This window comes from Chlorocebus sabaeus, chromosome 2, assembly GCF_047675955.1.
Source record: "Chlorocebus sabaeus isolate Y175 chromosome 2, mChlSab1.0.hap1, whole genome shotgun sequence".
In the NCBI taxonomy this organism is placed as follows: Eukaryota; Metazoa; Chordata; class Mammalia; order Primates; family Cercopithecidae; genus Chlorocebus; species Chlorocebus sabaeus.
Genome location: NC_132905.1, coordinates 13,844,993 through 13,915,787, shown reverse-complemented (window position 1 = coordinate 13,915,787; position 70,795 = coordinate 13,844,993). Strand labels below are relative to the sequence as shown.

The 70,795-nt window shown below is 52.3% G+C and overlaps 1 long non-coding RNA gene across 1 annotated transcript; it reads left to right on the top strand.

The window, feature by feature from the left end:
- Positions 1–57,441: 57,441 nt before the first annotated feature.
- LOC103244429 (uncharacterized) lies at positions 57,442–69,370 on the top strand. Its single transcript, XR_501580.3, has 5 exons — positions 57,442–58,318; positions 63,374–63,471; positions 66,318–66,407; positions 68,106–68,191; positions 68,853–69,370. It is a non-coding gene; the product is annotated as an uncharacterized lncRNA (long non-coding RNA).
- The last annotated feature ends 1,425 nt before the right edge of the window (positions 69,371–70,795 follow it).

Below are 70,795 nucleotides of genomic sequence, written 5' to 3'. Positions count from 1 at the left end.
CCTCCCAGGCTCAAGCGATTCTCCTGCCTCAGCCTCCTGAGTAGCTGGGATTACAGGTGTGCACCACTACTGCCCAGCTAATTTTTGTATTTTTAGTTGAGACGGGGTTTCACCATGTTGGCCAGGCTGGTCTTGAACTCCTAACTTCAGATGATCCACCTGCCTTGGCCTCCCAAAGTGCTGGGATTATAGGCGTGAACTACCACGCCTGACCTGAAACAGAACATTTTTAATCACCAAAAAATCTTTGTCTAGGACAACTGCTCTCCTGACTTCTAACAGACTACAACGTTTTGCCTGTTCTACAACTTCATATCAATGGAATCATTCAGAGTATTTGCTTTTGTGTCTGGCTTCTTTTGCTCAGTTAAACTTTTAAGTTTCCTCTATGCAGTACTGTACAGCTTCATTCTCACTGCTGTGTTGTGTTCCACTGTGTGACTGCACCACAGTCCAGTTTACTGTTGGTAAACAGTTGGGTTATTTCAAGGTTTTGGTGGTTGTGAATAAAGCTGCCATGGACATTCTTGTTTGTGTCTTTTTTCTCTTTTTTCTTTTCTTTTCTTTTTTTCTTTAACGAGATAGGGTCCTGTTCTGTTGCCCAGGCTGGAGTGCAGTGGTGCTACCACAGCTGACTGTAGCCTCGATCTCCTGGGCCCAAGTGATCCTCTCATCTCAGCCTCCCAAGTAGCTGAGATGCAGTGAGCCACTGCACCCAGCTCTTGTTTGTGTCTTTTGGTAGATGCCAGCTCTCATTTCTATCAAGTTCATACCTAGGGCATCATCACTGGACAGAGCATTCACGTGTGTTGAGCTTCCGCATATTTCCAAACAGTTTCCAAAGTATTTCACTCCTGTCCTCCATATTTCTGGCCCATCTCTCTCTCTTTTTTTTTTTTTTTTTTTTTAGATGGAGTCTCACTCTGTTGCTCAGGCTGGAGTGAGGTGGCGTCATCTCAACTCACTGCAACCTCTGCCTCCTGGGTTCAAGCCAAGTGCTGTGCTAAGGCCAGGTTCAAGCGATTCTCCTGCCTGAGTACCTGGGACCTACAGGTGTGTGTCACCACACCCGGCTAATTTATTTATTTATTTATTTATTTATTTTTGTATTTTTAGTAGAGATGGGGTTTTGCCATGGTATCCAGGCTGGTCTCTAACTCCTGACTTCAAGTGATCTGCCCGCCTCGGCCTCCCAAAGTGCTGGGATTACAGGCGCGAGCCACCATGCCTGGCCCTGCCTCTCTCCTTGATTCTGAGTACACCTAGAGAGGTCAGTCTTTTTAATATGAGCTATTTGGGCAGTAACATCTCATTGTGGTTTCATTTGCATTTCTGGATGAAGGTTCTTTTTAACACCTTGGTGACCTCACACCAGCCATCTCACTGGGACTTGTTCCTGTCCTTCTGTGACGTTCTTGAGAGCTGTCCACATGGTGCATTTGCCAGTTTCCTCCTTTGGAAGGTGGCGAGGTCTTCCCACTTGATGAGGATGTCTCCTGTGACTTTGCCTTTGCCCCGTATTTCTAGTCCATCTGTCCCCTTGAGTCTGAGTCCTTTCTGTAAGTGGGGACTCCTTGATATCCACACACTTTGTGCTTGGTCAATAAATGGCTAGTAAATGGACTAATGGAAGCAAAAAGGAAGAAAAACAAGAAAAACCTCCTCCCCCCAAACCACAATTTGGTTAATTGTGGGGTTCCATTGGGGTGATTTTTGATCAATTGGAGTTTGCTTGTGAAACCTATAAAAGCATGGACAATCAAACATAAGGTAGCAACACGCCCTGAGCCCAGCACTTTCCAGAGAATTATCACACTGGATGCCACAGAGATGTTGGGAGGGTCTAGCTGGCCAATGGGATCAGCTACCCCTCAGGCCTCTGATATTTTCCTGAGGTGCCACAACCGGGAAGCGGCTGAGTGAGGTCCTAGACCAAGGGCCTCTGATCCTACTTGCCATGATGTTTCCATCTTGTTCTGTGCTGTGTCTGCATCTCACAGTCTGGCACACAAAAGACTCTCAAAGATGTGCTCCAGGAAATGACTTCGATGAGCACACACCACGTGCCAGGTGCTGTACTAAGCCTGGGGATACAAAAGAAAATAAGGCGGCCCCAAGCCCCATCTTCATGGTGGGTCCATTATTGGGGTGGGGGATACAGGTGGTCTGATGATGAGTGCTAGGGAGGAAAATAAAGAAAGGGAGGGAGAGAAGGGGTGTGTGTGTGTGTGTGTGTGTGTGTGTGTGTTTGCATGCAAGAGGGAGAGAATCAGAGAGAGTGTGTGAGTGTGAGGAAGAGAAAGATGTTTAATTTAACCACAGAGGTCAGGGAACGCCTGGCTGAGGGAAGGTGCTATTGGGCTGGGTGGGGCGGAGGGGGGGAGCCATGAGGTCTCTGGGGAAAGAGGGAATGGCATGGCAAGCACAAAGGCTCTGAGATGGGACCATGCTGTCTATGTTCAAGGGACTGCAAGGAGACCAGTAGGCAAGGGGCTGTTGTGAGTGATGAGGAGAGAAGTAGGATGGGAGCTGGGAGGTGGTGTGTGTATGTGGCAGGGGTGGGTGGGGTTCTGAGCAGGGCAGGGATATGACCTGACTTCTTCATCTTGGGGTTACAGGGTGGGTGATGTCGGCCAAGGGGAGGAGAGAACGAAATGAAACAATTGGTGGAAAGTATGCAGCCTGTGGTCTGGTACACAGTAAGCACTCAATAAGTAGCAGAGTATTATTATTATTTTTTTTTGTCACAGGGCCTTGCTCTGTTGCTTAGGCTGGAGTGCAGAGGCACAGTCATGGCATATTGAAGCCTCTACCTCCTGGGCTCAAGTGATCCTCCTGCCTTGACCTCCCAAAATGCTGGGATTACAGATATGAGCCACCGCACCTGGCTGGAGTGACTTGCTAAGTTTTAATGGGATTCCTGGTGGGTTGGGTGATACCTAAGGGGATCTGTCTACTTGGTACTCACCCCATGGAGGGCTCAGTGACCCCAGATGAGCTGGAGGTGGGGAGGTGGAGACCCCCTGCAGTGGGGCAGGGTGGGCAGGTGAGTGGGAGGAGGAACTGGTTGGCGGCAGGCACACAGTGTCCCGACCAGGACGGCAGGCCTTTCCAGGCTCCTCACCAGCTCCCCTCAATCCCTGTGTGTGGTCCACAGGCAGGAACCCCATTCGAGCTCTGTTTATGTGTGATTACAATCTGTGGTCTGTCTCTCCCATAGGTGCTAAGTTCCCTGGATGGGAACCCATCTGTTGTAAGGATGTGTCCTCAGCTCTTAGAATGTCACTGGGCACATAGTAGGTGCCCAGTGACTACTGGATGGAGAGTGAAGGGTGGTTGACTTTGTCTATGAGCAGAGAGATGGGTAGACAGACGGATGGATGGTTGGATGGCTGGGTGGTGGTGTGAGCAGCACTCAGATGGAGGAGAAATGGATGGGTGGGTAGGTGGGTGGGTGGATAATTGGATGGGTGGATAGATGAATGGACCAGTAGCTGACAGGAGCCTGGACCAGGGTGGGGTAGAATTCAGTAGAAAACTTCTGGCCCAAGAGTTAGAAGATGGGGGTTCGAGTCCAGTCTTGCCACTGAGTAATAACAAGGTCTGTGGAAACCTGGGCTTGTCCTATTGTCTCTCTTTGCCTGTTTCCCCATTATTGGTTTTTCAACTTCATTATTCCTTTTACTGTATTGGATAGATCCCCTTTTATTCAACCCTTGGATGTTTCTGAAGCCTCACTGCATGAACAGAGTGAAAGGGAGCTGCAGAGCAGACGGGGTGCAGGGCCCAGCCCTGGACAGCCCCCAGGAGTCCTGTAAGCCGGGGGCGCAGCTTGAACACTTAGCCTGACTGTTCACCATTTTGCCACAGCTCCCTCCTCTGAGTCTTTCCTCTCCAGGGTTCCTCCAGTGAAGCCTCTGTTTCCAGTGGTTTGGAGCCAGCCCAGAAATCTGCAGTGTTAACAAGCCTGTCGCATCATTCTGAGTTTATTTCTGGTTAAGATTCACCGACACCTTCTAGGACTACTGGATTCTACAATTCAGCAGTACCATGTGTGTGCGTGTGTGCCTGTGTGTGAGCATGTTTGCACGTGTGTAGGGGACATGGGGTAGGTGGATGGATGAAAGGACATTTTCTGTGTTTAACGTGAGATTTGATGTATTAAAACAAGACTGGAAGCAACTGCAGTGTTCATGAGTGGGACTGGTTAAGTGCCATGAGGCCAGTCTGCTCCACTCCTTGGAGAATCCCGCAGGCATTACAAATAAGGGAAAATGTTCCGATAAGACAAGATCTCCAAGACATCATTACATGAAACAGCAGGTGCAAACAGTGCCTATTGTTTCGCCACTTCTGTTAAACATACATGCAAGAGAAGTGTGGATATTTGTGGACAATTCTGGAAGAACGCACAAGAAACTGAGACCAGGGTGGTCCCTGGGGAGGGAAACTGTGGGGCTGGGGGTAGGAGGGAGAATGATGGCATTTTCTGAATCCCTGCCGGAGTCCTATGTTCAAATTCTGCCTGTGATCAGCTGCGTGGCCCTAAGCCAGTGGTGAGCACTCCCTGAGCCTGGTTTCCCCGTGTGAAAATGGGGCTGGGCTGGCGTGCAGGGCCCAGGCACTCTGCTCCTGTTTTGGCTTCTGTTTCCCAGGAGGCTCCTGGTCAGGCCTCATCTTCTAGCAGCCCCACTTGGCCCAGGGAGGGTGGGTCCCCGGGAAGGGGGTGGCCCAGTCCAGGGTGGGGCTGAGCTGGAAAAACCGGCAGGTTGGGAGCAGTCTGTGCAGGCACCGTCTTCACTCCCCAGCCTGGAGGCTGCGGGGACACTCACTCCCACCCCACGCCCCTGGGAGGCTGGGACCAGAGAGAGAGAGAGTCAGAAAGAGACAGAGACAGGTAATGAGAGAGACACAGAGAAAGGGAGAGACAAGAAAGGAAAGAGAGGGAGACATTCAGAGGCAGAGATTCAGGCTGAGAGAGACAAAGATTCAGAGTCAGGAGGAAGGGGGCGGTAGAGCTAGGGTGGGGGTGGGGGCAAGGTTGCCTCTGGCCAGGTGCCTGGGGCTGGCCGAGACATGGGGGCACTGGGGGGCAGTGGGTGAGGATGTCCATGCACCCACTGGCCATGGGACAGGAGTGCAAGGAGCTGGAGCACCCCCATCAGGACATCTCCCACACCTCTGAGCTCCAGCTGCAGGCCTCAGTGCTGCTGGGAATCCTTCGGGGACTCTCACTTCTTGCCCTTCCAGGACTCCCTGGGGATGTGAACCTTGCGGCTGCCTCTCCAGGGGGCCCTCCCAGAGCAGAGCTGGGAGGGTCTAAAGTGCAATCGAGCTAATTAGTGTTAGGCACTGAGATAATCGCAGCTTGGAATGTTCCTTGGGAGGTCCTGGTGGGGGCAGGCAGCCCGGGGGCCATGAGGGTGCCTGGAATTGGCCCAGTAGGTCTGCTGGCTCCTAGAACCCTGAGTATTGGAATGGGAGATTCAGGATTCCTGGGTCTTAGGGGCTTGCAGTCTCTCAGTCCTCTCCAGGCCATCCTGTGTAGCAGCCAAAGTGACCCACTGGACTCCATTCTGACCATGTCCACCCCTGCCCCTGCCTGAGACCTTCAGTGGCTCCCCATGGCCCTTAAACTGAAATCCACGTGCCTCACCTCAGCCTAGGGGAGGCTGGTGATCTGCTCTTGCTCCTGCCTCATCACTCTGACTTATTTCTATTTCTGGAACATTCCATACTTGGCCCACCTCAGGACCTCTGCATATGCTGTGCCCCCTAGCATGCCCCCTCATCCAAGAGCTCTCAGGCCTCAGCTGTACATCACCTCACTGGGGAGGCCCCTGATTCCTGGCTTGCCTGGTCTCCCTGGATGCACCACGTAGCTCCCACCCTCTGCTTCCCAGGGCTCAGCGCTCTCTGTTCTCATAGTGGTATTACTCATTCAATGTGTGCTTCCTCCACGCATGGAGTGGCAGCTCCGTGAGGGCAGACTCCGGGTCTGCTTAGTCACCGTGGTGTCCCCTAGGACCTGACATACAGCAGGCACTCCACCAGTGAGCCACTGACCACCAAGGAAGTGGACTGGACATTTCTCACAGTGTGGACTCCTCCTACGATACAAAGGGACTCCACTGAGCCCTGGGCTTCCCCTGTGCTCCTCCCACAGCCCCAGCCCCAACCCCAACTCCAACCCCATAAGCTTCTGTGTCTTCAGACTCTGTTGGGAGGCCCTGGCCGTGATGTTGCAAGGAATCACTGGCCAGACTCTGGTTGAGATTATCTCCTGGCTGGGCATGGCCCATGTCTCCACGCAGGACTGGGAGCACAGGCCGCCGTCTCAGGGTCCCCAGGTGTCCCACTGTGCCTCTTGTCTTCAGCCGCAGATAACAGCATTGACCCAAGGTGGTCTTGCCTCAGCCGCAAGTGCCCATCCTGGGGACATGCTAGGTGGCCTCAGGGAAGTCCTCGTCATTCTCTGGGTCTCCCGGTCACACAGAGTAGGGTCCCACCCAACATGGGAAAGCAAAAAACTGGGCAGAAATGGGGTCTTTGGCTAGGAGGCCTTGGAGGAAAAATAACAGTGCTTCTCAAGGGAGGGGTGAAGTGAGAAAGTGGTTGGTGACACATGAGGGGATCCCCACGTGTCCCCAGCTGGGGGGCACAGAGGGTTCAGGGTGACTGACCTGCCCCAAGGTCCCTGAATGCCTGAGGTTTACCAGTGTCCTGGGGCCCACTGCGGTAGGTGTGGAAGTGTCCTTGTAGCATGGTGGAAAGTGTTGGCAAGTGAGGCCTTGAGCTGTTTCTAGGGCATTGATCCCACGGTGCCTCAGTTTCCTTCTTGTGAAGCAGGTACAATAAGAGTTTCTACTTCACGGGGATACTGTCCTGAGCTCACAGAAGGCAACTGATCACTGCCACTATTATCACCTCCTAAAGTCTCGCCTTACCCGTCTCCACCTCTCTGTGCCTCCTGCCCCACCTGGCCAGGGTGATTAACCCGAGTGAGTGCAGCAGCCTCCGACTGCTCTCCGGCTCCCAGTCTCAGCCCTATATATATTCTCCACATGCTGCCAGATAAAGCCTAAAAAACATGGGCTGGCCAAGCGCAGTGGCTCATGCCTGTAATCCCAACACTTTGGGAGGCTGAGGCAGGTGGATCACCTGAGGCCAGGAGTTTGAGACTACCCTGGCCAAGACGGTGAAACCCCATCTCTTCTAAAACTACAAAAATTAGCCAGGTGTGATGGCACACGCCTGTAGTCCCAGCTACTTGGGAGGCTGAAGCACGAGAATTGCTTGAACCCAGGAGGCGGAGGTTGCAGTGAGCCGAGATCACGCCATTGCACTCCAGCCTGGGGGACAGAGCGAGACCTTATCTAAACAACCAAACAAAAAAACATGAGCTGGATCATGCTCCTCCCCTGCTCCACAGCCTTCAGGGCTCCTACTGCCTTCAGAATAAAGATTGGCCTCCTTATCCTGACCCACAGGTGCTGCACAGTGGCAGCCCCCTCCTCTGATCTCTGGCCACTCTCACTGTCACTTGCTCTGCTAGAGCCAGCTTGGTTTTCTTTCCAGTGCACCCAGTTCCCACCTGCCACAGGGCCTTGGCACACTCTGCATTCTCTACTGGAACACTTTCCTTTCTCCTCTTCACCTAGTTAATGCCAGATCTCAGATCAGGTGGACCTCTGGTAGCAGGTGCTATGGGGACCCCCCAGAGCCTCTTCGGTGGTCTCTGCACCCATCTCCCTGCTGCCACGCAGTGCTGGCTGCTGTGGGCTCCCGGCTGGGACCCCTAAAAGCTGGAGTCCTGCCTCACTGAACAGGAGCTGCCTCCCATCCCCCAAACAGAGGTGGACACAGCTAGTGACCAATGAGACCAGGACTCAGGTCTCTTACTCTGAGTTAGGACCAACGTGGTGGTGCAATTCACGCTCCAGAGCTCCCCGGGGGATGAGGCCAAGTGAGACTCAGCAGAGGCCATATCCTGGCTTAGCTCCCGTCCTGCCCTGTCCTGCTTCTTTCTCCCTTCTCCCAAAAGCATGTCCTCAGTGAATCACGTGCATGCCAGTCCCCAAGTTAGGCTCCGCTTCTGGGCAACCTGAACTAAGACACCTTCCCTGCCCTCCCTGTCCCCCTTTCTGGTCTCTTCTCCTGGATCTCTCCTTGCAGTCCTGACTATGGCCTGCACTTGCTTGGATGATTATTTGATTGAAATTTGTCCCCGACTCCAGAATGTAAGGCAAGGATCAGGTTCCTTCTGTGTTCCCAGTGCCCATCGTGGGCTTGGCATGTAGTAGGTGCTCAATCTACTGAATGACTGAATGAATCATAGCTGGGTGAGTCAGAGCTGGGCACTATCGAGGCCCCAGGTTCTTCCCATCTCATGGTTCTACCTTCTCCACTCAGCCCAGCTCCTCATGGTGCCACAATGGCTGCCAAAGCTCCTGCCATCTCTTCCTCATACAGCCAAGCAGGAAAGGCCCTCACATGTCCTGTTAAGAATGAAGAAACCATTCTCAGAAGCCCCTTGGCAGACTTCCCCATCTCACTGGCCACAGATGCATTCCATGTCCAGCCTCAGTCAATTGCTGCAAGTGGGTCTAATCAGCATTTGTGCCCCCGAGTGCTGTGGGTGGAGTCCACCCACACCCGCTGAGGGGGTATCTGTAGACCCCTAAACTTGGGTCATTTTGACTATTCCTGGGGCTGTGGGTCCCCCACCTGTCCTTCTTCCCTGGGGAGCCCTTGGGTGGTGGAGGTGAGAAGGGGGCGGTGCTGGGTGAGGGTTTCAAGCAAATGAGGCGGCCAGACACCTTCACCTCAGTAAACATTTACAGAGCCAGGAATGCAGAGGAGGTGGCAGGCCCAGCAGATGAGTGTGTGGGGAAGACACCACCTGGGCCAGAGGCGCAGATAGTGAGACAGAGAGACACAGGGATGGATAGAAAGACACAGAAAGACACCCTGAAAATGCTGATGTGAGAGACACGGAGGGAAAGAGAGAGGCTGAGAGATAAAGAGGGGAGAGACCCAGAGATGGAGGCTTTGCCAGGCAAGCTTTTGCGTCAGGCCTGGAGCAGGCAGAGGCCCTCTTCCAGTGGGCGTGGCGACCGCACCTCGTTCTCTTTGGTTGAATGTTCCAGGCAAGCCCCTTTTCCAGCCTGGGCCTTGGTTCCTCCTGTGTCAAATGGGGCTGTGTCCACACACTGGGTCTAACATGGACCTGTGGCCTCCTGTGACCCAGAAACAGCCTTGTGTGGTGGGAGGGAATTGTCACTCCCAGTGGAAGTGGGAGGCAGTGCCCAGGGGCACAGCGAGAGGGTGGAGGAGGGATCTGGACCGTGAAGTGCGTGTTTCTAAAGCCTGTGTCCTGTCTGTGCCCCACGGGGCCAGTGTGGGGCCGGGAGGGGTGAGGGTGGGGCATGGGGGTACCCTCGGGGGTGGTACTGGCCTCCAGATCTGTGTGCCAGTAATGAGTGTTCTGGTCATAAGAATGGCTGCTGGGTTTTGAATGCTACCCAGGTACCAGGCACCAACCCCACGAGGGAGGTGCTGCTTAATTTCTATTTAGTTTGGACTTCCCATTTACAGACAAGGAAACCACTTCTCAGCGTGGCAGTGACTTCCTAACAACAGGGTGTAGACTTTGGGGTCGGAAAGGTCTGGGTCCGAGTCCCCGCTCCATCCCTGACAGGCTGGGGGACCTAGGCAGTCACTTCCTCCTCCTGAGCACCAGTTTCCCCATTTGTAAAGTGGGGAAATAAGTTTAAGGGTGACATGGGGATTGGATGAGATGCTGCCAGAGGGTTAGACAGGTCCTTTATGATCCCTCAAAGTAGCTGGAAGCACATTCGCCATAGCTTCTGGGCCCCCTCCAGGCCAGAGAATGGGCTCTGAAAGGTGCAAAGGGAGGGAAGCACTGGCTGAACGTTAACCAGGCCATTGGATACCAGCTTTTAAGTAATTTAAAATAATTCCTTGAATGGCTCTCCTTATTTATTTTTATTTATTTTTTTTAAGGGAAAGAGCTGAGGTCCAGGCAGGGGAAAGGACTTGCCCAAGGTCATTGGCCAGGCGGAGGGTCTGAGGTTTGAACCCTGTGGACCCTGAGGCCGTCTGTGCCACCCATGGTGGCTCAGGCCTGGATGGCCTGTTTGCCACTCAATCCTCATGGGTTGAGAAGATGCCCGTGGCCTGGCCTGATAGCCCTCTGGCCTGGCATCAGCTACAATCACCAGTTGGGGCAGTTGCAAAATCCCTCACCCTTTGCCTGTCGATAAAGGGTGCCCATTGCAAAACTCAGCGGAGAAATTATTAAGGGTTGTGTCATCCTGTGGTCAAGCCCTGGGTGCCCCTTTCCTGCCCGGAAGCCTGGGTAGGGCTGACTGCTCACTCTCTCCCTCCATGGCCCTGACCCGAGAGAGAATGGGGTGGGGATCAGCAAGGGGCTTGCAGGGAATGTGGACGACAGACCCCAGCACTGGGGCTGTCATAGCCCCTGGTTCTTAGGAAATGGGCAGCTCCATCCTTCTGGGCGCTCAGGCCCAAACCTCGGGTGGTCCCTTCATTTCCTCTCTTGCCCTGTATTTGATAACTGGCCGGGAAATCCTGTCAGCGCCACCTTTAAAACACATCCAGAACCTGCATAGGTTTTCCCCTCAGATTCCACAGCTGAATTCAAGGCCACCATTCTCTCCCCGCAGGGGCTACTGTAGTAGCCTCCTTGCTGGTCTCACCGCTCTCACCATCACGCCCCACTTCCCCCGTGCAGCCAAAGGGATGCTGTTAGAACCCACTCAGATCCCATCCCTCCTCTGTTTAGAGCCTTCCTTGGCTCCTGCTACAGAGCAAAACGCGAGGTCTTTCCCAGGATCACAGGGCCCTGCCTGATCCGACCCCATGGCCTTTCTGACCTCATCCTCCCTTCTCTCTCCCTTGCTCACTCACTCCAGCCACACCGGGCCCCTTGCTATTCTTCCAACACACTGGGCACGATCTAACTAGGGCCTTTGCTGTTCCTGCTGCCTGGAATGCTCTTCCTTCAGCTCTTTCACCCAGCTGGATTTGCCACTTTATTCAGATCTCATTGCAATGTCACCTCCTCAGGGAAGCCTTCCCTGGCTCCCTGCTAAACTGTCACCGCCACCATCACTCCAGCCCTTTCATCTTTCTTCCCTACTTACCATCATGTTATACATCTGTCATTTGTTTGGTCAATACCTGTCTCTTTAGAATGTCACCTTCCACAGTGCAGGGACTGCTGTCTGTGGTGATCATGATGCTTTCTGAGCACTCAGCACAGGGCCCCGCACACAGTAGGTGCTCCACAAAGATGTGTTCAATCAGCGAATGGGCAGGCAGGAGGGGTGGCTGTTGGTCCAGATCATGCTTCGGCAAACATCACAGGTGTCCTTTCTCTGGCTGATAGCTGGAGGTTGGTGCCCAGAACAGGTTGCTGTGGAGACAGCTTCCCTAACCACCCTGTCAAATAGCCCCGACTGCCCAAGTCACACCCATGCCCTCCAGTCCCCTCGCCCCTCACTTCCCACAATCTCGACTTGTTTTGTTTCTGTTTTTATCATGGGCTCCACCTCCCCTGAGAATGGAGCTCTCTGAGAATAGGGTGTCCTCTGTTGGCTCCACTGTCATCCCCCTGAGTGTCCGGTGCAGGGCCCAGCACCCTGTAGGATGTCATGGCAAGCTGAACAGGGTTTGCATCGGATGCCCCATCTGTGGGGCTAGTTCTGCCTGGGGGGGCACTAGGAGGAGATGCTGTGCTCGGACCTGCAAAGTCACAGGGGAGATGGGGCCCACTTGGGCCTTAATTATAACACATCCCATAATGATGCGGTGTTATAATACGCACACAAAATGTACTAATCTGATATTATATCTGGGTTTTGTACAATAGTTACAATCCGACGGCCGCAGTTTGCTAATTCATTCTCGACCTATCTCCACGCTCCACCTAGATGACTATCGGCTTCCTTAATTAAGTGGAAGGCAAGCTCTGCAGGCGATGCTTGCAGTCCCAGCACCAACGAGTCCGGCCCGGCCCTCCCATAAGCTGGGATAATAGCTACTCCCACACGGGGCGAGGCTGGTTCTGCCTTCTTCATCCCAACCTCCTGTCCCAGGCTTGGGCGTGACAGGCCTGCTCCAAGGCCTGGTAAGCCACAAACGCCAACCACCAAGGGCTCACACAAGTGGCCTGTGGGCCGGGCCGGCCTCGAGATGTGTTGGATTTGGCCTGCTTTTACTTAAAGTTAAAATGAGTTGCCAACTCTGAAAAATCAGAATGTTGTACACAAACATCCAGATTCCCGGCTTCTCTTGGGAAATGGGAAGATGCAGGGACTCGGGCTCATAGTCCTGGATGCTGGGGTTGGGGAGTGGCTGTCTCCTCTAGACAGGACATGACCACAGTTGTCTCCTGCCTGTTTCACTTTTATGCCCCTGCCCGACTCTTGTAGGCAGTTGAGTTTGCAATCCCTGCTCTGGGCTTTAAAAATCAGTTACCCCTTGGCAAGATGGAACAATGAGGCTCAGAAGAGGCAAGTGACAATGGTCATTGCACAGCGAGCTGGAACTCAGGTCACAATCATTTAACGGGTCTTTATTGAGCTCCCATTGTATACTAAGCACTGGAGAGAGAAAGACCACAACACACATAGTTCTTGCTATCTGGGGGGTGACAGTCTGTTGCTCCACAGGCATACCATCCACCCTTATTGCTGGAGGCAATAGGATCTGTTAGAGACAGGTCCTTTATGATCCCTCAAAGTAGCTGGAAGCAGACTCCTCATAGCTTCTGGGCCTCGTCCAGGCCAGAGAATGGGCTCTGAAAGGTGTAAAAGGAGTGGAAGCAGCCATCTTGGAAGGGAGCTCTTGGCAAGAGTTCCTACGAGAGGGGGATGTCCCTAATCTCCAACCTGGGCTCCCGGAGAGCAGGAAGGGTGAGTGAGGTGGGCTCAGAAGGGTGGCAGGTGGGGGTGGTGGGGGACAGGAGGGGAACAGAGAAGGCACTGTGGCATCAGGAACTTTCCCATCCTGGTTGAACCAAAGGTGAATCAATTAGGTCCTTCTAAGACAAGAAGTGGAGGCCAAGATGCTGAAATACCCAAGCTGCCCACCTACTAGTCCAGGAGAAAGGGCTTCGCTCAGCCAGTCTGGGAGGAATTGTTTATCCTCTTGCCTCCCCACTCCACAGCACCACCCCTGGCCTGGAGGAGAAAGTGCAGCCTGGAACCTCTGTCCCCAGTGCCTCAATGCTGGACCCAGCTTGGGCCATTGCAGGCCAGCTGGCCTTCCAGGAGCCACATCTGAAGAGCATCAAGCAGCCCACATGCTTCGTGGCCAGCTCCCCACTGACGCGGGGGGATGAATAACAGTCCCAGCCATCATGTGCATTTGCTAAAAATAAACTGACATACTTTTTGCATTGGGAAACAATGTGGATTCCAAACATTCTCAAAGGGCAGAGAGGGGAAAAAAGGAAGAATGGAAATCAAGTTTTCGAGCTTAGCAATTAATTAGTGCCTGTAAACAAATGACTCATGATCTTTCCTGGCTATTTTTCTTTCCATTTTGCGTGGATTTTCGCAGGGACTCAGGGAAGAATGCCAAGTGAGCCAAGTTGATAGTCAAGACAGGGCCCAGACGGAACCGTCTTGAAGAGGCGTTGGCCAGTTGGAGAGTGTGAGGAAGAGCATCAGGTGGAAGAACACCATGTGCGATGGCTATGAGGACTAAAAGATCTTGGCATGTCCAAGGAACACTGAGGAGGCCCATGTGGCTGGAGTAGAATGGGTGAAGGGGTAAGGTCAGATAGATCCACGGGACTTGGAACATACGGACCCTTAGTGGTGTATTAAGGCATTTATATTTGATCTGGAAGACAGTGGGAGCAATGATAGGGTTTTAAACCAGGAAAGAACATCATCTGATTTATATAATGGTGTCATCTAAAAAATAGATGATCAGGCCAGGCACAGTGGCTCACACTTGTAATCCCAGCACTTTGGGAGTCTGAGGTGGATGGATCACCTGGATCAGGAGTTTGAGACCAGCCTGGTCAACATAGCGAAACTCTGTCTCTACTAAAAATACAAAAATTAGCTAGGCATGGTGGCGGGCACCTGTAAGCTACCCGGGAGGCTGAGGTAGGAGAATCACTTGAACCCGGGAGGCGGAGGTTGTGGTGAGCAGAGATTGTGCCATTGCACTCCAGTCTGGGCAACAGAGCAGGAATCTGTCTCCAAAAAAAAAAAAAAAAAAAAATCAGAAAAATATATTCTACGTGTTCTCTGTTATTTAGATGCTTCTGATACTTAGATTTCCACAACAAAAGATTATCTAGTGGTTATATTTCTTAGGAGTTTACACATGCAATGTCTGTTTCCTCTCCCTAGAACATCAGACCTATGATAACAGGGACCTTGTCAGTCTTGTTTACTTCTGTGTCCTCAGTGCCTAGACCACTGCTTTGCACATAGTAGGAGCTCAGTAAGTGCTTTTCAAGTGAATGAACAGTCTGTGCAAGGTCAGAGGCCTCATTCCACCTTACAGGGCAGGGAGGACTTCCAAGGCCAGTCTGGATGGTCCCCAGGAGAGGTAGGTTTTATTTAGTTCAAAATAAGAAGAAGGTTTATGGCTGGAACATCGATTCTGCAAGGAATTGAACTCCCTGGTAATGGGGTCATTCCAGCAGGACCCGTGCTATCAGTCCCACAATAGCCCTCTCTGATTTAAGACAGTCTCTGTACTGCTCATAGAGTCCACTCAAAGATCTATGAGGTTGGCATGCGGTTATGCCCATTGTGCAGACAGAGAAACTGAGGCCGGAGAGTGGTGACATGCTCAAGATCACATGGTTACAAGTGGAAGAGCCTGGCTTGGAATCCAGATCTGACTATAAAGTCTGTGTTTTTAGCTCCTTCTCTGAGCCATTGACGTGGGTTCCAATGCCTGCTCCACTGCTTAGATGCCATGTGACCTGGGGCAAGTCACTTTGCTTTTCTGAGACTCAGTGTTTTGCTCCATTTAATGGGAATGCGGCCCCTGGCCTCGCAGGGCTGCCGGGGGTGGTGGGGAGGTCTGAGCCAGTATACAGATGTTTGAATCATGTGCATCCCTCTTCTCCCTGCAAATCTGCTTCCTGGGTCCTTCTGCCACTGGCCTCCCTCCTGGGCTGCCGACCCCGCCTTAGGCCAGAAGCTCCTTGGAGTCCACCCTCCAGTTCTCTCCCCCCACCCACTGGGTGTTGACTCACTCATGCCATGAGCTTCTTGCCCTCCGCCTGTGTTTTCTTCCTCCTTTTCTTGGTAAAACCACTGCCTTTTCTGATTGCTAAAACTCCTCCTAGGGAGCAGGTGGGTGGCAGGGGAGACCCCATCATCCCACAGAACCGTCTCCACCGCTTCCCCATCCCTCCCACTCTCACCACGCCAGGCTGAGGTCACTGAGCACGAGGCCTGGATGGCAGACATGGTCAAGGTTGGGGGTTTAATTAATCATCAGGGAGCAGGCAGGGCTCTGGCTAGTCCAGGGCCCCTTGTCTGGGTATAGGCTGGTGGGTAGATATTCTGGGAACGATGTTGCTTGCAGCCCATGGCAAACACAAACATGGAAAAGCCCATGGGGATGTGCACTAATGGCGATGGGGTGGCAGAGGCAGGGATGGGTCTTGAGAGGTTTCGTGGAGGAGGTGTGTCTGGAGCCAGGTGTGTAGAGGGGAGATGAAGGACACGGGTGCTGGGGCCAGCTCCCCTGGGCTTGAATCTCAGCTCTACCCCTTTCCCACTGTGTGAACTTGGTCAGGTTCATGTCCCTCTCTGAACCTCAGTTTCCTCATTTTGAAAATGGAGATGATTGGCTGGGCATGGTGGCTCACGCCTGTAATCCCAGCACTTTGGAAGGCTGAGGTGGGCAGATCACCTGAGGCCAGAAGTTCGAGATCAGCCTGGCCAACATGGTGAAACCCCGTCTCTACTTAAATACAAAAATTAGCTGGGCATGGTGGTGCACGCCTGTAGTCCCAGCTACTTGGGTGGCTGAGGCACAAGAATCACTTGAACCTGGAAGGCAGAGGTTGCAGTGAGCCGAGATTAGCCCACTGCAGTCCAGCCTGGGGGACAGACTAAGACTCTGTCTCAAAAAAAAAAAAAAAAAAAAAGAAAAGAAAAGAAAATGGAGATAATAATATTTACATCCCCCTCACAGGGTGTGCTGATGACTGAGAGATGATGCAGATGAAGTATATAGAGCAGGGCCAGACATATATAACTGATGCACAATACATGCTGCCTATTTTCATTCTTACTAGTGGCGTAGTGGAAAGCACTGGAATTTTAGCTTCAGACAGAGCTGGGTGTAAATTTCAGTCTTCTGTATCTCCCTGTTCTTGAGCAAGCTCCTCGCCTATTTGAGCCTCAGTGCCCTCACCTGGACTTGGAGATGGTTTCACTTCATGGGATTTGTGGTGAGAATGAGGCATGAAATTCCCGCAGATTGCTGGGCACAGTGCTGGGCACACAGTAGGCACTCGCTAAGGAGGGGTTAGCGAGTCTATAGCGCAGTGGTTAAGGGAAGGGTTTGTGTATCAGGCAGACCGGGGTCTGAGTCCTGGCTCTGCCCTCATGCGCTGCCGTGAGGATTATATAGAGCTTTAGATGTAAAGCGCCCAGTTTGGTGCCTGGCACCTAACAGATGTGTGGGCAGTGGGAATAAAATCAGGATCTTTGTGACTCTGAAGACCAGTGTCAGGCCACCCCAACATCCTCGGTGGAAGGTGACTTTCTTCCCTTGAAAGGTAGGGAAGGTTCTGGCCCTTTCGTGGTAAGGCAACAGTCTCAGAGAGGCGAGATCACTAGCCTGAGGTGGGCACCTGGGTCTGCTTGTCTCTAGAGCTTGTCTTTCCAAAAGGGGAAATCTCTGGGTTGGGGGTGTCCAATGGGGCCCCTTGAGTGTCACTGTGCATGCAGTTGGAACAGCCTTTTTTTTTTTTTTTTTAAGAGGGTTTTACTCTGTCACCCAGGCTGGAGTACAGTGGCACAACCACAGCTCACTGCCTCCTCAACTTCCTGGGCTTAAGTGATCCTCCTACCTCAGCCTCCCAAGTAGCTTGGGACTACAAGCCTGCATTATCCACCTGGCTAATGTTTAATTTAACTTTTTGTAGAGACAGGTTCTTGCTATGCTGCCCAGGCTGGTCTTGATCAGTGATCCTCCTGCCTTGGCCTCCCACAGTGCTGGGATTACAGGCGTGAGCTTCCACACCCTGCCTGGAACAGTCTTTTAGTGGTCAACGAAAGCAGGTGACACATACTGTGAAGATGGCAACTCTTGGCATGATGTTTTGGGAAGCAGCAGTGTTCAGGGCCTGCCACCCCAGACTAGGGACCAGAGAGTGCCTTTGTATATATGGGAGGTGGCTTGGGGTCTTGGGGTTGGGGCAGACCCCTAGAGGCCTGGCTTGAGCCTTTCTCCTTCTATCCGATCAGCCCATAGCACTCTGTCCAATTGTTTATTTCTTATTACTATTGGGCGTTTTGAGGCATTTCTTCCAACTGTCCAGAATCTGAACCTCCTTCCTATGTGTGGAGAATTTTCTGCTGTACAAGGCAGATGTTCTGTCTCCCACAAAGGAGGCTGTGAATATGAGCCTCAGATTCTGCCCCCTGCAGCCAGAGCATGGACAATTGACTCGGCTATCCAGGTGCACTGTCCTGGGCCCCTGGGGAGTCCATTCAGGGTCCATCCAGAGGCCTTCATTTACGCAGGTCACATCCTTCTCCTGCTCAGAATCCTCCCATAGCTCCCCATTGCCCTCAGGATAAGACTTCAACTCCTGCCCGTGTCCCACAAGATTTAACGTGATGGAGCCCCACTGACCTCCCCTCCTCTCCCTTTCACCCCTCCAACCACAGGAACCTCCCTCAGCTAAAGTCAATATGCCTGAGCTGGTACCTGCTTCAGGGCCTGTGCGTTTGTTGTTCCTTCTTTTACTGTATCTCATTTCACAGGTGAGGAAATAGGGCTGGAGGAGGGGCAAAGGAAACAGGGTGTGGTAGAAGGAGAATTCCAACTGAGGTTGGACTGGCCTTGGCCTCGGCCTTAGCCTTGTGGTGATCACGATCCACGCCAGAGACTGCCTCCTCCAGGAAGTCAAAACAGATCCTTTTTGGAGACAGATCCGTCTCCTTGCCTCTGTTCAGCCTGACTTAGGCATTCTCTCGGGCACTTGGGTGGGTGTGTGTGGAGGTGGCATTGCCCCCACAGGGGTGGAAATTAATTCCTGTGGGGTAAAAAACATCTTAATGTTTTTATGTATAAAGTGAAAATAGGCCGGGTGTGGTGACTCACGCCTGTAATCCCAGCACTTTGGGAGGCCGAGGCGGGTGGATCATTTGAGGTCAGGAGTTCAAGACCAGCCTAGCCAGCATGGTGAAACCCTGTCTCTACTAAAAATACAAAAATTAGCCGGGCAGTAGTGGTGCATGCCTGTAATCACAGCTTCTCGGGAGGCTGAGGCAGGAGAATCGCTCGAATCCGGGAGGCGGAGGTTGTGGTGAGCCGAGATCGCACCACTGCACTCCAGTCTGAGTGACAGAGTGAGACCCTGTCTCAAATAAATAAATAAATAGCAAAGATATACATGCAAAACACAAACAGATATACAGAATATCTCTGGCATTAACACGTCATAAGGGGCAATTAGGAAGAAAAGGTTCTAAAAATACTCTGTAGGAGGCAATTCAAAAAATTGAGCCAGGTGCAGTGGGTCATGCTTGTAACCCTAGCACTTTTGGGAGGCAAAGGTGGGAGGATCGCTTGAACCCAGGAGATGGAGACCAGCCTGGGCAACATGGGGAGACCCCACCTCTACAAAAAATTTAAAAAATTAGCCGGGCATGGTGGTGCATTCCTGTGGTCCCAGCTATTCAAAACTCAGGAGGCTGAAGTTGGAGGATGACTTGAGCTCAGGAAGTTGAGGCTGCAGTGAGCAGAGACCATGTTTCAAAAGAAAAAAAAAAAAGAAAAAAAGAGAGAGAGAGAGAGAAACACTGGTTTAACTCAACGCAGTTCAGCTCCGTTTAAAACTCACCTTGGTTAGCCACGATGGCTCACGCCTATAATCCCAACAGTTGAGGAAGCTGAAGGGGGTGGATCATGAGAACAGGAGTTCAAGACCAACCTGACCAAGATGGTGAAACCCCATCTCTACTAAAAATACAGAAATTAGCTGGGTGTGGTGGCAGTCACCTATAATTCCAGCTACTTCGGAGGCTGAGGCAGGAGAATTGCTTGAACTTGGGAGGCGGAGGTTGCAGTGAGCGGAGATCGTGCCACTGTACTCCAACATGGGCAACAGAGCAAGACTCCATTGCAAAACAAACAAAACAAATAAACAAAAAACAAACTCACCTTAACTTGATTTGAATCCACTCAACACCTCAACTGAATTCAACTCAACAGAACTCCACTCATCGTGTTTAGTTGAACTTGATTCAGCTTAATGTGTTTCCACTCAACCCTCCTTTGCTCAGTTTGACACAACCCAGCTCATTAGCGCAACTGACACCAGCCCTGCGCCCCTCCACTCAGCAGAGCGCAGTTCAGGTGAAAACTCACCTCAACCTGACTCAACCCAACTAACTCCGCTTAACTCACCTCACCTCCGCTCAGCTCAGCTGACCTCAGTTCACCTCAGTTTACTTCACCTCAGCGCCACTCACTGCAATCCCACCCACCTCAGCTCAGCTCAAGTCAATCCTGCTCTGTTAAATGCTCAGCTCAGCTCCACTCAGCTCCTCAACACATCTCATCTCAACTTCTACAACAAGTTTTCTTTTTTTTTTTGGAAACGGAGTTTCGCTCTTGTTGCCCGGGCTGGAGGGCAATGGTTCAATCTTGGCTCACTGCAACCTCCACCTCCCGGGTTCAAGTGATTCTTCTGCCTCAGCCTCCCAAGTAGTTGGGATTATAGGCATGTGCCACCACGCCCGTCTAATTTTGTATTTTTAGTAGAGATGGGGTTTCTCCATGTTGGTCAGGTTGGTCTCGAACTCCCAGCCTCAGGTGATCTGCCCTACTCAGCCTCCCAAAGTGCTGGGATTATAGGCGTGAGCCACTGCACCCGGCCAAGTTTTTATTTATTTGTTATCTTTTTAGAGATAGGGTCTTGCTCTGTCACCCAGGTTGGAGTGCAATGGCAAGACCATAGCTCACTGCAGCCTCAACTTCCCGGGTTCAAGGAATCCTCCTGCCTCAGCTTCTTGAGTAGCTGGGACTACAGGTGCATGCCACCATGCCTGGTGAATTTTTGATTTTATTTTTTGTAGGGATAGGGTCTTACTATATTGTCCAGGCTGGTCTCAAACTCCTGGCCTCAAGTGATTCTCCTGCCTTGGCCTCCTCCCACAGTGCTGGGATTACAGGCTTGAGCCACTGCACCTGGCTAAAGTCAGTTTAAGTCAACTGTATTCCCTCGACTCACCTCGACTATCTCGACTCACTGTAGACCCTCACTGTAATCGCCACCTGCCTTCCCCAGACAGCCTCCAAGCTTTGCAGAAAAGGAGCTGGCCTCCATGTGTTCCCAGTCTAGCTGGGGACCCTGACGTGTCCTTTCAGCAGGTACTGTCATGTGGGAAGCACAGGGCACCAATTGAGCAGCCTGTGGCAGCCCCAGAAAGCCCCAGATGGTTCCCCATAGAAGGAAGAGTCAGCGCAGGCAGAACAGTGAGAGGAAGGGTGATCTGGGCAGAGGGAACAGCACGTGCAAAGTGGCCGAGGCAGGGTGGATGGAACCCTCTGAGACCCAGAGGTTGCTCCAGCTGGAGGGAGGAGTTTAATGTGTTTAAGGAGTTTAATGAGTTTAATGTGATGAGGATGGTGTAAGGGTGGTTGGGGGACAGGCCCAATCCCCCAGGGAGGACCCGGCCTGGACACGGGGAGACACTGCAGTTACTGAGCAGAGAAGTGTCATTTGAAACACCTCCCTGGCTGCTGGGGGACACACAGAGCTGAGAGGTGAGACTAGACTTATTGTGTAGGGACAGAGCTGATAAATCCAGCACTTGGGGGTTGGTGGGGGGCAGACAGGTGGGGAGCTTAAGGAGAGAGTTCAGGAAATTAACCGTAAAATGACCAGAAATTGAGTACTTATTTTGGTCCAGGCCTTGTTTCCTTGCCTTACAGGTATTAACGAATTTAATCCTCACAACGATTCCATGAGGAAGGTATTATTATCGACCCAATTTTGTAGATGAAGAAACTGAAGCCCAGAGAGGCCAAGATGTCCTAAGGAGCAGAGCTAGGACCTGAACACAGGCTTTGGTGCTCCAGAGGCCTCAGGGGCAGCTGGGCATCCTATGCAAAATATCCATGGCAGGTGCCTCCTGGAGGCCGGCCCCTGCCCCCCAGCACACAGTAGCTGCTCAGGGCCTTCTTTCTCTGTGTTTGTGGGGATTTAAATCATCATCCCCACCAAGTTGGGAGTGCCCGTCCACTATTCAGAGGGAGAAACTGAGGCCCAAGGAAGGATTTGAGCCTCAGGTGGGAACATATTCTACAGACAGGCAGGTGGTATCATCGGGGTCTTCAGCCATTGGGATTTTTTTTTTTTTTTGAGAGAGTCTCACTCTGTTGCCCAGGCTGGAGTGCAATGGCGCAATCTCAGCTCACTGCAACCTCTGCCTCCCAGGTACAAGTGATTCTCCTGCCTCAGCCTCCCGAGTAGCTGGGACTACAGGCATGCGCCGCCATGCCTGGCTAATTTTTGTATTTTTAGTGGAGGCGGGGTTTCGCCATGTTGGCCAGGCTGGTCGCAAACTCCTAGCCTCCAGTGATCCACCCACCTGGGCCTCCAGAAGTGCTGGGCAGTGGAATACAGCAGGGAGCATGTGTTACAGGTGTGGGCCACCGTGCCCGGTCGCCATTGGGATTTTGATTCAGTGTGTGTGCATTGAATGGCGCTGTACACTGCTCCGGGGAGAGGATCCCACCCTCGTCCCTCCAGTGCTGAGAATTCTCCCGTGGCCGCCCTCTGTCCCGAGGATGCAGTCTGGGCTCCTCACTGTGCCCCAAGAAGCTCTGCTGGATCTGCCCCAGTCTCCCCTGCCTCCCTGGCCTCACCTCCCATGACTCTGCCTTCTTGCCCCTGCACCAGCCTCCTCCAGCACCTGTTTCCCACCCCAGGACCTTTGTACGTGCTGTCCCTCTGCCTGGAACACTCTCCTCATGACAGCCCATCTCTTCCGTGGGTCCTCAACTCTAAAGATGCCTCGCGGCCGGGCGCGGTGGCTCAAGCCTGTAATCCCAGCACTTTGGGAGGCCGAGACGGGCGGATCACGAGGTCAGGAGATCGAGACCATCCTGGCTAACACGGTGAAACCCCGTCTCTACTAAAAAGTACAAAAAACTAGCCGGGCGAGGTGGCGGGCACCTGTAGTCCCAGCTACTCCGGAGGCTGAGGCAGGAGAATGGCGTAAACCCGGGAGGAGGAGCTTGCGGTGAGCAGAGATCCGGCCACTGCACTCCAGCCTGGGTGACAGAGCCAGACTCCGTCTCAAAAAAAAAAAAAAAAAAATAATAATAATAAAGATGCCTCGCTTCCTAAGTGTGGCCTCCCCAAGCACCTGAGCTGAAGCCCCCCCCCCCAGTTCTTACATACCACATCACCCCACTGTTTTGCTTTTATTTTTTAATATTCTGCTTCCTTGCGGGAACTTTCCTGTCTATTTCCTGCCTCCTGCAGGGGCCAGAGCTATTCTAGGCAGGATCCCTGTGGGTCTTGTTCCCTGCTGTATCCCACAGCCCAGCACACAGTAGGTGCTTAATAAACATTTGTGGAATGAATGAATGAAGGAATGATTGAAGGAATGGAAGGAAAGAGTTTAAGAATGTAGGTGCGGAGAGGAGGACTGGCAGGCCTGGGCCCAGGCTGGGGCTGAGGCCTCCTCTCCTGGGTCTCCCTGCCCGGAGGAGGGGCCCCTGCCAGGGCAGGAGGGTGGGTGTGGGGGGCAGTGAGCCGGGCTGGGCGAGGCTTCTCTGTTCCACTGTTTTCATCCTCTCGGTAATTATGGGCTCAGACACTCCTCGATGCTTTCCCAGAATAATAGCTGGGCCTGTTATCAGCAGCATCTCTGGGACCTTCTCACAAACAGTCATTAATCAAGTCTCACTGCCACCCTGCCCTCCCTCTCGGTGGAAGCCGAGGCACAGAGAGGTAAGGCCACTTTCCTAGTGCCACACAGCTGACACAGGGAGGATGGGCTGTTTTGCCCTGAACCCTATGGTGCAGGGTAGGGTCCTTTCTCCCTGTTCTACATAGGAGAAATTTCTGAGCCTGCCATGACTGGGGGGCCCTGCCCCCAATTTCAGGCCCCCAGCCCTCCTTGAGGCCTCAGGGGCCTTGCAAGGTGGCCTCTTAATCATTGCCGGTTAATTAAGGAGGTTAAGCAGCTCCCCGGGGCTCAGGCAGGCCTGCCCAGGGAGAGAGGTGGCAGGGCGCAGACTGCGTGTCACATTGAGACCCCTGTTCCCCAGCCTGAGCCTGGCACCGGCATTGTGTCTCTGTGGTGCCCGCTGCCGGACCTGGGGGTCTTTAGGGGAGGTGTGGGGCCTCCGATGGGGCCATAGAGTTCCATTGCTGGGGCAGTGCCCCCTCCCCTTCTTCGGGGGTGTGTGGGAGGTGTTGGCATCACTTAATGAGGCCTCCGCGGCTGCCAAGGAGAGCTGGAGGAGTTGAAACAGGTTCTGGGTGAGGTGAGTTTCGTAGGCTGGGCAGAATCCGTGGCTCTGTGCCATGTGGGTGCTCCCCAGGGCAGTTGCGGGGGGCAGGTGTGGGACCCCCACCTGGCCCCTGTGTCCAGCCCTCTGCCCTGATGGGTGGGGAGCAAAGGAAGCTGGGGAGGGGATTGTGGAGATGACAGAGGATGACGGACAGGAATGGAGATTCATGTCCCACCCTCCTAGGTCCCCCATTGCCCAGCCTGTGGGGACCACACCAAGACCCACCATGCTGGCAGCATCTGGGGCTCCGGAGACATTGCTCATCTATGCTCTGACACAGACTTGGGCCTTGGTCTTCTGACCTGAGAAATAGGGGTGGTTGGATGGGATAATCTCAGGCTCGGAGCTTTAGTTTCGGAATGATCCATCTAGCAGAGCTGCCTGACTTGCTGTGCGACCTTGGGCAAGTCACTTTGTTCCTCTGGGCCTGTGCAGCTCTGACTGTGACGCGGTGGTGGTGGGTGGATGCCGTGATCCTTGTCTCTACTGACGTTGCCAGTGCTTCGTGAGGGGCACCTAGACTGCTTTCTCCAGGATGCAAGGAAGTCATTCAGTGCCTCTCTCCTGGCCCTGGGGAAGCTCCAAGGTTCTGGATTCAGGCCAGGGAGGTTTAGGAGGAAGTTCCCCAGGGCCAGGCTGTGGGTCCTGGGGTCGGGAGGGCAGCCCTTTTGTGTTGCTGAATCCTCGGGGCCACTGCAGGCTCAGGTGAGGCTGGATCACGGCGGGACCCAGAGCCCATGGGTGCCCTATGGGTTCTTTGTACTTCCCACTTTTTTTTCAATCACTTTTATGGATGTATAATTTATATACAGCACTATTCACCCTTTTGTGGTGTGCAGTTCTATGAATCTTGAGAAACATACACAGTTGTATAACCACCAGCACGAGCAAGATACAGAATATTTCCATGTGCCTCCTTTGTTATCGATCCCTTTCCCACTCCTGGCCTCTGGCAACCACCGATCTCCCCCAACTTTTTATTTTGAAAAATTTCAGACTTAGAGAAGAATGGCAAAGCTTCACAATTGAGCCGCCAAGTGTCCCTTCCCCCAGGATCCCCGACTGCGAACACCTGGCCCCATGTGCATTCTTGGTCTTCCTCTGCGTGATTTTTGCTGAGCTGTTTGAGAGTAAGTTGCAGACATCCTTACCCTTCACCCTAATTACTTCAGTGTGTGCCTCCGAAGGACAAGGGTGTTCTCCCACATAACCATAGTGCAGAAATCACTCCTGAGAAATTTAGCCTCTATTCAATTACATTACTTAGTCTCCAGGCCATGTTCAAATGACTGGGACTGCTCCAAAGTGCCCTTTATAACTGTTTTTCATCTTTTTTGTTTTTTTTCCTTTATTTTTCTGGTACCAAGGGTTAGGCCCTGCCTTTGGTGGCATATCTCTTTGGTGTCCTTTTATCTGGGACATGAAACATTCTCCCTGCTCTTGTTTGACTCTTTTTCTTTTTCTTTTTCTTTTGTTTTTTTTTTGAGACGGAGTCTCGTTTTGTCGCCCAGACTGGAGTGCAGTGGTGCGATCTCAGCTCACTGCATCGCTTGACTCTTTTTAAAAACCACTCTCGTGGTTTCCTATACCAGGAGTTGCCAGGGGAATTCCTCGGGGGATGTGAGAGCCAGGAAACGGGGGCTGCTGACTTGAGGGGCATGGGATGTTCTTAGGGTATTTTTTCTGAAAAGTCTTGTTTAAAAGTAAAGTGGCAGTAGAAGGAGAGAGAGATTTGGGTTCATTGGCTCAACTTTTAAGAATGCTGAAAATTCAAAGCAAAAAGAGACACTACCCAATTTTCAATTGAGAGGGATCTCTAGCCCTGTGGTTAAGGTTCAAATCCCAGCTCTGCCTCGCCTTGGCTGTGAGCCCTTGGTCAGGTAACTTCACTTGTAGAGCCTCTGTTTCCTCATCTGGACGATGAGGATAATAGCAGCCCGTCCACCTTGCCCTGTTGTTGTGAGGAAATGAATCAATGCATATAGTGCGTGAATAGTAGCAACTTCATTTGCTAATTTCCTGAGAGTATTTTTAAACATTTCTCTCTACAGTTACAGATGTATGTGGGATATACTTATAGAGATAGCTCAAGGATATATGTGAATCATGCATTATATAAATTAGGCCATCTTCTTTCCTCTCAATAATTTATCACAAGCATTTTCCTACATCCACAAATGGAGCACTTGTGCATCGTGTATAAATTTTAACTTTAACTCATTTTGTCCATAGGTAATACCATGTGGCACCAAATACCAAAGGTACAACAAGCTTGCAATGAAAAGTCAGTCTCCCTATGTTTGTCCTCACCCTCTCATCTCCTCACTGTGACAGTCTTTTGTGTTGCTTTTCAGAAGGGTTCTGTGAACACATGGGCAAAAACATGTATTTTCTTTCTTTTCTTACAGATATCAGAGGACTCTACACACTAGTTCTGTGCCTTGTGATTTTCAGCAACAGTAAATCTTGATGATATCAGTGCATAGAGAGCACCCTCCTTTTTCAAAGCTGTGTGGCATTCGATGGTGGACACGGAGCAGGATTTAAAGAGCCATTTCCTTAGTGATGGTGGCTTGCAGGCTTTTGCCATGACAAATTGCCACAGAGAGTTTGGTGGAAAGCTTTCTGTGTCCTTGTGCAAGTATATCCGTAGAGTACATCCTAGAAGTGGAATTGCTGCATCAATGGGGATCACAAGGTCAGGAGATCGAGACCATTCTGGCTAACACAGTGAAACCCCGTCTGTACTAAATATACGAAAAAATTAGCCAGGGGTGGTGGCGGGCACCTGTAATCCTAGCTACTCGGGAGGCTGAGGCAGGAGAATGGTGTGAACCTGGGAGGTGGGGCTTGCAGTGAGCAGAGATCGTGCCACTGCACTCCAGCCTGGGCGACAGAGTGAGACTCTGTCTCAAAAAAAAAAAAAAAGAAAAAGAAAAAGAAAAAAAAAGTTATATATATTTTGAATTTTGCCTCACTATCATTTTTATTTTATTTATGATGATTATTATTTTTGAGACAGGGTATCACTCTATCACGCTGTTGCCCAGGATGGAATACAGTACCCTATTGGTGGACATTTAGGTGGTTCCAACTTGCCCTTCCTATAAACAATGCCACAATGAACATCTTTGTGCAGCTGCCTTTGTGTGCAGGACAGTCAGCTTATGGGGAATTCCCGGGATCAACAGGAAGCACCAAGAAGGGGAAACTGAACCGCAGGGGCCAGCATGACCCCAAGGCCTGTGGGTATGGATGGTGGCTGGACTGGCTGGATGGGTATGGATGGTGACTGGACTGGCTGGAGGCTCCTGGGCCCTCCCTGTCCCTGGTGTGGCCAAAGGGTCCTAGAGTACTGGACTCCTCTAGATCCTCACTGCTCAGGCTGTGACCTGGGAACCACAGCATTGACCCCACCTGGGAGTCTGTTAGAAATTCAGGCTCTGGGTCCTCCCCACCCCAAACCCTGTTAAATCAGGATCAACATTTTCTCTTTCTTTCTTTCTTTCTTTCTTTCTTTCTTTCTTTCTTTCTTTCTTTCTTTCTTTCTTTCTTTCTTTCTTTCTTTCTTTCTTTCTTTCTTTCTTTCTTTCTTTCTTTCTTTCTTTCTTTCTTTCTTTCTTTCTTTCTTTCTTTCTTTCTTTCTTCTTTTCTTTCTTTCTTTCTTTCTTTCTCTCTCTCTCTCTTTCTTTCCCTTCCTTCCTTCCTTCCTTCTTTCCCTCCCTCCCTCCTTTCCTTTCCTTCCTTCCTTCCTTCCTTCCTTCCTTCCTTCCTTCCTTCCTTCCTTCCTTTTCTTTCTTTCTTTCTTTCTTTCTTTCTTTTTCTTTCTTTCTCTCTCTCTCTTTCTTTCTTTCCTCCCTCCTTCCCTCCCTCCCTCCCTCCCTCCCTCCCTCCCTCCCTCCCTCCCTCCCTCCCTCCCTTCCTTCCTTCCTTCCTTCCTTCCTTCCTTCCTTCCTTCCTTCCTTCCTTCCTTCCTTCCTTCCTTCTTTCTTTTTTTGAGATGGGGTCTGCCTCTGTTGCCCAGGCTGGAGTGCAGTGGCGTGATCTCTGCTCACTGCAACCTCTGCCTCCCGGTTCAAGTGATTCTCCTGCCTCAGCCTCCCGAGTAACTGGGATCACACGTGCACGTCACCATCCCCTGCTAATTTTTGTATTTTTAGTAGAGACAGGGTTTCGCCATGTTGGCCAGGCTGGTCTCAAATTCCTGATCTCTAGAGATCCACCTGCCTCAGCCTTCCATAGTGCTGGGATTACAGGCATGAGCCACAGCGCCCGGCCTAGGATTGACATTTTTACAAGTCCCCAAGGGATTCGCCAGCACAGCTGAAATTGAGAAGAGCTGCCCTAAAACAAACCTAGACACCCCAAGACTGGAGAGAATGGCTCAGCGTTGGGTCTGGGGCAGGCCTGAGGTCACACCTGGCTTTACCGCCTGCTGGCTGTGTGGTGGAAGGCATGCTGGCCAACCTCTGTGCCTCGGTTTTTTCATTTTTAAAACAAGGAATGAGAGGATCCTTCCTCTCACAGGTTGGTTGTGAGAATCAAGCATGATCATTCACAGAAAAGCGTTCAGCACAGTGCCCGCACTTAGCAAATGCTCGCTCAACCCTGTGATTTTGATGGTTATGGAGGCTCACGTTATGGAAGGCGATGTGGGAGTCGGATCTATCTGAGTTTTGGTTTCTGCTCTCTCTGTCTCTGTCACTGTCACTCTCCCCATGTCTCTTCAGCGCTGTTGTCTCTTCATATCCGCTTATTTCTCTCTGTTCCGCCACCGCACGCTTCCTCTTTCTTGGTCTCCTTCTTCCTGTCTCTCAGTGTCTTTGTCCTCATTTCCACCTGGCCATAGGAGCTTTGCAAGCATCTGTGAAAATACTAAACATCGGGAAAAATGGAGCTAACTACAGCGATAAAACCGCAAGCTAAAAATTAACAATACTAGAAAAGCAAAACTATACTATTATAAAAACTCAAAAACAGTGACCAAAAAATATGTTTTTGGTGGGTTGTGGGGCTTTTCCAGCCCGTTTGGTGGGTAGCGGCTCGGAGCTGCAGGGCTGCAGGACCCACATGGGGGTTACCTTTCTTTCCTGTTTTTTTGTTTTTTGTTGTTGTTGTTTTTTGTTTTTTTCTTTGAGACAGAGTCTCATTCTGTCACCCAGGCTAGAGTACAATAGTGCAATCTTGACTCACTGCAACCTGACTCCCACGTTCAAGCGATTCTCCTGCCTCAGCCTCCTGAGTAGCTGGTACTATAGATCTGTGCCACCGCACCAGCTAATTTTTGTATTTTCAGTGGAGATGGGATTTCGCCACGTTGACCAGGCTGGTCTCGAACTCCTGACCTCAAGTGATCCACTTGCCTTGGCCTCCCAAAGTGCTGGGATTACAGGCATGAGCCACCACGCCTGGCCTCTTTCCTGTTTCTTTGGACCCCATGCAGCCTTGGACCTAAACAGAGCTGAGTGATTCAGTGGAGATCTGGCCTGAGCTGGTCACTGATCCCCTTCTCTGTCCTTTCCTCACTGCATGGCCCTGGGAAGGCACAGCCAGTGATTTGTGTTCTTCCAACTCATTTACTAAGCACCTACGACACCAGGCCCTGGGACACAGCACTGAACAAGATAGACACAATCGCTGCCTTTGGTGCCTATGTTCTAAGAGGGTGTGCGTGTGACAGATGGTGTGGATATGAGTGAAGAAACATGCAGAACAATTGTGGATAGTGCTAAGTTGTCGTCGTGTGATAGAGAAAGACAGGCGTGGGGCTGCTTCACACTGGGGATGAGGGTGGGGATCTGGGAGGACGACTCTGGCCTGAATTTAGAGACTAGAATGATAAGGAGGAGCTGGGCCTGGGAATAGTTAGGAGAAGGACATTCCAGGCAGAGGGAACTGCAAGTGCAAAGGCCCTGAGGCCGGCACAAACTTGGGGGTCAGTCATGATTGGAAGATCTTGGAGGAGGAAAAGATCTTAGGAGAAAGACAGTCTTTCTTTGCTGAGTGTCTCAAGCAAGTAACTTACCCTCTCTAAGCCTTAGTTTCCCCCTGTGAGAAATGGGAATGTTAAAGACACAATCCCAAGAGATGAGTGAGATTTAAATCCAGTGGTGGGCCAGAATTTCTATACTGGAGGGTCTTAGGGGATGGTTGGGCTATGGGGTGGTTTGTCTTGAAATTGTGGGCTTAGCAGCACTACTCTTTCTACTTGGATTACTTCAGTGGCTTTGGGGGGTGACGATGGAGATTATTTGTGGTTGCAAGCGATGCCCCAGTTTCCCCATGGCCGAGTCCCTGATTTCAGGAGTTAATAGCCTACAGCCCTGGGCACAGTGCCTGGCACAGAGCAAGTAGACAGGAATGGGGAGGGCATTCCAGGTGGGAGGAAGGCGTGGAGATGGGAATGTTTAAGGCGTGTTAGGGGAAGAGTGAGGAGGCCAGCCTGGCTGGTGGGGACGGGTGAGTGAGAGGCTGGAAAGACGGGTTGAGGCCCAGGATGAGACCTCGAATGGCATGCAAAGGAGGGTGGCCTCAGCCGGGAGGCAGAAGGAAGCCACTGTGAGCTCTGGAGCAGGAGAAACCTTGGAAATGGGCTTTATTTCTGGTTTGATTCTCAACATTTTTAATATTTTACATATTCAAAAAAGTTTAAAGGATAATAACAGAAGCTTCCACGCAGCTATCACTCAACTGCATGGAAACGTATGTTCTTCTGTGTTCTTTTCTTCCTTAAAAGGAAACACCCCAATATAGGGGATCCCCCGATATCCCTGCCCAAAGGGATCTCTCTTAGAAGTCACTGCAACCTGTGAGCCGAGATTGCATCACCGCACTCCAGTCTGGGTGACATAGCAAGACTCCATCTCAAAAAACAAAACAAAACAAAACCAAAAAAAATAAACAAAAAATAAAACCCAGTCAGTGCAGCCTGGATTTGATGCTCACGATTCCCCTGTGTTTCTTCATCCTTCTCTTGTTGGTTTGATGAAGGTATCCACCTGGTATGATGAAGGTGTAAAATGCACACAGTAAAACACAAATTTTTTTTTTTGAAACGGAGTCTTGCTCCGTCACCCAGGCTAAAGTGCAGTGGCGCGATTTTGGCTCACTGCAACCTCCGCCTCCCAGATTCAAGCGATTCTGCCTCAGCCTCCTGAGTAGCTGGGACTACAGGCCCGTGCCACCATGCCCAGCTAATTTTTTGTTTTTTTTTTAGTAGAGACGGGGTTTTACCGTGTTAGCCAGGATGGTCTCCATCTCCTGACCTTGAAACACACAAATCTTAATTGTAGTTTGATGGTCATGGGATCACACCAGATCAAGATGAAGAACGTTTGTAGCCTCCAGGGGCTCCCTTCAAAGGTAACTACTGGTCTGATTCCTATCATGATAGATTAGTTTTGCCTATTATTGAACTTCATATAAGTGAGCCCATTCAGTCTGTGCTCTTTTGTATCAGACACTTTCACTTAACCTCATCCAACGAGGTCTATCCAAGTTTTGTGTCTCTTTTCACGGCTGTGGAGTATTCCATTGTTTAAGTAGACCACAGTTTGTTGAATTACCCTATGATCAACGGAGATGGGCATTGTTTCCTGTTTCCACTATTTTGAATAGTGCTGCTGTGAACCTTCTCTTACACATCCGACAGTAGACATAAGCAGGCATTTCCCTTAGCCTATATCCAGGAATGGAATTGCTAGATGATGAGATATGCACATGTTTGGTTTTTGTAGGTATGGCCAGTTTCCCAAAGCGGTTGTAGGACATCTTTAGAATTTTACACACACACACACACACACACGCACACTCACACACACATGTGGAATCCCTGAGGGATTCGGGGAGCTGCTTTGGGTTGTGGGTGGAGTTGTACAGATGGCGTCCCTTCTACATTTGCTTCTGCATCCTGCTTTTCTTGTGCCTGATGTTCTGTTCAGGAGCTCCGTCCCCGTTGGCGGAGCGGCTTGGGTGCTCTACTGGTTGTCCCTGTGAGCTTTGTCGTGGGGACAGACCACAGTGCTCTTCCTCAGGCTCCTGCTCCCAGACATTTAGCTTATTCCTGACTGGGACTCTCTTTCTGGCTTTTCATGAGTATCTGTTATGTGTTGGGTGAGGCCAGCTAGGACGGGCCAAGGTGCAGGGTGGACATTGGGTCTCTCGTGGTGGGAGATGGGGACGAGGGGCTGGTGGCACAGATGGTTTCAAGGGACATTTAGGGAACTTGGTTGTGGTGGGGGAAGAAAGAAATAAGACAGGACCTTGGGGGCCAGAAGCCCAGGTTTAAATCCCTGCTCCCACCTCCTAGCTGTGTGACCTTGGGCATGTGACTTTGCTGCTTGGAGCCTTAGTTTCCTCATCTGTAATTTGGGGACATCAGCCCTGCCTGATAAGAAGGTTGTGAGTGTTGAGTGAGCACAGACATTCAGTGAACCTGGATAGGATTCGAACCCCTTTATTTTATTTTATTTTTTTTTGAGATGGAGTCTTGCTCTGTCACCCGGGCTGGAGTGCAGTGGCCGAATGTCAGCTCACTGCAAGCTCCGCCTCCCGGGTTTACGCCATTCTCTTGCCTCAGCCTCCCGAGTAGCTGGGACTACAGGCGCCCGCCACCTCGCCCGGCTAATTTTTTGTATTTTTAGTAGAGACGGGGTTTCACCGTGTTAGCCAGGATGGTCTCGATCTCCTGACCTTGTGATCCGCCCATCTCGGCCTCCCAAAGTGCTGGGATTACAGGCTTGAGCCACCGCGCCCGGCCCGAACCCCTTTATTAACTGATTGACCTTGGGCAAGTTGTTTCACCTGAACCTCAGTTTCCTCATCTGTAAAATGGGGACAATAATAGTACCTGCCTCCCAGCAATTTTGTGACGATGCAATAAGATTCTGGACATAAAGCACTTACCAGATGCTCAATGCCTGGTATCCTCTTGTTAGTATTACCATTGTGGTTGACTTCTCTGCCTTCCACCAGAGGGTGGGTGGCTAAACAGCAGGAATTGGTCTTTTGTCCCCACCTTCCTCCTGTGGCTCCCACACAGGACAGAGGTGAGGGTCATCTGCATTCGGGGTGTAGACCTCGAGTGAGTCCTGCCCAGCTGGGAGCCTCAGTTCTCTCCTGGAACATGGGCTCATGGCAGTGCCTACCTGACCAGGTGACTTCCCAAGGGGCACACGATCTTGTTGGGGAGAAGAGCCGGTCAGGAGGGACCTGTAAATGGGAGACATTTTCCCAGCAGTGTTGTGACTGATGCCATCTGGGGGGTCTCCCAGAGAAGTGGGGAGGTGTTGGGCTGGGCCCCTGAGGAAGGAAGCCATGGTGTGGGAGTGTAAGAAGGGAGAAGAGGAATGATTCTGGCCCTGCTGACCTCCTGAGGGGAAGTTTTAGCTTCAGGGATGCCGGAGCCCCTTGCTGCAGCAGGGACACTCAGGCCACAGTGAGAGGGAGGCTGGAGTCCTGGGTTCCCAACTTGCCGCTGATGTCCTTGTGCTGTGTGACCCTGGGTGCCTGTTGCTCTTTCCCTGTGCCTTGGCCTTCATTTGTTTTGAAGTCTTAGACCTGCTCTCTCTTCTGCTGGGTTTCCCGGCCTCCGCAGACCCCCTGTCCTGGCCCCTCTGCCCTCATGGAGGCTGAGGCCAGGGCCCAGGGCCAGGGCTGCGCACCTTGACAACCCGCCCACGTCGGGCACAAAGGCCCATTGTTCGGGCCCACGTTGGCGGGGAAGCGGGCGGGGAGCAGCCGCCTTTCACCCAACCCGCTTGTGGTCGGCGGGGACTGAGGAGCGATTCACAGAGGCCCCCGCCCCCTGTCCGGGCACCCAGCCAGGACGCCTCCTGGGCAGGCACCCTTGCCAAGCTGGCCTGTGCTACCCTGAGCTGGGCCTCAGTTTCCCTGGCTGAGAAAAGGGAAGCAGAGCAGCTCTGATAGCAGGGTAGAGCTTGCTGTTCGGCTTCACTGCCCTGAGATCCACTGCTCTGTGGCTTCCCCGGGCACAGATCAGCTGCCCCTGACATGCCGGAGGAGGCCACGGGACCTGGGGCTTTGGGGCCTGACAAGCCTGGGTTTGAATTCCTGCTGGATGATCTTGGGTGAGTCTGTTCCGCTCCCATCTGTAAAACGGGGCTTAGAGTCCATGATCCTCAGAGGTAAAATGAGAGAAATGACACCTCAGCGTGGCATGCATTCATGCATGCATTCATTCATTATTCCAAAAGGTGTACTGTGTGTCAACTCTGTACAGGACCAGCTATAGAATGTTCAGGGTCATGTGCAAAATTAAACATGTTCAAAATTAAGAATTTCAAGAGGTAACAGCATTAATCCAAGCATGGGGCCCTGTGTGAAGGCATGCGTCGCACGTCTGTGAAGCTCGCCTTGCCTGTGTGCCAGCCATTATCCCAGGCACCAGGACCAGGCACTGGGGCCACACTAGTGAGACAGGGAAAAACGTCTGTTCTCATGGAGCTCATAACCTGGCAGGGGGACCTAGAGACCCTGAACCTTCCTAAGGCCAGGTGCCCCAGGAGGCCTGCTCCTCCTGGGCCTGCTGACCAGGCCAGTGGGGTGAGTGGAGGCGCCCAAGCTTCCTTCAAGGCTCCGATGTCAGTGACCCCCACGTCTGTCTGGGCCCCCACGATAATAATGGCTTACGTTTGCATAAGACTGTGCCCGGGCTGATCCAGGAGCCTTTCTCGGATGAACTCAGCATCTTCATGGCAACCCTATGAGGAAGACGAGGCAGCATGGCTCACCCCTTGTACGGATGGAGAAACTGAGGCTCAGGTTCACTGGCCCATTCAGCCAGCAAATGGCAGAGGCAGGATTTGAACCCAGGCTGTCTGGTGCCAGGGTCTTCATCTCCCCATCCCGTCCTCTGTGGATGGGGACAGCGGTGAGCAAGGTGGTTTGTGCTGGCAACAGAGGCCCTGCTGGGGATTGAGGCTGGGAAGGGTGCGGGTGTGCTGGTGGCCCGCCAGCTGCCACCTGGGTTGGCCCTGCTGTGTGGCCCTGAGTCACAGCACTGTGTCCTGGGAAGCTGGCTGTGCTCCGGGCACCCGTGGGGCCTGAGTCAGAGCAGAGCACACCCTACCTTCCTGCCCACCTCCCCCCTGGGCCCAGGAACAGGCAGGCCCTCTGAGTGGGTTCCTAGCCAGGAAGTCACTTCTCTGCCCACTGTCAGGGGCAAGAAAGAGGCACCTGTGTGTGACTCCAGAAGCACATTTCTGCTTCCCGTCACTGAGCCCGAACCCACCCTTCCAAGCTACCCTTTGGATGGGTTAGCCGGCAGGTAAAGTACTGAGCTCCTCATCACTGGGAGCATTCAAAGGAGGATAGCCTGTCAGGGGTGCTGAGGAGTGTTTCTGAATCAGGTAGGGCCTGCTGCTGGAGTATGTGAATTCCAATGCCCTAAACATGTGCTTATGTGCTCATTTTTGAATCGCTGCGGTGAGCAAACGCTACAAAATCCAAAAGTAGAAAGGGGTATGGAATGAAAGGCAAGTCCTCACTCTCCCCTTCCCCCAGCCTCTGACTCCCCCTCCTTAGAGGCAGCCACCGTTAACCTGCTATTTTGGCCAGAGTTAATTTATGTACATACACACAAATATCTACGTTGTCCTTGTCTCCCTCCCATCCTTCCACACAAATGGTAGCCAATATGTTTCTTACAGTGTTCCGCTCCTCATTTTTTTTTTTTTAATTACTTGACAACTTATCCTAGAGACTATTCTAGATCAGCACACAGGGCTGCCTCAGTCTTCTTACCTAGCCACATGCTATGCTGCCCCCTTCCCTGTTAAAATCTATGACTCATTTGATTAAAGGAATTTTCAACCCTGAATTCTACATATTGGGATCTGCACTGTCCTTTGCTCTGGTGGTGGCCTGAGAAAATTTTGAAAATTTGGCTGGAGACTATAAGCTCTTTCCACATCTGTGGGGATTTTTGTGTTCTGTTTTCAGTGGAGTAAGGCGAGGGGAGCTTTTCATTCACAGCTCTCCACACCGGGCAGGCACTGGTAATCTGCTGGTGAGCCCCACGGGCATCAGCTCATCTGCCGACAGTGTGGCCAGGCTGTGGGAGGAGTATGTGGTGGCAGGGAGCCCAGAAGAAAGGGCTTCCTGTATGTGTTTAAGTAAGGAGTTAGTGATGGCTCCTCAGAAGAGGGACTATTTGGGCAGGGCCTTAAGGGATGTATAGGAGTTCCTATGAGGAGAAGTACGGAGATGGGCTTGTCAGACAGAGGAAACTGCACGAAGAGGGAAACTACCTGGTAGATGCAGAAACTCCTACCAGGATCCGCTTACTGAATACCTACTAAGTGCCAGGCACTGTGCTACATACTTTACAAGTCATTGCTGCCTTTCAGTTCTTCACAGTTGTAGGCTATTACTACTCCCATTTTACAGATAGGTTAGTTGAGGTTCAGAAAAGCCCAGTAATTTGCTCACGGCAACACAGCTACAAATATCGAAGCCGGGGTTTGAACCCAGGCAACTTGGGCTCTTGGCCATTCTACTATCCCACAAGGGTCAAAGGGATAGAGGGTGAGGTCCCAAATGCTAGATCTTGACCTTTTGACCTTCTCAGCTCAGGTCCTGCTCCTGCTCAGAGGCCCTTAGTTGTTCCCCATCGCTCCAGGACTCATCGGCCTGAGCTGCCCTCTCCCTCCAGCCAGGGTGGGCACTGGGGCAGCATCAGTCTTTCTGGGTCTGGCTGGGTGTGCTGGTACTGTAGGACTCCCTAAGTCACTGGGAGGAGCTACACGTGGTACGAATGGAGCCAGGGAGCAACTGGGGGGCATGTACCCTGGCCTGTCCCCACTGACCGGTTTTGGATGTAGTTGGAGATGGAACTGGCCCTCTAGGCTTTGTGCCCTGGAGGCCTAGCGACTCTGTCTTCAGGGCAGTGCTGGCTGTCACTTTGGCCCAGCCCCTCTGGCTTCCTGTGTGAACAGCCTCTGGACCCAGAGAACTGTTCTCCCATGTACCCTATTGGGCACTGGGCCTGGGGCTTTTTAAACCTCATGGATTCTGCAGTGTGGGAATTCATCACTCCATTTGGTGGATGAAAAAATGGAGGTTCTGAAAGGTGAAACAACTTGTTCAAGGCCACACAGAGAGGAAAGGGCAGAGCCAGGACAGGAATCCAGACCTCGAGTTTGACGCAACCACCGTCCACTCCTGCCTCTGCACAAGAGGATTTTCCAACCTGTCTGTTGCTTGGCAGGGGCTTAACCCACCTCTCTCTCTCTCCCTCTCTCCTGGTCTTCAGGAAAGGGGCAATAAGCCCGTTGCTGCGGGGGACGGCGGCGCTTGGATGCTGCACCCAGGACTGAAACGGGGACCTGTGGGCGGCCTCTGCCTCTCCCCGCCCTGCGTCAAGACACAGGCCCACATTCCCTCCTGGCTTCTCCCTGAAGGGAGAGAGAATAATAGTCGGTTCAAATGTCAGGCCTGCTCCATGCTGGTGGGGAGACTGGTTAAGCAGGTCTGCAGGAGGGATGGAGGGAGGAAATTATTAATAATTGCAAAGCAACCAGCCACACTACAGGCCTTGAGTTGTGTCTGCATTTGTCTTTGGAGGTGTGGAGTTGGGGGTGCTGATCCTGGGGACCCAGTCCAGGGGTCGGGGCAGCCTGGGGACCAGCTGCAACTTCCCAGAGGCCTGTGTGGGTGAGGGGGATGATGGGGGCACAGAGTCAGCCCCCACTCCACAAGGTGGGACACATCCCGGCCTCCCCACCTTCCACGGACTCAGGGAAGGGAGGATCCACCAACATCCAGGGGAGGGAGGAAAGAGCCTACTACGTACCTTCAGGAAGCTTCTCATTAGGTGATGGATTTAATCCTCACAGTAACCAGATGAGTTAGCCTTGCTATTATTTCCAGTTGACAGTTGGGGAAACTGAGGCACAGAGGGCCTAAGTCTAAGATTTGAATCCAGGAGGTCTGAGTGCAACTAGACAGTCCTTTGCTGGTATCTCCCCTTTGCTGGGATGGGAGGATCCCCATTCCCTGGGAACAGCCACACCCACTCCCAGTCACCATGATCCCTGCTGCCATCCCTTGGAGGACAGGAGTTGTGAAGCTTCTCTGAGCCTCAATTTCCTCATCTATGGAATAGGAACCAGAATTCCTCCCTCCAGGGTCAGAAGGCAGCTAGCTGACAAGGGGAACAGGTAAGGAGGTGAAGCGTTTGCTGCCTGCCGCCTCCACCTCCCCTCCAGAACCAGTCCCCAGTGACTGTCCCTTCATCAAGACCCTTTCTTTCCTCCCTTCTCGAGCACCCATGGTGAGGTCTGACCAACAACCGCAACCATAGTGGCGCTTTGCCGAGTCTTCCTTGAGCTCCCTGTGTGGCTAACGCAGAGCTGATCCCTTCCCCCGGGGCTTTGGAAAATCCGCTCTGAAATGTCTTGCGAGTGATCAGTTTACACTTCAGCAGGAAAATGAATAGAATGGTGGAACTTGAGGCAAAGTTTTGGGGAATGGACAGTGGGAGTTCTGGGAGTCTAGAGCCAGCCTCTGGACTTGGGGCTAGTATGGCGAAGGCATGCCCGGATTGCGTGCCATCAAGCCCCAGGACCTGCTGCATCTGTGGGGTACCTCCAGGGCGTCCCCCTCCTTGGCCTGCCCTGATGGGCTGATAAGACCTAGCCTCGGAGGAGGAGGCAGCTGTAATTACAGGCCTTACTGGTGGCGGGCAGGCGAGTCATGAGGTGGGGGTGACTCAGACGATTGCTCCATGGGCAGGGTGGAGGTGGGGGCCACCCATCTGCCCCTCACCCAGCTGGCCTGAGATGGATCTGGGCACCCAAGGAGCAGCCCGGCCAGGGTCCCATCCTTGGGCCTGTGACCCAGGTCTCTGTGCCACTTGGCATCCGTGAGGCTGGCATTACACTGGACTTGGGACTGGCTGGGTTTTCCCCTTTCTTAGTCCCGGGCATTGGCTTCTGGGAAGTGGGAGTCAGTGCTCAGAGGCACCTACGGGAGGGTCATCAGGACTGGACCGAGAGAGCCGCAGACTCTGGGGAGAGTCCTGGGAGTGCCAGACCACGGGAAGATAGAGCCTCAGCCATGTGCAGACTCTGAGAACCAGCACATGACGGTTTCTAGAACCAAATATTTTCAGGTTCAAGGATTCAGGGACTAGTAGATCTGTAGAATTATCGATTTATAAGATCAAGGAACTGGTCGCAATTGGTTCCAGAGAATTCATATATCCATTGAGTTAGAGATTTAAAAAAAAAATCACAGCAGTTGATGAGTTCAGGAGTAAATTACCTTGGTGTCTTCAACTTGCTCCCACATGGATCAGAAAAGAAAAGCCCCACGAAAGCAGAAATATGCATCTTTCTCATTTTATCTAGCTAGCGGGAAAGCCCGCAGACTGAAGAATTAACAACTGGTAAATTGAGGCAATCATTGTACTAATCGTTTGGCTGTCTAAGGGCTTAAAAATTGTCAAAATAAAAAGCCAGGAAATAATAATAAAGAAAATGAGGTCAGGCATGGTAGCTCACGCCTGTAATTCCAGCACTTTAGGAGGCTGAGGCAGTAGGATCACTTGAGCCCAGGAGTTTGAAACCAGCCTGAGCAATATAATGAGACCCTGTTTCTATGGGAAGAAAAAAAAAAGAAAAAAGAAAAAAGAAAAAGAAAATGAGATGTGAATATCAACCAGGACGTTACAAATTATGCAACTTGGTAATCTGTAATATTATGACTTTCCAAATCTATGCATCTGTTATTCTCTTCATTCACTCATTATATATTTTATTTACACACTTTTGCAGAGTACCTGCGTGGTCACAAGGAGAAACTGTTCCAAGGCTTTACAAATATTAACTCGTTTAATTCTTATGACATTTCTAAGGGCATTATGAATAGTAACTCATTGAATTCTTACAACTCGATGAGGTAGGTGCTGTTACGATGCACATTTTACAGATAAGGAAACTGAGGCACTGAGAGGTGGAGTAACTTGCTCAAATGGTGCTCACTGTGTTATTAAGCCTCTACTGTGTACCAGGTGCTGTGCTAGACAGAGCAGTGAACAGGACAGACTTTGTCCACACCCTGGGGGAACTTGGCAGAGGAGACAGATAATAAACAAGCATGATTGTTTATAAGCTCAAAGTGGAAAATAAGCCTGCTGCTTTGATGGACAGTGGGGGCACGGGGTCCCCGAGATTGAGTGAACAGGTGGGGCTCTTCTGAGAAGGTGGCTTTTGCTGAAGGACGAGGAGAACCCTGGACTTGAGAGACATGACTGTCATTTGCCTGGGCTGTGCCCTCTGCCTGGACTGCCCTCCCGCTTCCAGCTTCTCTATGCCAACCTTGCCCTCACTGGTCCAGGTCTGGCTGGGCGGCACCTCCTCTGGAGGTGGGAGGTGAACTGGGGGTTTCCCCAGCCCCAGAGGGAATCTGTCCTCCCCGCATTCTTTTCTGTCCTCCCGGTTCCCAGAGCAGACCTTAAATAAGGGAAGCCTCCATGTGACTCAGCAGCACCACCTGTGCCAGGCACTGTGCTGGGATCTCACCCAACCCTGAGTAGGGAGCACAGTTTTCTCCTGGGGAGGAGATGGAGGCTCGGAGAGGTTAAGAGACTTGCCCAAGGATGCAGAGCTAACAAGTGTTCAGAGGAAAATCCACACTCAGGACTACAGGCTGCCTTTTGGTTACTGGTTTACCTGCTAACCTCCCTGCCTACCCTGGGGACCTCTCGAGGGCAGGGGCTGAGTACTGGAGTCAGCTCTGTGTCCCAGCATCACTCAGCCCTGGGCCTGGCCTACATGGAATGATTTTCCCTTCACCAGGCTGAGAGCACGAGACATGAAGGACTAGGCCAGGGCCCTGGGGGCTAGTTCTGCCCCAAGGGGAAGGTTGGCATGGGCCTGGGCCCCTGGGCTCCCAGACAGACCCTGTGCTGGCTCCCGCCCTCTGTCCCCCTTCTTCCCTGGCCCAGGCTGGCATGGTGCCTTCCCTGGCTCTCTTAGGCTGCTCTGCCCAGGGCTGAGAGGGGTGTAGGGCCCCAGACCCCTATCCACGGTAGGCGACAACCTCTGGGGCCACTGAGCAGATGGGGAAACTGAGTCTCAGCTGAGTCAAGCCTGACACAGTGGGGGTGGGGTCAGGGTCCAGGAATCTTACGGGTTCACAAGCATAGGCACAGAGGCGGGAGGCATGTGCACATGGACGCGCTTGCTGTGTACACGAGGCTGATGTGAGCCAATAAGGACACACCACTGCTGCAGATGGCACTGGGAACACAGCCACCCACACATGCCCATGTGCACACGTGTGGATAAACAACAATGAGTGCCTTCCTGGTTTAAATCCCACTCTACTTCTTAGTCTTGCTGAGATATGGCACTTCCCTGGGCCTCAGTGTTCAGATCTAGGAAATGGGGGCATAGATTGAAGCCTGGGTAGGCTTAAGCCTGGTTTAGCCGTCCTGGCCCCTCTTCTGCATGGGGCCCAGGGACCTGCCATGGAGGTTTGAGGAGAGGGTTCAGTGCGCTGTTCTTCCCCATGCCACAGTGGACATCGGGAGCCCCCCTGGGGCAAGTGGCCTGTGTCGCTCACCACTGGGCTGGCCCGGACTCTGTTCCCCAAGCTGGTTCCTGGCACTGACTGGCATAAAGCCAGATTTCGGAGGTACTCAGCTCCCATGCTGGCCACAGGGGCTCCACCAGGTGGTGGGACAGAGAGGTGTCTAGAAAGTTCTGCCTTAGACAAGGGGTGCCTGTGTGTATGAGGGGCAGGCTCCACTCAGGTCCCCTCCCTGTGACTGTCTTACTGGAGGACTTAGTAGGGTGGAAAGAGCCCAACACCAGTGTCCCCAGGCTGGATTCAAGGCCAGCTCCACGCTCTGGGGCTCTGAGGCCTGGGAGCCTTGGTCTTCTCATGTGCAAAATGAAGAGCATCAACCCACCTGCCGCATGGACGAAACAACAGCATAGTGGCAGGCAAACAGTAGGTGCTCAACAAATGCCAGCTGTTCAGCTGCAGACTGCGATCACAGTTTCATTCAATTCATCCACTCATTTTATTTATTTATTTATTTATTTATTTATTTATTTATTTATTTATTTATTTATTTATATTTGAGACAGGGTCTTGCTCTGTCATCCAGGCTGGAGTGTAGTGGCATGATCACGGCTCATTGCAACCTCGACCTCCCAGGCTCAAGCAATCCTCCCACCCTTAGCCTCCCAAGTAGCTAGAACTACAGGCGTGTGCCACCACACCTGGCTAATTTTTCGCATATGAAATCCTGTCTCGACAAAAAATACTCCTGGGTTCAAGCGAACTCCTGGGCTCAAGCTATCCACCCTCCTTGGCCTCCCAACATGCTGGGATTACAGGCATGAGCCACTGTGCTTGGCCCCATCATTGATTTAACCTGTATTTATTGAGACCCTCCTATGTGTCAGGCCCTGGGGGGAGTGTTGGGATCACATCATAGAACAAAGCGGACAGAATCCCTGCCTTCCTAGAACTGACAGTCTAGTGGGAGAGATGGGCATTGAATGAGTAAACAGCATTATTTGAGACTGTGGTAAAGGAAATGAAGCAGAGAGCTGGGATGCGGGGTGACCAGCAGGACAGCCAGGGAGGGCCTCCAAGAAGCAGGCATGACCTAAGGGAAGGGTGCTGGGGGTGGATGAGTGGTAAAGGTAAGGGCCCTGAGGTGGGAACAAGCTAGCTGGGTCAAAGAACAGTAGGGAGGCCACTGTGGCTGGAACAGGGAGAGTGAAAGGGAGAGGGTTGGAGAGAGGGGAGGGAGTGGACCCTGCGGGGCTTCGAAGGCAGGAGTGAGGAATTTGAATTTCATTCCAAGGGTAATTATTATGAACAAAGACCAAAGTTATGAATGACTACAAGACACAAAATGCAAACTCACTGTGATTCACTTCCAGCCCAGAATTTGGGGACTTTGGATCAGGAAACTTACAGAAAAGCACCTGCAAACACAACTTCTCTGTGGCTAGTTTTGTTTATTTTTTGTAGAGATGGGGTCTCACTAGGTTGCCCAGGCTGGTCTCGAACTCCTGGGCGCAAGCAATCCTCACACTTTAGCCTGAAGTGCTGGGATGACAGATGTGAACCACTGTGCCAGGCTATGACTTTCATTTTAGAAAGAAACACAAAGGTAACAGGCCTTTGCCATTTGTTGAATGTAAATTCAGAGCGTTACACACAAATGCAAGTTTGTTAGTTGCAAAGGCAGTCTCTGACTTCAGTGCTGGTTGTGAGAGCGAGGTGAGCTGGGGAGGGGGCACGGTATCACCAGCCCTGATTGCAACAGTGCAATGCCAACTAGGGAAGGCTTGGGAGATCAGCTGGTTCACCCCACTGACTCCCAGATGAGGAAACTGAGGTCCAGACGAGGGGAAGTGAGTGGCCAAAGGTGACACTGTGAGTCAGAGGCAGATGCAGGACTTGAACCCAGGTCCCCTGACTCCTAACCCAGACTTTCTGAGAAATGAGTGTCTTGCCATGTGCTTCCCCTTTGCCCTTTCCTCCCGGACAGTGTCAGCTGTCCTTGGGACCAGGAAGGAGACATGGGCGCCCAGGGGTTTCGGGTGGACCCTACCACAGGGCTTCTCATCTGAGGCACCGCTGGGATGTTAAACCGGATGGTGCTTTGAGGTAGAGGCCACCCTGTGCGAGGCTTTCAGGCCATTTTTCAGACAGGATCAGGAGTTGGAGACCAGGGCCCAGGGATGCTGCTCGAGGTGACAGAACTGGAAAAGATGAAGGGAAGACAGAAATGTAACCCAGATTGCATAATGATGCCTGATGCTTTAACCCGACAATGGCCATTGTCGGATGTTGACGTAAACACTAGGTGTCTACAGGATGAATTAGCCAAACGACAACTGCAGTGTGAGGGGAACAGGTCCATTGGCTCAAGACACAATGCCACCACAGGACAGGTTTCACAAAGGGCCATGTCCTGTCAACTTAGTGATCAAACCACCGTGGCCTGGAAACCTGAGATCAGGACCCACAGAAAGACTAGCGGAATGACAGACCAAATGTGGAAGACGTTCCAACCAGGTGTGAAAAAATCATTCTGTGAATTATGAGAGTGTGGGAAAAACATACTCACTGGAAAAAAAAATCCAGTTGTTGTTAAAAATCCAGTTGTTTGTTTATTTATTTATTTTTATTTTTTTGAGACAGAGTCTCGCTCTGTTGCCCAGGCTGGAGTACAGTGGAGTGATCTTAGCTCACTGCAACCTCTGCCTCCTGGGTTCAAGCAATTCTCCTGCCTCAACCTCTCGAGTAGCTGGGACTACAGGCGCAGTGCCACCATGCCCAGCTAATTTTTGTATTTTTAGTAGAGACGGGGTTTTGCCATGTTGGCCAGGCTGGTCTCAAACTCCTGACCTCAGGTGATCTACCTGCCTCAGCCTCCCAAAGTGTTGGGATTACAGGCATAAGCCACTGCCCCCAACCAAGATAGACTTTATTTATTATTTATTTATTTTTTATTTTGAGATGGAGTCTCGCTCTGTCGTCCAGGCTGGAGTGCAGTGGTGTGATCTCAATTCACCACAACCTCTGTCTCCCAGGTTCAAGTGGTTCTCCTACCTCAGCCTCCCAAGTAGCTGGGATTACAGGCGCACGCCACCACGCCTGGCTAATTTTTGTATTTTAGTAGAGATGGGGTTTCACCATGTTGGCCAGACTGGTCTCGAACTTCTGACCTCAAGTGATCCACCCGCCTCAGCCTCCCAAAGTGCTGGGATTACAGGCGTGAGCCACTGTGCTCGGCCGATAGACGTTATTTTTAAAAAAAGTTTTAGATGTACAGAAAAATTAAAAAGATTGTACCTTGTGACCAGTTTCTCCTATTATTCATATCTCACATTAATTTGGTAGGTTTGTTACAATTTTTAAATTTTGAGTTTTTTGAGGCAGGGTCTTCCTCTGTTGCTGAGGCTGGAGTGGCACAATCATAGCTCACTGTAGCCTTGAGCTCCTGAGCTTGAGTAATCCTCCCATCTTAGCCTCCCAAGTAGCTGAAACTACAGGCATGGGCCATCATGCTCAGCTAACTTTTGTATTTTTTTTGTAAAGACAGGGTCTTGCTATGTTGTCCAGGCTGGTCTCAAACTCCTGGCTTCAAAGGATCCCAAGTGCTGGGATGACGGGCATGAGCCTCTGCACCCCACCTTTATGTTATAATTAATGCACCAATGTTGACACATTGTCATGAGCTAGGGTCCATATCTTATTCTGACTGCCTTCATTTTTCCCTAATGTCCTTCTTCTGTCCCTGGATTCCATCCAGGGTATCATGTGACATTTAATTGTCATGTCCCTTTAGGCTTCTCTTGTCATAACAATTTCTCAGACTTCCCTTGTTTTTGATGACCTTGACAGTTTTGAGGAGTTCTGGTCAGGTATTTTGTAGGATGCCCCTCTATTGGAATTTGATGTTTTTTTTTTTTTTTTTTTTTTGTATGACCACATTAGGGTTATAGGTTTGGGGGAAGAAGATCTCAGAGGTAAAATGTCATTTTTATCACAGCATATCAAGGGTGCATGCTGTCGATGTGACTTCCGACTGTTGCTGTTGACATTGATCACCTAGCCTGAGTAGTGTTTGTGAAGTTTCTCCACCATCAAGTTGCTCTTTTTTCCTTTTTCCACACTGTACTCTTTGGCAAGAAGCCGCTGTGTGCAGCCAATGCCTGAAGTGTGAGGAGTTATCTCTCCTGCTTTCTGCTGGGGCATCTATGTAAATTATTTGGAATTTTTCTGCCTGAGAGATTTGCCTCTTCATTCCTATCCATTTATTCAATATTTTATTTATATCAGTACAGACTCATGGATTTTTACTTTATTTATACTTTGGGTTATAGTCCAAGGTTGCTTTATTTGTTTTCTTGCTCAAATTGTGCTCACTTTGGCCATTGGGAGCTCTTTCAATTGGCTCCTGCACCCCTTCCGCATACCCCTATCAGTGTAGCTTTCTTGAAGTCCTTTCATATTTTCTGGCACTGCAGATTGTTCCACATTCAACTTATATATTTCCTGCTGCAGTCTTAGAATCAGCGATTTCTCTAAAGAGCCCTGGTTCTTTTTATTAGAGAATGGTATTAGAAACCAAGACCTGGGTGCTGGGTGTGCTCATGGCTGCTGGGGGATCATTTCTTTTAGGCCTTTTCAGCTGACGGAGCAAAGAAATATCTGTGTGTATACTAACCTGTGTATATACACACAGTTACCAATATTTCCATGTGTAACTAGTTATATTCATGTTTAGCTAAACATGAGTTTATGTTGATGTCTCCAGAATCCATTATATGTGATGAATTTAATTAATTATTTTTTTTGTTTTTTAGATATAGGGTCTTGCTTTCTTACTCAGGCTGGAGTGCAGTGGCATGATCACAGCTCACTGCAGCCTCCAACTCCTAGGCTCAAGCAATACTCCCACCTCAGTCTCCTGAATAGCTAGTGCTACAGGAAAGCACCACCACATCTGGCTAATTTAAAAATATTTTTGTACAGATGGAGTCTCACAATGTTGCCCAGGCTGGTCTCTAACTCCTCACCTCAAGTGATCCTTCTGCCTTGGCCTCCCAAAGTCTTGGGATTACATGTGTGAGCCAATATGCCTATCCTATAATATGATTCAAAATTGTGGTGTGACACTAAATTCCTAACCTTATTTATTACTACCTGAACACTTATTATCTGACACGTACTTTCTAAGTGCTCACCACACATTATTTCCTTTGGACCACATGACAGCTCTAGACACTGGTTCTCTGTTCATCCCCATTTTAGAGATGAGGAAATGCAGACACAGATAAGCTATATATCTTGTCCAAAGTTTCTCTTCTAATAAGTGGTGAAGTAGAATTCAAACCCAGGCTCAATCATGTCAAACATTAAAATGTATCTACATTTTGCATTAAATAGAATTCATATACAGCTAAGAGAAAAAGGTCACCTTATGGTTGACTGGTTGACGTAGTATTATAATCACAATATTTCACTTTGATGTTCTGATTTCCCTAGGAGCCAATAAATTTGTGTTTTAATTCTCAAAGTTTTCTGCCTGAGGCTGTGTTTTTGTGAATGGCCAGTGGATGAAAGAGCTCTTATGCTGTTCCCAGTCCGTCCAGCTGCCATGTTGACTCACCCTCAGTCCCTCCCTCCAGCTAGCCCCCATGGGAAATTCACAAGGAAGCAGGGTCTTCTGGGGAAAATGTCCCAGGCAGCTCAGATCCCCTGAGGGTCAATGAGGGAGGGACAGGATGTGTAAGGGGAGGAAGTGGTGGGGGGTGGTGGGGGTGTGGTGGTGGCAAGAACGGCCTTGGTGCTCTGCCCCCTAGGTGTTCCCAATGTGAATCTGGTCTGACCTGCTGTGCTTCTTCTGCCCGGGCTTCTTGGACGAAACCTGCCCTGACCCCAAGAGTGGCCTCTGGGTGACCCAACCAAAGGCCCCTCCTGCTTCTCCTCACATAAGGCCCCCTCCTCTCAAACCCAAGGCCCAGCCTCTTCCAACTCCTCCAGGAAGCCTTCTCTGTCTACCCTACTCTCAATGATATCCTTCTCCTAAATAAATCTCAATCCTGGGCCAAAGGTCTCACACTAGCAGCCCTCAGATGTGCTTTTTAGGCCTGTATCATGTTTTCTAAACTTTTGATTTGACTCCCAGCATTGAAAAGCAAGAGATTTCACCTAAAAATGTGAACACACAGCCTCTCTTACAAATGTGGAAAGCCTGGCAGCCCCTGGCCCTTGTTCCTCCTGGTGAGCCCGGCCCTGCGCCTGGCACACAGTCTGGGTGCACCAGCCACAGCCTGCTTGGAGCGCTGGCTTTGGAGGCAGGCAGGCCCAATTCGCCCCTTCCTGGCCATGGGACCTGGCAAAAAATGCCTCTTGTGCAGACTCAATTTCCCCATTTGGAACCAGAGCTTAAAACAAAACCTCCTTCATGGGGTTGTAGGGAAGAAGAAATGAACTGATACACGGAGTGGGCTTAGCACAGGCCAGGCACCCAGAAGCCTGGATTAATGATACTTCCTTTTCTTGTTTTCCTTTTTGTTTTCTTACTTTGGTAGCTCTCATTTCCTCATGGCCCTATCCTTCCCCACTCAGTCTGTCTGTTGGTTCATCCATCCGCTCATTCCACAAATGCCTACTGTGTTCCGGGCACACAGAGGACCCAGTTGCTCTCCTCAGAAAACCCCTCTTCCTGGTCTGCCCAAGCAGAGAGCCATTTTATCCACGAATGCACTCATTCACTCATTCATTCAAATGCTCACTGAATACTGACCGTGTGCCGGGAGTTGTTCTGAACATCAAGGAAACAGCGCTGAACTAAACAGACAAAAATCTCTGCTGTCCTGGGACTGACATTCTACTGGTGGCAGACGGACCATTAACCAATTATAATGTGAAGTAGTGCTAAGTGCCGGGAAGAAAAATCACAGATGTGGCGGGGGCGGCTGCTTGGTCAGGAAGGCCTCTCTGTGAGCAAGGAGGGGGCCTGTGGCTGGCTCCAGGATAAGAACATTCCACGAAGAGGGAACCTGTGCAAAGGCCCTGCGGCAGGTGCAAGCCTGGAGTGTTTGGGGGCAGAGCGTGAGTGGAGGGGTGTGAGTTACACATTTCTGTGATGTTAGATTTCCTCTCCTCCCTGTCATTCTCTTCCCCCTCCTCTATTTTCTCTCTCTCTCTCTCTTTTTTTTTTTTTTAACAATAAGTCTCTTAATTTTGTCATCAGATAGATGCACAAGGACAATACATAAAAATAGAAATAATATCTGGGAAGCAGTGGGCACGTTATTGGCACACAAGAGTGGCGATGGCTGTTCTTACCGTTTCTTCTCATTTCTGGCAGGAATGAATCACTTACTTCCAACGTTTCCTAAACAGGCAATGGGCTCCCGGGCCCCGTCTCACTCGGGAGGGCCTTTCCTCTGTCCCATCATTCTGAGGGTTTCTGGAAGGTGAGTGCGTGGGATGTGTGTGTGTGTGTGTCTGTCTATATGTGTGTGTCTGTGTGTGTGTGTGTCTATGTGTGTCTGTGTCTGTGTGTGTGTGTGTGTCTGTGCATGTGTCTGTGTGTGTCTATGCCTGCGTGGGTGTCTGTCTGTGTGTGTATGTCTGTGTCTGTGTGTGTCTGTGTGTGTGTCTGTGTGTGTGTCTGTGCGTGTGTGTGTCTGTGTCTGTATGTGTGTGTGTGTCTGTGTCTGTGCGTGTCTGTGTCTGTGTGTGTCTGTGTGTGTGTGTCTGTGTGTGTGTGTGTTGCCAAAGAAGGGTGCTGTTGCCTCTTCCCCTTCGCTCCCCTCATCTCCTCTTTTCTTTTCCATCTTCTACCCCTTTGGTGGAAAGAAGCACCCAAGCGCGGGGAGCCTTGTTTCAGGGCCCCTGAGAACTTGCTGAAGCTTGTGATAGCGCGGCCAGGTGGGGTGTGGCTCATTGCATTAATGTTCATGGAACTCTTGAGAATGGGAGTCCTAGAAATAGGGCCCTAGGCCCATCTGAAGTCTTCTCGCTTGTCCCCAGAGCTTCAGGCTCCTTCCTGTCCCCCCACCTCCCTGGATGCTGCCTGGTCCAGCCCCATCATCCTGCCTGCGCCACTGTAGTCACCTCCCGCCTGGGGCCGCTGCTTCTGCCCTGGGCCACCCTGGCTGTTCCTCACACATGGCCAGAGGACCCTGCCAGAACCAACTCAGATCCTGTCCCACCCCTGCTCAGAGCCCTCCCAGGGATCCCACCCCACTCAGAGGCTCTGCTGGGTCCCACGAGGCCTTGCGCGTTGGCTCCTATCTCCTCTCTGAGCTCACCTCTCCCACTCACCGCCTTGCCCTCTGCCCCCTCGCCCAGCCACACTGGCCTCCCTGCTCCGTGACAAGCTCCTGCTCCAGCTTTTGGACCTACTGGACCCCTCCCACCCCAGTGACCTATGCCCCTCCTCTTGGGGTCAGCTGGGCAGCCTGCCGTGCACCCCCTAGCCACCTCCAACCCCAGGAGTGGGGCTTCCTGATGCCAGCCTCCACGCCCTTTATCACATGTGCATTGGCAGTGTTCTGTGGTGTCAGCCCTAGAAGGGTTGGCTGGATCTGGGTGCACTGCGGTGCCCCAGTGCCTGGAACAGTGTTGGCTGCCTGGAACAGTATTGGTGCACAACATGCGGTAGGCATTCAATTTGTGCTTGCTCAATGAGGGAGCCTCAGTATTTTAAAATCAGACCTTGAAAACATTGCAAAGTTCTTAGAATCCCAGGCTTGAAGAATTGGAGACTGGGAGGCAGTGAGGCTGGGTGCTGCGGGCCCATCTGCCCCACCCCGGCCGGCTGTGTGTGTCTCTCTTTTTGAATCTGTTTCTTTTTCTCTCTCTGTCAGAGTCTCTGTCTTGTTCACCTCCTTCTCATTATCTCTCTGTGTGTTGTCTGTCTCTGTGTCTCTCTTCTCTGCCTCTTCTCTCCTCTCCCCACAGCTTCCTTCCCTGCTCCCCTCCTCCTTTTTTCCTCTCCTCTCTCCTCCCATCCTGTCCCCTTCTCCTCTCCTCTCTCTCTCTCCACTGTTTTGTCTCTTCCTCTCTCCCCACTGTCCATCTCTGTATCTGTCCTTTTTCTGTCTCGGTCATCTGTGTGTCTCTCCTCCTTGCTGTCATCCTCTGTCCCTGCCTCCGTGGGCACCCGGCCAGCTCCTGCTGTGGAGCGTTTTTCTGCCTCTCCGTCCTCCATCTGCCCCACCCAGGGACCCTATCCAGTTGTGACAAAGGCGAGCCCATGGCCGGTCCTGTGAGGGGCCGGTGCTGGGCGTGGAAGCTCTTCTTGACCTTCTCACTTGCGGCATGACTGAAAAAGTTGAGAACCATTCTGCTCTCTGAGCTCTGATTTCCTTGTCTCGCCCAAGAGAATAACAATTTCTGGTACTTCCTTGATTTCTATTCTAAGTACGTTTATTATTTCACTGGCTCGTGGTGAAGCTTGGAGAAGTTTGTGGGTGGGGAACCTCACCAACAAAACCCCCATGGCAGCAGAAGCAGGCCGAGCCAGGAGCTGACCATGTGCTGACCTGGGCTGGGCATGTTCCCTGGCCGGGGCATGGCCGCTGTCTATCCTGGGCTCAGCACACAGTGGTCTCTCTCTGCTCAGCCAGGCCTCCTTTCAGAAACTTGAACTCATTAGGCTGCCTCCAGCCACAGGGCCTTTGCGGGTGCTGTTCCCTTTGTCTGGGATGCTCTTCCTTCTGTCTTTGGCCTGGTTAAACTGGGGCTTTCTTATTCTTCTGATTTGGGCTCAAACATCCCCTCTTCCAGGAAGCCCTCCCTGATGACACCCCCCCGAAGTCAGGTCATCTCGTTAACCACTTTCTAGCCCTTAACACAGTTATAATTGTTTATTTGCTCTCAGTCCCCACAGGCCTCCCCACCCCACCTTCTGGGCTTAGGGCTCCCCAGGACGGAAGTTGAGAGGTCCAGGCCCATGAGTCAGCAGAGCTCTGCTTCCCCTCTTAGCACTTTCTTTGGGGCAGTTGGAGCCTGGCCTCCTCCAAGGGGGACTACATTCAGGAGTGCCTAGGTGGTGGGGAGGTGGCCAGGTCCTCTCCCCGCCCCCTACCCCAGCTGCCCAGCATCAGACAGCTTCTCTCCGCCTCTATGCCAACACCTGCCTGAGCCACTGTTGACACACTCACCTCCCCCCACCCCCACTCCACTGCCATCTTCTCCTGAAGAAGCCAGAGGGAGCTTTTCATAATCTAAATCTGGCCCCCAACGGCCGTGCTCCACACCCTTCCATGGCTCCCTGTTACTCTCTGAATAAAGCCCAGCCCCTCAGCCGGCCTCCACGCCCTCCGTGGCCTGGCCTGGCCTCTTCCCCTTCATGGCCCAGCAGCCCCCAGCTCCCAGCAGCTCTCTGCCCCCGGGTCTTCATGCTTGCTGTCCCACCAAATGGATGAAAACCACCCGTTCCCTCCCTCACCTCCTTCAAGCCCAGACCTCACCTTCCTAGCGAGGCCTTCCCTGACAGTGCTTCTTAAAATTCCAGCCTCTCCACCACCCTTTCCCCTGCTTCCCTCCTTTATTTCTCCCCATAATCCCAGCCTCTGGGAACAGGCCACAGAGTTTATGGATTCACCTTGTTTCTTGTCCGTCTCCCTGACTAGAATGTCAGTTCCCCACGGGCAGGTGCCACTGTTGCTCCTCGTCCTTACTGTGTCCCAAGGAAGGAGTGAGCGAGGCCTGTGTGGCCGTGGGGTCAGACGGGCTTGGGCTCGAGTTCTAGCTCATTCACTGCCTGACTTTCTCCTCTTAGAGCCTCAGTTTTCTCATCAGAAAAATCGGGGGAAACATAGGGTTGGGATAAGAGCTGAGCAAACTCTTGCGTGTAAAGCGTCTAGTGCCTACACGTGTCTAGAGGAAAAAAAAGAGCCGAAATGAAAACTCATCACTCACGATTTCGGGGAGATGGGTGACTGTGCTCAGGCCTGGCCACACCTTAGCGTTGTTACCTGGCCATTGAAAAGTGTGACCCGCAGCCCTCCCAGGACCCTTCTGTTTTGTTTGTTTGCTTTTAAGTATTATTCGTTACATAAGCATTTTTTCCCTCTAGATTCTATTTTTAATTTAAAAATTCAAGCGAAATTAGTGCATGTAATATTCCGCCTTTGTTTTAAAAAGGAGGTGGAAGATACACGTGTATGTTGTTAGACTGAGGAAAAATTCACATAACATGAAAGTAACCATTTAAATGAACTATTAGTTAGCCATTTTAAAGTGAACAATTCAGTGGCATTTAGTCCATTCATAATGTGGTACAACCATCACCTCTACCTAGTTCCAAAACATTTTGTCCTCTCCTCTCCCCTCCGCTCCCCTCCCCTCCCCTCCTTTCCCTTCCCCTTCGTCCACTCTTCTCCCTTCCCATTCCCTCCCCTCCCCTCCCCTCTCCTCTCCTCCCCTCCCCTTCCCTTCCCTTTCCTTCTTCTTTTTTTTTTTTTTTTTTTTGATCTCATTCTGTTGCCCAGGCTGGAGTACAGTGGTGTGATCTCAGCTTAGGGCAGCCTCAACCTCCCCAGGCTCACGTGATCTTCCCACCTCAGCCTCCTAGATAGCTGGGACTAAAGGTACATGCCGCCACACCCAGCTAATTTTTTGTATTTTTTGTAGAGACGGGGTTTTGTCGTATTGCTCAGGCTGGTCTCAAACTCCTGGGCTCAAGTGATCTGCCTGCCTCAGCCTCCTCAAGTGCTGGCATTACAGGCATAAGCCACCATGCTAGGACCCAAAACATTTTCAATCACCCAAAGGAGACCATGTACCTATTAAACAGTCACTCCTCATTCCTGCCTCTCCCCAGTTCCTGGCAACCGTCAGTCTTCTTTCTGTCTCTATGGGTTATCTATACTGGAGATTTCATATAAACAGTATCATATAATATATGACCTTTTGTGTCTAACTTCTTTCAATTAGCCTAATGTTTTTGAGGTTCTCCACGTTGCAGCGTGCATCAGTTCATTTAAAAAACTTTTTTAATTTTAATTTTTTTGAGATGGAGTCTCACTCTGTCACCCAGGCTGGAGTGCAATGGCATGATTTCGGCTCACTGCAACCTCCATCTCCCGAGATCAAGTGATTCTCCTGCCTCAGCCTCCTGAGTAGCTGGAATTACAGGTGTGTGCGACCACGTCCAGCTGTTTTGTACTTTTAGTAGAGACGGGGTTTCTCCATGTTGGCCAGGCTGGTCTCAAACTCCTGACCTCAGGTGATCACCCGCCCTGACCTCCCAAAGTGCTGGGATTTCAGGTGTGAGCCACTGTGTCCCACCAGTACTTCATTTTTAAAAAAATAATCAAATACTATTGTATGGATAGATCACATTTTGCATATCCTTTCATCGACTGATGGACAGCTGGGCTGTTTCCACCTTTTGGCTACTGCGACTAGTGCTGCTATGGTAATTGGTATGCAAGGACTTGTTGTGTGTGTGTGTGTGTGTGTGTGTGTGTGTGTATATATATATATATTTTTTTTTTTTTTTTTTTTTTTTGGAGAGAAAGTCTCGCTCTGTCACCCAGACTGGAGTGCAGTGGCATGATCTCGGCTCCCTGCAACCTCCGCCTCCCGGGTTCAAGCGATTATGCCTCAGCTGTCTGAATAGCTGGGATTACAGGCACACGCCACCATGCCCAGCTCATTTTTTGTACTTTTGGTAGAGGACTGGGTTTCACCATGTTGGCCAGGCTGGTCTCAAGCTTCTGGCCACAAGTGATCAACCTGCCTCAGTCTCCCAAAGTGCTGGGATTACAGGTGTGAGCCACAGTGCCTGGCCTCGTGTGGTTATTCTTGAATAAAAAATACAAGACACAGAAAAGGATGCCCAATGTGATTCTGATTTGTAAAAGGAATGACAGATAAAGAAATCCTCTGTCCAGGCAGACATGGTCTGTATGGGATTTTCATTCTTGTAGAAAAATATGTAAGAATCTGTTCTCAACGGTCAACAAGGGAGAAAAAGAAGGCTTATGCAGAAAAGTAAAAATGAAAAAAGAAGACCGTACACCAAACCACAACAGTGCACACACAATGGCTCCATGCGGGCATGTGAGACACACTAGACTGAGTGATTGTATGTGAAGATGTGAAAAAAACAGCAAGCAACAAAATCAACCCCAAAACTAGTCTCTCTAGGAAGGGCTGGGCAGGAGCCTGGCCAGATGGAGAAACTGAAGTTGGGAACAGGGGAGGGAACTCCTAGAGAGAGTGATCTCCAAAAACTGCTCCTCCACCCCTCCTTTTTAACTCCCTCCCCAAATACCAGGTCCCATTGGAGCCAAATTTCCTCAGTGTTTTGAAATATCAGACCTGCAGGCAGGAGACAGACTCTTCCTCATGGAGGGTGCGATTGGATTTTTAAGCTCCTGTAGATTGAGCGCTTACTACCTACTAAGTGTTTCACCTACCTTGTGACCTGAGTCCTCTCCCAGTGCCTGAGGAAGAAGCTATTGTTCCCTCATTTATTTATTTTTATTGTTACTTTTTTTTTTTTTTTTTTTTGAGATGGAGTCCTGCACTGTTGCCCAGGCTGGAGTGCAGTGGCATGATTTCAGCTCACTGCAACCTCCGCCTCCCAGGTTCAAGCGATTCTCCTGCCTCAGCCTCCTGAGTAGCTACAATTAGAGGTGCTCACCACCACGCCTGGCTAATTTTGGCTTTTTAGCAGAGACAAGGTTTCACCATGTTGGTTAGGCTGGTCTCAAACTCCTGACCTCAAGTGATCTGCTCACCTCGGCCTCCCAAAGTGCTGGGATTACAGGTGTGAGCCCCCGCACGCAGCTGCTCCCTCATTTTTTTGGTTCAGGAAAGCAAAGTTCAAAGAGGAGTAGGTTTCTCTGCAGGGCGTATGGCAGAGCTGGACTTGAACTCAGGGCGGAATCCTTAGCCATGGTGCCCTCTGCCACATGGTTCAGCTTTCCTTCATCTCTACTCCCCAAGATGCCTGGCTCCAGCTGAAGATCCAGGGTTCCCAGGCCCCCCTCCTGGGGACGGGTCCTCCTTCAGCCTGACCCGAGCTCTGCCACTTCCACCGGCATGAACTGTAGCAACAGTTTGGGTCCCCGGGCCTCATTCTCTCCATCTGGAAAATGGGCACAGCATGTGCCTTCCTGCACAGTGAGGTCGTGAAGGATTGATGAGGCGACATGCAAGGAGCATGAGCTTAGGGCCTGGCACCCAGGAGGCCACCCCCGTGGACCCTGCTGGGTTTCCGATTTCCCCTGTGACACCTCCTGGGGGCCGGATCCCCAGCAGGAGGAAGGATGAGGCCTGCGGTGCCTGGTTCTGGCACAATGCAGAGCATTGAGCTCATGCCAGCCTTGGCTTGGGTTTGGACAAATACAGTCATCTGGGCAGGACTCACACAAAGACCCGGGGGCCGGGGCAGGCGAGGGGCATCAGGTTACCCCCGTGGGCTGCAGCCACACAGGTGGCTTGGTGGGTGTATTTTCTTTTCCCTAAAGATTATCATTAACCCTCACTGAGGCCTTGGCAGGCAGGTTTCACTACAGGAAAAACTGAGGTATAGGGGTGTGCAGGCCTGACGGGACGCGCTGTCACTGTGATAGGAACAACATTAGCAATAATAACAGCTGTCCTTCGCGACTGGTTCCCACGGTCTAGGCCCTAGGTGAATAATAAGCCTTTTCTCGACCCTTTCTGCAGCCCGAGAGAAAAGCCCCATGTTATCCCAATTTCATAGATGGGCAAACTGAGGCTTGAAGACACTCTGCAGCCTCCAAGGGCTGTTGTCTTCATTCCTCCAACAGAGTGGGAATGAGACGGTGCAGAGTCTGGAATGTCTGGGCAGAAGGAAGAGCCGGAGCAAAGGCCTGGAGCTTGGAGGGCGCTGTCGGGGGTGGTGGGGGGCGGGGGCGGTGTCCCATGGTAGGGTTTCGTATCAGCTCTGCCATTTCTTGGCTGCGTGACCTCTGGCACCCTACTGGGCCTCTTTGATCCCAGACTACATGTAGAATGGGTGTGTGAGAAGAAAACCTTCTGGAGCAGGGTGTTGAGGAGAGAACAGTGCCTGGCACATCATAATAATAATGCTGAATAGATGTTATTTTCATTTCTAACCACTTCCTCCAGGAAGCCCATCCTGACCTCCTCTGGCTCCCGAGGTCACCTGGACTTGCCCCATCACAGACCTTGCCACAGTGTGAGAAACTGCCTCATCCACATACCAGCTTCTCACCCCCACCCAGACCCTCTGATTGGGACTCCCTTGAGGGCTGTGTCCCCAGAGCCCAGAAAGAGTCCAGCACAGAGCAGCTGAGGGGGTAGATGCTGGTGAACAGTGCCACTGAGCCCCTGCTACTCAGCAAGCCCTTCACACACGGATCCTTCATTTAGTGTCTTTCTTCTCCTAGATAGAACCTTGGCTTTGCCAAGACCAGCATAGTTGCTGCTCAAGAAACTATGTGAAGAAATCGTCGAGATGAACCAGCACTCAGGGGAAGGGAGGCTTTCTGAGGACGGGGCCTTAGCAGGTGGAGCTCCTGGGATAATAAGAAAGATACCCGGATGCGGTGGCTCACACCTGGAATCCCAGCACTTCGGGAGGCCAAGGCAGGCAGATCACTTGAGGCCAGGAGTTCAAGACCAGTCTGGCCAACATGATAAAACCCCGTCTCTACTAAAAATACAAAAAATTAGCTGGGCATGGTAGTGCGAGCCTGTAGTCCCAGCTTCTCGGGAGGCTGAGGCTGGAGGATCAATGATTGAACCCAGGAGGTGGAGGTTGTAGTGAGGTGAGATCGTGCCACTGCACTCCAGGCTGGGCAACAGAGTGAGACTCTGTCTCCAGAAAGAAAGACAACAATAATCAGTAGTCTTTACTCTGCTCCAGGCGCCAGGCTGAGTCTTCTCAGTTCCTCTCCCCAGCAGGTTAGTTCTATTATTGTTTCCATTTCACAGATGGGAAAATCAAGGCACAGGGAGGTGAGGTGGTTTACTCCAGGTCACACAATCAGTGAGAGGAAGAGCCAGGATCAAAGCCAAGCCTGTTTGACTGAGGAGCCTGTCCTGAGACCTTAACCACACACCAAGCCCTCCCTAGAAGGAAGATGCCGCTACTGGACACATTTTGCAGATGGAAACCAAGGCTCTGAGAGTCAGAACGGCCTGCCCACGTCTGGACACAGAAACTGAGGTTGAGCAGGAGATGCTCGAGGCGGGGTTCCTGTCTCCTAGGCCAGCACCCTGAAGGAGGGGTGGGAGACCGCCCCCCACGCCCCAAGCTATCCCCTGCTTGTTGGAGTTTCTGGTCAATACCCTGGTCTCTGTTACCCAGCCCAGCACCCAAGACACTGCCTCTTCCGCCTGCCTGGAGTCTCGGGTCTCGGGTGCCTTCACAATCGGATTCTCTGTCTCCGCAGCTGCTTTCCATTTGAGCTCTTTGTGCTGAAAATAAAAAAAAAATGAAAAGAAAACTTGGCACCGCCCCTCTGCTTTGCTTCCTGGGGAGGAAGGAGGATCCCAGCTACTTCTTTCCCTCATTCTGGGGCCCAGAGATACCCACAGCCTGCCCAAGGTCACACAGCAGGGTCGGAGCCAGGACCCTGGCCTTAGACTCCCTTTCCAGTGCTCTACCCCCTCTGGCCACTGCCTCTGCTATTCCTGGCTCTTCCTCTAGGCCCGTGAGGAGCAGATGAATTAGGATGAATGTTCCTGCACCCTACTACACGCTGGGCACTCTGCCACCTTGAGCTCACAAAACCCTCATGACGGCCCTGTGAGGTCCTGTCACCCCATTTAACCAACGAGGAAGCTGAGACTCAGAGAGGGGAAGCGCCCAAGATCACACAGCCGGGACGTGGCAGAGCTGGGGTTCCAGCTCCTGTTCCCATTGCTGGACAGCTGCCACATCTGGCACCCAATTTAGGACCCTGTGGGGAGGCCCAAGCCCCGGGGGTGGCGGGGGTTCCTAGAGGGAAGTGGCAAGGCCAGGACCCTGGAGCTGAGCCAGGTAAGAACAATGGGTCCTCAGAGACCGAGGTGGCAGGGCGGGGTGGCTGCTGAGCAGGGGCGGCAGGGCGAGGTGGCGGGCGGGGCCCAGGAGACTTCATGCTCCCGCCTCCTACTCCTGCAACCTGTTTGGGACCTGGGGACACTCCAAGCACTTCAGCTCCTCAACCTGGACAGACCCACGGCTCCAGCAGGAGGCAGGGCCAGCCCTGTGTATAACGATAAATGTAGTGGGCAATAATCGGATTTCACGCTTACCGAGTCCTACTACAGGCCAGGCACTGGGCCAAGGGCCCTTCCTGGGTCCTCACAACCAGCCTAGGAGGTGCAACTAGGATTAGTGGCTTTTTACAGATGCGGAAACGGAGGTCCAGGGAGGTACTTAGCACCTGCTGTGCCAGGACAAAGAGCTTTGGAAAGTGGGGCCCTCAGAGGGTGGGTACCCTGTTCCCAGAGGCAGGAAAGTTAAAGTAGACCGGATTCAGTGGGGCTCAGCAGGACACCAGGGAGAGTCAATGCTCTCCGGGGGCAAGATGAATTAGAGGGAGCCCTTTTGGGTTTTCAGAATCTGAATATGGGGTGAGGGAAGCAGAGATGTGGGGAGCAGATGAAGCCTCCCTGGCACTGCTGGCAGAATTAAAGGACTTGATGGACACCTAGGACTTGGAAATGTGCCTGGTAGAGAGTAGGTGCTCAGGGAACACCTCCTGTTTGCAGAAACAGCAACTCACACTTAGGGAGCCTGCTGTGCATCTGAACCCCGTGACTGGGTGTTTCTGACCCCCTTCAGCCCTCATTCCTCCTCTCTCTATTTTCTCCCCTGTCTTGGGTTCATTCCTATTTTTCCTCTTGCCCCAATTAGGCCATCTTCTATGACTGCAACAGTAAAAATATTAATTAAATCTTATAACATGGAGTCTAACATGGGGCCGTTCCAGCATTCCAGGGCGGGCTCCCAGGGCTGTAAGCAGGCATCTCTTCACTTCTCTTTCTTCATGGGCCCCAGTGCCTGCTGTGGCTCAAGACATCACGTCCCACATGATCACATCCTAACCAGGAAGGGATGGACAGAAAAGGGGACTTTCTCCTTCAGGATCTCAATTTTTTTTTTTTTTTTTTTTTTGAGATACAGTATCGCTCTGTCACTCAAGCTGTAGTGCAATGGCACGATCTCGGCTCACTGCAACCTCCACCTCCTGGGTTCAAGCGATTCTCCTGCCTCAGCCTCCCATGTAGCTGGGATTACAGGCACGCCCCACCACGCCCAGTTACTTTTTTTGTATTTTTAGCAGAGATGGGGTTTCACCATGTTGACCAGGCTGGTCTCAAACTCCTGACTTCAGGTGATATGCCCACCTCAGCCTCCCAAAAGTGCTAGGATTACAGGCGTGAGCCACCACACCCGGCCAACAATTTTTCTTAGATGTCCCAGTGGATGTCCCCTGGTATCTCATGGAATGATGGGCTCACATGTCCACATTTGAGCCAGAAAGGAATTCCTGTGGCTGACTCATGCCAATTAGGGTTCAGCCTGTCTGGCTGCTCCAAAGAGATGTGGGCTCCGAAGATGATGGGGGCACGGCTGGGATGGCCACCAGCTGGAGTTTCACTGACAGCCTCCTAAGTGACACAGTGGATCTGGGTTTGCTCGGCCTTCTCTGGCTGGTCCTCTTGGCAGTCTCTGCCCTCTGGGTAACTGCCCCCTCCTTGAGCACGGTCTTCCCCAGCCTTTTGATGGCAGCTCGCTGGTCTCGCTGGTTCTCCTCCTACCTCCCCTCCCGTTCCTCCTTGGGCCTCGAAAATGGCCCCTCTTCTGCCTTCATCTGGTCCTTGCTCCATGAGCTCAGGTGTGCGGGGTCCCTCGTGCCTTTACACAGGCTCTGTCAGTCTGTCCATGGGTGTTCCAGTGGCACACCCCGCTGGCAGACATGGGTGTCTTTCCCAGCTCAGAAGACAGCACTGCCACCCACCCAGGGCCAGGCGTCAGACCTTAGGGTTGTTCTTCTCCCCTCTAACCTCCGCATTCAATCAGCAAATTCCATTGGCTCTGCCTGTGGACTTAACCAGAACTCGACAAGTCTTCCCTCCTCTGTCTGGTCATTGCTCACCCGCCTGGGCAGAATCTCCGCCCTGGCCTCCCCACCCACCCCACACAGCCCTCCACACTCAGCCAGAGGGCTCCTGTTGGAACCCAAGTCAGGTCACACCATTGCCTCACTCCAAACCCTGCTCCTACCTCCCTCAGAGAGAAAGACAGTCCCTGCTCCGGCCCCAAGGACAGCCCTGAATGGCCTTCCCCCTCCCTACCTCCCCTCCCCACTCCCCTGGCCACAGTGACCTCCCTCCTCCTGCTAGAACACATGGAGCTTTGCCCCACATCTCCTGGGTGTTGTTTTTCTGGATCTTTCCATGATCGGCCCCATCCCCTCACTCGGACCTGTGTGCCTCAGAGAGGCCTCCCAGACCATCCCTGAAAGAAGCCCTGCCCACCCCTACTACACCTGCCGAAGATCAGCTTCGACAAGCGGGACTGTGTCTTATTCAGCACGGGGCCAGCACAGGGCAGTGCCCAGAACGCAGCGGCTGGCGTGCAGCGGCTGGCGCCGGGCTCCGTGGGTCCTCCCACAGATGCAGTCCGTGGGACGGTGTCTGGGTCCCAAGGTGACCCCCAGGCTGAGGTCACCACCTTTCCCCTTCCAGGATCACTGCCTGGATGATGATGGGTGTCCCAGTGGTGGGGAGAGCAGCTCTGAGCCTCCACCGTGCCCAGAGCGATGGGCACTGGAGCCTGGAACCTTCATTCCCATATCACAGAACCTCCAGGAGTCTGGAAGGGGACAGTTGAGACGAATGGAATTTAGGAACTTTTGGTCCGTGCTCAATGTTCCCTCTGGGGACATCTTGTCTGATGGTTGTTGTTTTTGTTTTCTCTTTTCCTGAGCTGTGGTACCTATTGTTCAAACAGAGGACCCCGAGCGCTGGCCTGCCTCACTCAGGCACAAGCACCCGAGCTGTCTGGCAAGGTGGAAATCCACCACAGCCAACTTCCCCTTGGGGATTCCACAGGAAGGACGTGGCCCCTCTAACCGAGGCGGATGTATGGTCTCTCCATAGATTCCGCCTGCCTAATCTCACGGCCGCTTCAGCTGGGTCTCATGGGGCCACCCTGTGGCCTGCGTTCAGGGACCACATTGTAGCAACAAGGCTGCGTTAAAGCTGGAATCGCACCCAGCAGACTCGGCCTGGGGGGATCCACCAGCCCACATCTCCCCCGCCCCGGACACAGCCACCTGGCGATTGGCTCTTCTCTCTCCAAAGCCGTATTTGTTCTTTTTGCTGACTATGTGCAGCTGAATTCTCGTTGGTTAAAGCGCCTGCGCGGTGGCTGCCCTGAATACAAAAAAGATCAAGGGGGTGCTGTCCTGGTAGGTATAAGGAGTGGGGGCCCCCCACCTCTACCACTTCTCCAGGTGACCCGAGGGCCAGTCCTTAGAATACCACCAGGCTCAGTGGAACCCAGTTTGAAAGCCCATGATCAAGGTCCATTCCTTTGGTCTCCATCCGGGAAAGTGAAGGAGAGATGAGGGAGGGGGCATTTTGAGGACCAGAAATGGCGTGGCAGAAACAGCCAGCCTGGAGGAGGGGGTCTGGGCAGGGCAGGACCCAAAGGCTGGAGCAGGAGGTGTCTGGCGAGGCTGTCTGGGGGACGTGACTTCCCTGTCCCCTTCGTTCATTCTTCATCATTCATTCATCCATTCTACACATATTATGAAGCACCCACTGAGCTGGGGGTGACAATGATCCCTGCCTACAAGAAGCTCCTAGGCCGGTGGGGGACATGAACACCCTTCAAAATGTCAATTTGTGACTGCGACAAGTACAAGGTGATTTGCGGGTCAGTAAAGGGGGAAGGAGGTTGGTGTGGTTAGGGTGTTCGGGAAAACTTCCTAGAAGCTGAGCTGGGAACTGAAGGGTGAGCAGAGGCCAAGTACATGAGAAAGGGAGGAACGAATATTCCAGCAAGTGGACACAGCACGTGCAAGGGACCTGCTGTGAAATGGAGCAGAGTCGGAGGGGCTAACAGGCTCACAGTTCCACGTGGCGGAAGCTTTGCAGTGAGGGGCAGGTGTGGAGAGGAAGGCGAGGTAGGGGCTGGACAGACTCCCAGTGAGAGCAGCCCAGTCTCTATGCCAAAGGCAGAGGGGTTCTTGGGAGGGTCTGAGTCAGCAGCACCAGCTTCTTCCTGAATGCTCCAGGGCCTGGGGCCAGGGGTGGGCATCTGGATTTGATCGTCAGTGGGATAGGAGACAGGGTCACCTGGCACTTCTGCTCATCTCTGCCTTCCTGGTTTGGGTATAACAATCACTGTCTCTTTGTCTTTCATGATTTATCTCATTGAACCTCCACCCACAGACCAACCCCTGCAGGTGCCAGGGGTTGAACCCATTTGTCAGATGGGGAAACTGAGTCTGTGATATGTTCCCATGGCCCCACCCGCTTCCTTCTGCCCAGAGAAAAGAGGAACAGGGAACTGATGCCCATGGTCAGCTGGAAAGAGTCTGGGCAGGGAATGGGGAGGGTGGGGCCCTCGGGGGCCTGTGTTCGGGATGGGCAGGGGCCCTGCTTCCGTTTAACCACAGCCCTGTGACATGCCCCAAAAGGGAAGCAGCAGCCGCCTGTCCTTACCCCTCTGTGCTCTAGGGAGGGGGCTGGGGATGCCCAGGGGTGGGGAGCAGGAGTCTGGGGAGGCCTCACCCTCCCACCCCAGGCCTCGAGTCTGGGTTCTTAGAGAACTCTGGGGTCAGCTGAACCCAGCTGGTGACCTCCATCAAGTCCCATGAAGACCTTGGCTTCCTGTTCTGTAAATGGAGGATCAGTCTCTCTTGCGGAATGTTCTCAGATTAGCACACAGTGGGTCCTCACTGAATGGCTAGCCAGCAGTTGTTGGTTGAATAAGCTAAGGGTGTTTTTCTCCTTGAAAGGAGTAGCCAATTAGATAAGGAACCCGTGTATATGACATTCCACAAATATTTATTGAGCACCTATTATATTTCAGGCATTGTCCTGGTACTATGGAGCAATGAACAAACAAGACAAAAATGCCCCCATCACCTTTGGAGCCCACATCTCTTCGGAGCTGCCCTACATTTCCTGGTTTGTGGCAGACATTACTAATTGATCATCTTTCCTACTGAAACCAGAATTCTCTCCAACACCGTGCACCACTCAGGGACTGACATATGGTGGGGAACGGCCTGTCATCCCCAGGGAGGGGTGGCACGTGGGAACTCAGAAGGTCTCAGTGAGAATCTTCTAGCTGATTTAAGCAACTTCCTCTCAGTCTCTTTCAACAAATATTTACTGAACACCTACTGTGTGTCCAGTACTTTGCCAGGCACTGGGGATACAGCAGTGACCAGGGTGGACATTGTCCTTACCCTTGTGGAGCTGATGTTCTGGTGAGAAAGACAAACAAAGAAGCAGACATTTCCAGACATGGATACGTACTACAAACACATGCCAGAGGCGTGGAGTGGAGGGTGACAGGGGAAGAGTCTGGGGTAGCTCGGGGTTGGGGATTCTGGAGGGAGGGCATTTACTGAGACCTCACTGAGATGCAGCCACCAAAAGAAAATATGGGGGAAGGTGTCACAGGCAGCACAGCAAGGGCATAGGCCCAGAGTGGGGAATGAGGTTGATAGATTTAAGGGACAGGAAGGAACTAGTGTTGCTGGCGGGGTATGAGTTTTGGGGAGAGAAGCAGGAGAGGGTGGTGGAGACCAGGCTGGGGCCATACATCCAGGGCTCGGGGCCAGGGGTGAGCTCTGGATCACATCTCCAATGGGATGGGCAGTCACTGGAGGGTCAAAGCAGGGGAGAGACTCGGGCAGGATCCCATTTCAGATCCCTCTGGCTGTGTGAAGCAGGGACACCCGGCCGGAGATGGCCGCAGATGTCCAGGCGAGCGAGGATGGCAACTTGGACGGGGGTGATGCCAGCAAATGTGGGGAGAGATGGCCAGGCCTGGCGGGAGGCCCAGGGCTCTGCATTCCGTTTCATTTTTCCTTTTACACAATCCCCACCCCCCCACCCTGGGCACTCTGGGTCACTGGACTTTCCCTGGCACTGCTGGTGGGGCCCACAACCTGCTGGTGATCTGGCCTCTCCGGGTCCCAGCTGGTTCCCTGCCCTGCCCTGGACCCTTCCTCTCCAGGGACAGACCCAGCTTCAGTTCCTCTGTCGCTGTTTCCCAGCACCTCCTGCCCCAGCTCTGCCTGGGCCCTGCTGATCTCCTAACTCTGCCGCTGCTCCAGCACCGCACCCCCAACTCCAGCCCTGCTGGCTGCCTGGGAGCCGGCAGATGCTTCCTCTGAGCTGCTTTTTCCAGATCAAGTTTGCCTCCAAGGAAGTGAGCCTGAGACTCCCAGCCAGTTGGGGGAGATAAGTTCGAGGGAAGTACCCCAAGGTAGCTTGCCAGAGGGCAGCCTCGCTCTTGGGCAGATTTTTCCTCTGGTCCAGTTTGTTGCTGGATGGAGCAGGCAGATCTACCTTCCCCACTGACTCAGGCCTTGGGTGCTCTGATGGAGACTGTGGCTGGAGAGCTGTATTGAGCAGGGCTCTGAGGCTGCGTCTACGATACTAGGAAGGAGACTCATCATTGATTAGTAATGCCTGCTGTGGACCCAGGATGGAGGATAGGGGCCACGCTGGCCTCATCTGTGTGTCTGCAGCACCCAGTAGGTCCTCAGGTCTGCGCTCCCCTGTTGTGCCTCTAAATCTTCAAGTATAACAAATGCTGTTTGAAAATATCATATGGTGGTGGGCCGAGGTGGGAGGATCGCTTGAGGCCAGGAGTTCCAGACCAGCCTGGGCAACAGAGTGAGAACCCATCTCTAGAAAAAAAAAAAAAAAAAAAAAAAATTACCTGAGTGTAGTGGTGCACGCCTCTAGTCCCAGTTACTTGAGAGGCTGAGGTAGGAAAATTGCTTCAGCCCAGGAGATTGAGGCTGAAGTGGGCTATGATTGTGTCACTCCACTCCAGCCTGGGCAACAGGGCAAGACCCCCCATCTCTCCTAAAAAAAAAAAAAAAGGAGAAAAAGAGAAAATACCCCATGGCCTTGGTTTCCTTATCTGTGAAATGGGGATGATGATGACAAGCCCCCAAAGGGCTTCCCCACACCCTGGCAGTGACTGACACAGAGGCCTTGAGAGCTGCGTGTTCCACAGTCATGCTGCTGGTACATGGCTGAGCTGGTGGGGTTTGAACCCTGGGCCCCTGAGTCAGGGAGATCAAGCGGAACAGTTGGGCCGGGGAGGGGAAGGTGCTGCCCAGAGCTCCCAGTGACCTTGGACCCCACTTCTCCTTTCTGCCCAGTGTACTCGGCACACAGGAAGCCTGGCGGGGCCTCCCTTGCCCATCCTGTCTGCAGCCGGGTGGACACGGGGTCCCGGCGTCACCCACCGCCACCCAGGCCTCCCCCTTCCTGTGTTGTGAAAGACCAAGTGTCCCCTGTGTGGAATGGGCAGGCGGCTCTGGCGATGGGTGGACGGGTGAATGGGGCCCTCTCAGGCGGGGTCACTGCCCGCGGTTACCGCTAGCAGGCCTGGCCTAGGCCTCCGCCCCTTCCTCCTCCTTCTCCTCCTCCTCTGTTTCCCCAAAGTTCAGGCAGCCTTAAGCAAGAGGCTGTGGGACCCAGGAAACTGGGGAGGCTGTCCAGCCACCATCTTGTCCCCACAGAGCAGGCCTAGGCTTCGGCGGTCATGGAGAGGTCCTAAACAACAACAAAACTATAATAATAATAATGAGAATAATAATGAGAATAGCTATTATAGTGGAGTGGCTTCTACGCGCCAGGCGTGCTCTCATTTAACCACAAATACATAAAAAGCACCTCCTATGTGCCACATGTGATTCTCAGACCTTTACCTCATGTCCCATCGAATCCCCACCAACCCTTGTGAAACAGTTTTGTTTTTTTTTAATGATTCCTTTCTTCAGAGTAGGAAACTGAGGCTCTGAGAGATGAAGCTACTTGCCAACGCCACGCAGCTCAGCTACATCCCACTGAACATCACCCTGTTCCCTGGGGTGAGTGCTGTTCTGGAAGTTGGGGGCTCAGAAGCTGTTGGTGCCCACCTGGGAGGTCGCCCTCGCAGCTGCTATTCGGAATCTCTTGCCCAAGGGCTTGGGCAAGAGTGTGGGAAATAAGTGAGAGACCCTTGCCAGTAGAGGTGGGGTCTGGTTGTGCCCCCACCCAGCTTCCTTGCTTCTGGTTCAGGGGACAGTGGGAAGGTACTTTCTGTGAGTTCTCCCAGAGGTCCCTGGGGGTTGGGTTCCTGTTGCCCAATGAGGAGACCTGCTCATCCACCTTCCTTGTGTCGCTTCCTCACTCCCTCCTAGTGTTTCTAGAATCACCTCCCAAATATCCCGCTTGCACCCAAACCCTTGTCTTGGCTTAGCTTCTGGGAGCCGACCTCAGCCAGCAGCTATAATGCTCAGGGCTTGAGAGCTTTGGAATCAGGTGGACCTGAGTGTGAATCCCAGCCCTGCCACTTAACCTGAGTGTGAACTTGGGAGCCTGCCCCACCTCTCGGAACCTCAGTTCCTCTGTCTATGAAAAGGGAACTTACGTGCAGAAAACCAAGTGACTATGAGGGGGATGGGGCAGTGTGAGATGACAGGACCAGAGCACGTTCCTGGCTGCAGAGCCCACAAGTCACGCTGTGAGAGTTTTTGGGGTGATATGGGGACAAGGGCGCAGAGGAAGAACCAGTCGCGAGTCCTCAGCCCTGTTTGACTGACGGGGGACGGGGGTGAGTGGGAAAGAGGTACAGCGTTGTTCCACCTTCCCCACCCATCACCCCTGAGATTCCAAATGCACATTGGGACCAACCCAGGGAGCCCAGCGGATGTTCAGGGTAGGGCAAAGAACAGGTGCCAAGTTTGCTCCCTGGGGGCTGAGACTGGGTGGCCGGAAGAGCTGCATCGGTAGGACTTTCACCAGGTAGACAGCAGGCACCTCGTCCCCGCAGATCACAGCTTCTAGGGCCACCTGTCCACAGAATCCCTTCACTGATCTGTGCTCAAGGCTGGGGTGTGGGGAACTGGGTGTCCTTCTTTTACCCTGGGTGGGGCCTCATGCTCAAAGGGAGCTCTGTCTACCCCCACCACAAACCTGCAGTTTCCCTGCTAGAGCGATGGCAATCCCAGCCACCTGGCTGCCCAGGCCCCCAACCGGGATTCTCTCTCTTGTTCCCATGGGCAGCCCATCAGCAAACTCATCCACATGTCCAAGAGTCCACCTCACTACCCTGCCCTGCCCTGCCCTGGTCCAGCTGGGATGGATGTTTGCAGTGGTCTCCTCATTAGTCTCCCTGCCTCCTCTCTCGACTTCCTAAGCCAGAGGAATTCTGTAAGAGCTCAGGTTAGATCCTATCCCTTTTCTGCTCAGAACCCTCCATGGCTCCCAACTCACTCGGAGCAGAAGCTCACAGGGCCTGCAGGATCTACGCCCCAGCCCCGCCTAACCTCACTGCCTCTCTCTTCGCTGCTCATCCACAGCCACGGTGGCCTCATCTCTGTGCCATAAACTCGCCAATTATCCTGCTGCTGCCTCAGGGACTTTGCACCCACTCTTCCCTCTGGAACAGAGGACATTCCTGCCAGCTCTGCCCATGGTGGACCCTTGTGTAGGGTCAGGCCTCTGTTCCAAAGTCACCCCTGGGGACGCTTTCTCTGACCAGCCCCTCATTCCTATGGCCTCATGCTGTTTTTATTTCTTCCTAGGACTTAGCACGTATCCTAGAAATTAACCTGCTGGTTGATCCTGTTTCTTGTCTGTCTCTTTCCAGTGGAATGTCACCATCGCCCAGGTGGGGATTTTTGTGTGTTTTGTTCACTGCTGTACACCCAGCCCCCAGCACAGCGCCTGTCCAGGGCAAGTGCCCAGTGAACACTCAGGAACCAGAGCATGCATGCATGGATAAATATTTCTTTGGCAGATGAAGGGGCTGAGGCTCGGAGGAGGCCCTGGGGGTCTCAGACTCACAGCCCAGTGCTCTTTCTGCTGACACACCCTGGTCTCTGGAGCAGTTTGTTGCCTGTTCAACAACAAAGAGGGCGTGCCTGGTTAGGGGTCCTGCGTGCGAATCGCAGTCCCTGCGTGTCTTGGCTGGAGGTCACCACCCTCTCTGCTCCAGGGCCTGTAATTACCACTTACCCTGGTCAGTGGGTCCGAGAGATTCCCCATGTAGGCAGGGCTGTGGCCAGGGTGCTCACCTGGCCCCCGGCAGGTCCCATGGGCACTGTCTGGTCAGGCTTCGTGGCTGACATTCCAGGTACATTTCTAGCCCTGGGCTGCCACGGGCAAAGGGTGGGGAGAGGGTCGTGGGCTTCAGGCTGGACAAACCAGTCAGCCTTCCCAGCTGGGCCACCTGACCACCCACTTCCTGTGGGGCTCCTTGAGGCCTGGAGGGTGGACGGGGCCTCTGTTCAATCCTCACCTGTGCCCTCTTCCCTTCTCTCCCTCGGCAGGTCCTCACAGCACCTCCTGCAAACAGACCTCCGACCCAAGCCCTTCCTTCTGCCTCCACTGCCACCATTGCTGCTCATCTCTGCTGGCACAGAAGTCTCTTCCCTGGTCCTCCAGAAATCCCCCCTCCATATTCAGCGAGAGGGAGCTATTCAAACTGCGGGCTAGCCCACATCAGTCCCCGGCAAAGTCCTCTCTAAGGGATCCCGTTGCTTGGAGAATAAACCCTCGGATTCCTTCTTTGGCTCTCGGGGCCTCCTCTCTGACCTCCCTCTGTCTCCTCTCCCAGCCTTCCTCCTCACTTACCCTCCAGCCACCCTGGCTTCCTCCTTGCTCCTGAAACAGCCTGAGGCCCACACTGCCCCGGGCCCTTTGCACTGGCTGTTCCCTCTACCTGGAACACTTCTCCCAGGCTTCCACAGGGCTCCCTCCCGCACTTCCTTCGGGTGCCCACCTGGGAAGCGTTTCCTAACCGCCCCCCACTTCCTTCTGAGCACGGTAGGGTCTTTCTACCTGGTATATGAGGGCAGTCTGCTGTGTTCTCTGTGTGCCCCGGTGCCATCACAGTGTGTGGCAGATGGTAAGTGCTCGACACACATCGGCTGACTGCCTGAATGAACAACTCTATGAGCCGATGGCAGATAAGGACACTGAGGTCCTCTGGGGTAGGTGACCAGCCCAAGGCCACACAGCTGGTTTGAAATTAGGCCAGGAGAGGAGCCCGGGTTGGTCACATCCTGGAGCTGGCGTCTTGGAAACTGCATCAGGAGAATAACAAAGATGAGACGCAGGCTCTAACAAGTGGATACCAGTGACTCTCGCCCCGCCAGCCCCAGCCCTGCGGCCTTGGGCCCTTCCAGGAGTCATGGTCTGCCTGCCTGGGGCATTCCAGGCTTTAGCCCAGGTCCTGCGCTTTCTATTTTGAGCCTCTTAGTCCTGAGGACTGTGTGTTCCCAGCAGGCGGCGCGGGCCAGAGGCTGAGCCTGGGTGTGGCTGTCACCCTATCTGGGGCCAGGAACCCAGATTCCCAGGCCCTTAACCTATTGGCTGCTGAGGGCTCTGGCATAAGCCCTGTTCCCTGCTTGATTGTCTTCCCTTCAAGCCCCTGCCCTGGTGTCTTCCAGGCATGGTATCAGCCCATCTCACCTTGGATTATATCCCTGTTTGGCCCCATTTGAATCCTGGCTCTGCCCCTTTCCAGCACTGTGACCTTGGGCAAGTCACTTCATCTCTCTGGGTCTCAGTTTCTTCATCTGGGAAATGGGGACAATAAGAGTACCTGTCTTTGGCCATGTGTGGTGACTCACGCCTGTCATCCCAGCGCTTTGGGAAGCCGAGACGAGAGAATTGCTTAAGACCAAGAGTTTGAGATCAGCCTGGGCAACATAGTGAGACCCCCGTCTCTACAAAATTTTAAAAAGTTAGCTGGGCATGGTGGTGTGCGCCTGTAGTCCCAGCTGTTCTGGAGGCTGAAGCGGGAGGATTGCTTGAGCCCAGGAGTTTGAGGCTGCAGTGAGCTATGATTACGCCCCTGCACATTAGCCTGGGTGATAGAATGAGGCCCCATCTCTAAAAATAACAATACTAATAATAAATAAAAATGAAAACGAGCACCTGTCTTCTGGGGTTTCAGAGGAGATTCAATGTGATGAAATTGATGAGAGTGCCCTGCACGGAGCTGGAAACTCAGAAATCCTCGATAATGAGTTCCCCCACCATCAGCAGCTGGTTTAAATATAAAAACTGTCATGGCCTCTGGAGAAACGACAAGAGTTTGAAGGAGCTTCCCTGCACTGGCCACCGTACACCCTACACCCTTACTTCCTCCCCTCAACTTGCCTGGATTTATCGACCCCCACTACCCCACTGGTTGCCTTCTCTCCACCTGGCACATTCCGTATGAATTTGCTTGTTGGTTTCTTGCCTATCTCCCCAGTAGAACACT